The sequence below is a fragment of the Mesoplodon bidens genome, assembly GCF_964165515.1.
Source record: "Mesoplodon bidens genome assembly, contig: HAP1_SCAFFOLD_559, whole genome shotgun sequence".
Taxonomy (NCBI): domain Eukaryota; kingdom Metazoa; phylum Chordata; class Mammalia; order Artiodactyla; family Ziphiidae; genus Mesoplodon; species Mesoplodon bidens.
The window spans coordinates 177,202-249,290 of NW_027672685.1; the positions used below are offsets into that span (position 1 = coordinate 177,202).

Genomic DNA, 72,089 nt, shown 5'->3' on the forward strand with positions numbered 1-72,089 from the left:
AAAGACTCATTATTTCTTGTAATAGTTCCTGCAATACCCTTATTTTACTAATGAAGAAACCCAAGGGCCGAGGGTGGAGGTATGTTCAGGACTTCAGAGCAATAAACAACATTGTCATCCCTCCACACCCTGTTTCTCCTAATCCTCATATTTCACTAACATCCATTCCCACTGGATGTAAATTTTTTATTGTAATTTGATTTATGAAGTACATTTTTTAGTATTCCAGTTGATGAAGATGGACTATTGTCTATCGTTTTTGCCTTCACTTGGAAGAAAAACGATTCACCGTGACAGTAATGACTCAGGGTTTTACTGAGCTCTTATTTCTCAAAAATTCTCAAGGCTGATCTGGATAATGTAAAGTTCCCAGAAGTTCTATTTTGTTGCAACATGTGGACGATTTGCTTCTTTGCTCTCCTCAGACCGCTTCACAGGAAGACAGCACCCACTTCCTAAAGCTTTTAGTCTTAAAGGGACACAAGGTTGCCAAGGAAATATTGCCACTTGCCCAAACCCAGGTTTGATATTTAGGGCATCTGATATCAGAACAAAAGGTATACCTAGTTCCAGATAGCTTTCATGGTGTCCTGAGTTTCCCAAAACCCCAATCTAAGCATTGACTGCAAGGTTTTCTCAGGCTAGTCAGTTATTGCTGAAAGTGTATTCCAAATTTCTCTATTTTTTAAATTAAATTAAATTATTTATTTTATACAGCAGGTTCTTAGTAGTCAAGTTTCTCTCTTACAGCCAAACCTCTGTGTGTCTTACTCGACAACAACAACTCTGACCCAGTTTTATGGGAAGAGCCAAACAGCATAAACAAACTTTCAGGCCTTAAATGAGAGCTTGAGAAACCCACCTGCCCTTGGGAATCCCAGTTATCAGATCCTCTTTTTCTTTTTTGTATATGAAAAGGAAGGGAATGCCCTTGGGATTATAGCCAGCAGGTGGACCATGTGGCACACCTTAGAGCCATTACAGCCACTGCCCTTTTGGTTGAGGCCGCCAAGAAAATCATTGTGGGATTCCCTTTAATCATCCTTGTACCTCATGCAGTAGAAACCCTCCTGAATTCTCATCACACTCAACATTTCTCAGTTAGCCACCTCACCTCCTATGAAGTCCTTTTGTTAACTGCTCCTCATATAACTCTTTTATGTTGTAATAACCTTAGCACTACTACTCTTTTCCCGTCCATCACCAATGAAGTCCCTCACAACTGCTTAACGCTGAAGGATCTCCTCTTTCTCTTTTTTTAGAAATTTATTTTATTTATTTATTTATTTTTGGCTGCATTGGGTCTTCGTTGTTGTGAAAGGGCTTTCTCTAGTTGCGGCGAGCGGGGGCTATTCTTTGATGCGGTGCACGGGCTTATCATTGTGCTGGCTTCTCTTGTGAAGCACGGGCTCTAGGAGCATGGGCTTCAGTAGTTGTGGCACACAGGCTCAGTAGTTGTGGCTCGCTGGCTCTAAAGCACAGGCTCAGTAGTTGTGGCACACAGGCTTAGCTGCTGTGTGGCATGTTGGATCTTCCTGGACCAGGGCTCGAACCCATGTTGCCTGCATTGGCAGGCAGCCTCTTAACTACTGCACCACCAGGGAAGCCCTGAAGAACCTCTTCTTGACTTCACTTGATGATTTGCAGGAAATTCCTTTGGGTAGCAGTGGTTTCTCATGGTTCACCCATGGTTCTTATTTAAAAGGTGACAGTGGCAAATATCGTGCTGGGTATTCTACTGCAACTTCCTTTGAGGTTGTTGAGGCAGCATCTTTACTTATGGGTAATTCAGCCTAATAGGCCTACACAGGCTTGAGCTCTTACCCAGGCCTGTACTTTAGCCAAGGGCAAAACTGCCAATACTTATACTGATAGTAGATATGCTTTTGGTATAGCTCATGCTTTTGGAATGTGGTAGAAGCAACATGGTTTCCTTACTTCCAGCTGAAATAAAATTTAAAATGGCCCCTATGTTTAGGTGTTATTGGATGCAACACTTTGACCTGCCACTTTAGCCATTAAGATTTCAGGACATTCTAAACTTGACTCTCTAGAAGCTAAGGGAAATTTATCTTACTGACATTTCCACAAGGAATGCTGCTATTAAAGGGACCAAAACCAGCCAAACCTCTGTCATGGTCCAAAGGGATAGTTCCCCAAATGATAACTGAGGAAAACTGGACCAGAGAATTTCAACAATTGGCCTGAAAAAAGGAAAAACAAGACTGGAAATTCAATATTTTTTTTTGATAACAAGAGAATGCTCTGGTTTGGACCAAATAACAACCCAGTCTTACTGAAGACTCTGAAATTCCCACCCTGACTGGACCTGTACATCATCTGGTGACCTGAAAGTAAAGATTTCCCAGAATTGAAGCAGATGATGTCTGAGTTCTACTTCTCTCACTATTTGGGGAACTTGCATGTGACTTGCCACGGTTGCAGACCCTGAACTGTAATTCTCTGCTGAATAAACCTATTTTTTTCTCGAGAAATATCTGGCAGTCTATTTGTTTTCAGTCAACACAATTTGGTGACATTTAGTACAATCACTTTTGCACAACCCTCACCACTATGTAGCCCCAGAACATTTTCATCATCCCCCAAAGAAAACCCTGTACCAATGAAGCAATCACTCCTCATTCATCTGTTCCCCAGCACTGGAAACCATTAATCTACTGTCTCTTGGATTTGCCTATTCTGGATATTTCACATAAATGGAATCATACGTGGTCTTGTGTCTGGCTTCCTTCACTTAGCATAATGTTTACAAGATTCATCCATGTTGTGGCATGTATCAGCATTTTATTCCTTTTTCTTGCTGAATAATATTTCATTGTATGGATATACTACCTTTTGTTTATCCATTCATTGAGTGATGGATACTACATTATTTCCATCCTTTGGCTATTGTGAATAGTGCTTCTATGAACAGTAGTGAACAGGTTTTTATGTGAACAAATGTTTTCAATTCTCTTGGGTATATACCTAGAAGTTGAATTTCTTGGTCTATGGTAATTCTGTATTTAACACCACCAAACTGTTTCCCACAGCAGCTGCACCATTTAACATTCCCACCATTAATGCCGAAGCGTTCAATTTCTCCATATCCTTGCCAACATTTGTTATTAAAAAAAATAGCCATCCTAATGGGTGTGATATGATATCTCGTTGTGGTTTTGATTTGCATTTCTTGCATTATGACTAATGATGTCAGACATCTTTTCATTTGGTTATTAGCTATTTGTATATCTTCCTTAGGAAAATGTCTATTCAATTACTTTGCCCCTTTTTAATTGGATTGTGTTTTTTACTTGGATTGTGTCAAATTACGAGTTAAAAAAATATTTCAGACATGAGGCTTTAAGAAAATATTTGCAAATATCTTTTTCCATTCTGTGAGTTGTCTTTTAATTCTATTGATAGTGTCTTTTGATACACAAAATTGTAATTTTTCTTTTTAAGTTTTAATTTTGATTGAATTTGTTTGCTTGTGTTTTGTGTCATACCTATGAAAATGTTGCCCTATTCAAGGTCATGCAGAGTTTCACCTATGTTTCCTTCTAAGAATTTTATAGTTTTTAAAATAGTTTTAGCACTTACATTTAGGTTTTGATTCATTTGGAGTTAATTTTTGTATGTGTTGTGAGGTATGGGTCAGATTCATTCTTTTGCATGTGGATATCCAGTAGTCTCAGCACGAGTCATTGAAGAGACTATATTTTCCCCCATTGAATGGTCTTTTTAGTCTTGTCAAAAATCAATTGACCATAGATACGTAGGCTCTCAATTGGATTCCACTGAGCTATACGTTTTTCTATATGCCAATACCACATTGTTTTGATTCCTGTAGCTTTGTAGTAAGTTTTGAACTTGGGAAGTGTTCTTCTTCCAAATGTGTTCTTCTTCTAAATTATTTCCACTATGTGGGATCCCTTGCAATTGCATATGAATTTTAGGATCTGCTTTTCCACTTCTGCAAAAACGCTATTGGAATTTTGATAGTGATTTGCATTGAATTTGTAAATCATTTTGGTAGTATTGTCATTTTAACTATGTCTTCCAATCCATGAATATCAAATATCTTTCCATTTATTTAGGTCTAGGTCTAGGTCTTCTTTAATATATTTCAACAGTGCTTTGTAGTTTTCAGTGTGCAAGTCTTGGACCTAATTGGTTAAATTTCTCCTTAAGTATGTTATCATTTTTGATGCTATTATACATGAAATTGCTTTAATTTCCTTTTAAATTTTCTATTATTAGCATATAGAAATAAAACTGATTTTTACATGTTGACCTTGTATCCTGAAATACTGCTAAACTCATTTATGAATTCTAATTGAATTTTGGTAGTTGTTCAGCTTTTCTATATATAAAGTCATGTCATTTGCAAATTGAGAAATTCTTCCTTTCAATTGGGATGCCTTTTATTTCTTTTCCTTGCCTAACTGCTCGGATTACAACTTCCAGTACAGTGTTGAATAGAAATGGCAAAATCAGGCACCCTTCTCTTGCTCCTAATCTTAGGGGGAAAGCTGTCAGTGTTTCACTATTCAATATGATGTTAGCTGTGGATTTTTCATCACTGTACTTTATCATGTTAAGGAAATTCCCTTCTATTCCTGAATTGTTCAGTAATTTTACATGACTGGATTTTGCATTTTGTGAAATGTTTTTCCTGCATCAAGATGGTTGTGTGTGTGTGTGTGTGTGTGTGTGTGTGTGTTTTGCTCTCATTCTACTAATGCAATGTATTATATTGATTGCTTTTTTTATGCTGTACACATCTTCAATTTCTGGGATAAAGCGCACATGGTCATGGTGCTTTATCCCGCTAGATTTATGTTAATTTGGCTAGGAGTTAGGCAGCCATAGGTGCCAGAGACTTCAAATTCCTCTAGTATCCTTGTTTTTGTCTCCACTATTGACAAAACACTAAACACTCCCTAAACACTCCTCCTCAAGGAGAGTCTGTATCTCTCTTTCTGCTGTAATCCAGTGTTGTTGGTATGTTGGCAAGCTGTGGGGTAAGGGTGGGAGTAGGGATGGGGGAGGAGGATTCTATAATCTTCCAATTAAATCTCAGTCTTAGTAGGCCTATGTCTAGGGCAAATGTTTATCGGGTGGTATAGCTTTTTCCCAAGTTCCTTGCCCTATACTCCCTCCTCTAGTTGCAGCATTCCCAATCTTTTTCCTTGAATCCCCCCCCAACCCCATCTATTTGACTGTTTTCTCCTCCTTAGTGGAACAGGAAGGTTAAAGGGGGCTAAAGTGGGAGGAGTGTCCTTACCTCAGCTACCATAAGACTCTAGAAACTGTTTTCCCCAGGAGAGTAGGCATTTTTGGTGGAGAAGACTCTGGGTGTATTTTACAATGGTTACTCTTCTTCCACTAGAGCCCTGAGGGAGTATTTCTCAGGTTGCCACCATGCAAATCCAACCGGGTTTCTGGATCTAATGACAATGGAAATGTGGGGGACTCTTAAGACTGTGGCCCCCCAGGAGTTTCTCACTCTCAAGACAGTCCACACAACCTTCAGCAATTTATCAGAATGAGCATTTAAATCTTTCTACTAGTTTATGGCTTCAGTAATTTCTGTTCCAGGTAAGCAGATCTTGGATGTATCTTTCTGGATATGCCTGTCTCTCCAGATTTCAGTGTTGCAATTTGCCCACCAACCTCAGTTCTCAGGAAGATAAAAGAAAAGTCACTGATTTTCAGCCTGCCCCAATTTTTCTTCTTGTAAGGATACAAGCGATCACTTGCAAGCTGTTTACATGTCATAGCTGAAACAGGAATTCCAAACAAGTTTTTGAATGCTAGAAAGTTGAAGATTATGAAATGCAAACAAAATCACAAAAATTCTTTAACTGCTCAAATGTTTAAATGCTGAAGTAATGCAACAGCTTCACAATAAGTACTCCAGTGTCAACAGAAAGAATATCAGGTGTTGTCTGTGCAGAATTATGCAGAAATGTTGAGTATGGGCAAGATAGCCAACACCCTGCATAGAATCCATTGCACTTTGATTCAACTTTGAATAAACTGTTTGCACTTTTGAACATCCACCATAATTTGCATTTGTATTATCTCTCTGGAAAGCAGTACACTTCTCATTAACTCAATAAGTGAGCAGCAGCCTTCTAAGCAAGTCTTTTTCACGAGAAAAACATACAAGCAAAGGGATTTATTTTTCAGTATTGTGATTACTTGCAACTTGGGCTGTGTTGTAAAAAGACAAGGCATTTTAGATCTTTAATAATCTCTGTAATAGTAAATAGAGCTATTACATTTTTTTATTGTAACAGCATTTTCTCCTGGCACTTAATTTTTTTTGCAATTTTAGAATCAGAAAATACTCCTGGTATGTTTGATCAGTCATTTGTGCTGAAAAGATTGATAATGATGATACACAAGGTGGACGGTCATTACAACTTCTGCTGTGATTATTTTATTTTCATCCGAATTTGTTTTAATTAGAAAATGTATTTTATCTGTTTATAGCTGAGATAATCCTATATCTCTTAGGTTTAGCTGTTAATAGATACTGGTTTATAAATGACTTTCTATCACTTTTTCATATTGAATGAACAGTTTCATGCTGTGGAAAAGGTTTCAAAAGGATTTTTCCCTCATTTAGTAGATAACCAATGTTCTGAAAATTAATCATGAATTTACATTTGCATTTGGGATTCAAATACTAGATGATAGCAAACACCACAGAAATTGAAAATATTGAATTTGATAGTCTCATGGCATCATGATTTTGTTTGTCACTCACGAGGCTAAAGTTATAACAGTAAATTGGGGTTGAACTGTAGAAGTTGTTACCAACTAACAATAAATTGAACTTTGATATGTGATGCGGAAAAGGTGGACATCATGTATGGCTGCAAGCGAGAGCTGTATTCGCAAGGAAGAACCTTCCCAAAGAAAGCCACAGCTGATCTCATACAAGGTTTTGGGAAGCTTCGTTCAAGGATTGGTGGATTTTCAGAAGCAGGGGTGTTTATTGATTGACAGACTTTCAATTATGTTAGTGTGATCACTGAAATAAGGCGGTTATTGACTGGCAAACTTTCAGAAGTATGGTCACTAGACTGAGGTATCTGCTGACTGACTTGTCTACAGGCATGGGATAGTAACAAATTGGCTCACTTTCAGAAGCTGCAGTCTCTTTAACTTGCTAACTGTCAGAAGCATGGCCACTGTTGATTTTCAGAGCATGTGTACTGATCCAAAGTAATCTCTAATTAATGGTGATTACTGGCTTACAACTTGAGACTTTGACAAAAAGAAGTCTTTTCCTTTCTTTAATATGGAAAAGAAGACTCTCAATTCTTATTTACCTTCTCCTACACCCACCCCGCCCCCCCAACTTTGGTCTTTCCTCCGCCAAAAATATGAGAGAGACTATAAGGGATTGTTTCGGTCTTTGTGGAGATACAATTTTCAGCTAGCATTGCCACCTAAGTCATTTAAGTGCCAATTACTGAAGCAGAAAAATAGTTTCAACTGCTCGATTTTCATTACTGGGAAAAAGCACAACTTATTACAATAAGGGTGACCTGACAAAATCAATACAGGATGCAGTTCAAAGTCATTCAATACGAGACATATCCAGTATACACAGGATACCTGGCAACCCTACCTTCGAGTCAGCTTAGCCTTCTCATTCACCAACCTCATCTGTTTGCTTGTGAACACCATGTCTTGTTTCTAATCCATTATCTTGTCTCCTGTTGTCCATATATGCTATCCCTGCTTGAGTTTGGACTCTCATTCACCTATCACTTGAATTACCATAGCCCAGATTTCTAGGCATCAGTCTATACAGCTTTAATACATACTAAACACACCCTCTATACATCGTTACCAGAACAATGTTCCTTACTTAATATTTTTAACTGACTCCATCAATTTCAGGATAAAATCCAAACTTCTTTTCATGGCAAATAGGCCCTTTGTTATCTGGCCTCTGCCTTCTACTCAGACTTTAACATCTGCCATTCTCCTGCTCATTAGTTCTATACTTGAGTTTCCATAAAGGTGTCATGGTATTACTCACCTCTACCTCTCCTATTTGGAATGCTTATCTCATCCTCTGGAGAGTTCTTATTATTCTCTCAAAACCTGGCTCAGGCATCACTGCCTCTGGAAAGCTTTCTCTGATGTCACCAGGTTTCCTTGGTTACATTCAATCTCTCCTTCATCACGTCCACATCTCTACAACTTTCTTGCACTGCAACATATTGTCACAACCTATCTATCTGCCTGTTAAAACAACCACACTTACATACAGTGACATAATAATTTGCTTTACTCATCTGATAGTCCTCCATCCCCTTTCCTCCATTCATGGCTTCTTGAAGGCCTGTGACTTTTTTCTTAAAATTCCCAGTGTGCAGCATAGTACATGTCCCAAAGCTGGGACTCAACCAACCAACCAACCAAACTACTGAGTTGCTTATAAATTACTCCTTTTGTTTTCTTAAAATTGTTTGACACTAGAGAACACCAAGTAGGAAAAACATACTCTTTTATTTCATGAAGTGATTGATGTACCTTCCGATATTTTGGCACATATGCTAGATTCATTAAACTACTTTTGACAGCCCCTTCTGCTGTGAATTTAGAATATATGTTATTAAATATATATGTATAATATATATTAAATATAATTTAATAGCTTTAAACTTGAAAATTGCTTATTTTTCCATTTAATATACTTAAGATGACAGCTCACAGTATATAGCATGTATAATTTCATAATAAATGACTTCAGAGCAAAAAAAATAATTCTGAGAAGAGAATTAAAAATTGTGTAGAAAATTTCCAATTCACAGCAATTACTAGAAGAACAAAGGAAGAGAACAGACTTTTATTTCTACTTTTAAATGAAATCCAGGCACAAAGTTTGACATCAAGTCAGGAAAAGGACAAACCCCAGAAAGTCAGAGGTAGTTTACAATTCATTTTTAACTTTCATTTGGTCCTTTTCTCTAAAAATGTATAATTTCTTTGACCACATTTTTATATACTATTACAATGTCAGTTATTTTTTAAAAAGTATTAAGTTTACAGTTTAACAGGAAATCCAGTGCACACTTCCCCTCATCACCCAGATGTTTACAACAATGACATATGATATGCAGCATGCGATGCTGTAGAGAAAACAATTACTTTACAAATGCCCAAAGTCAATGTCTCCAGTCCGGAATTCTTCATTTTAGGTTATTATAAAGTGTCTGATAGGACTGAACAATTTCCACTTTTCTCATTATCTATTACATAGGTTTATCCTTGGAATTTATTATTTGATGACTAAATCATAGAATGGCTTTTCATATCCATTACATTTATTACATCACTTTCATGTATTCTGATGAGCTTTGCTTTCAGAATGTCACACATGCAAACCTACTTTCTAGGGGTTCTCTTCAATATGAATTGTATGATGATTAGTAAGAGATGACCTGTGATTGAAAAGTTTCCCACATGTATTACATTCATAGGGTTTCTCTCCAGTATGAATTCTCTGATGGGCAATACGTGATGAGCTTTGTCTAAAAGTTTTCCCACATGTATTACATTTGAAGGGTTTCTCTCCTGTATGAATCCTTCGATGTTGAATAAGAGCTGATCTTTGGCCAAAAGATATCCCACATTCTTCACATCGATATGGTTTCTCTCCTGTGTGAATACTCTGATGATTACTAAGGGATGAGTTACACCTGAATGTTTTACCACACTCATTACATTTATAGGGTCTTTCTCCAGTATGCATTCTCTGATGTTGAATGAGAGCTGAACTTTGTCTGAAGGCTTTCCCACACACTTTACATTTACATGGTTTCTCTCCAGTATGAATTCTTTCATGAATAATAAGTGTTGAGTGGGAACTTAAGGCTTTACCACATTCATTACAATTATAAAACTTCTCACCAGTAAGAATTATTCGGTGTCTGTTAAGTCGTGAAATAGAAATGAAACCTATTCCACATTCATTACATCTATAAGGCTTTTCTCCAGTGTGAATTCTTTCATGTTGAATAAGAGATGCACTCTGACTGAAGGCTCTCCCACATTCACTACATTTAAAAGGTTTCTCTCCTGTGTGTATCCTCTAATGATAACGAAGGGATGAACTAGACTTAAAGGTCTTGCCACATTCATTACATGAATAGCACTTCTTTCTGGAATTCATTCTCTGACATCCAGGAAGGGATGTGTTGCAACTAGATGCCTTCCTACCTGGGTTATATTTATAGAGGTTTTCTCCAGCATGGATTTTTTGATGTATAAAAAGGCCTGACCTTCTGCTGAAGGATTTACCACATTCTTTACATCTATAGGATTTCTCCACAGTGTGTGTTCTTACGAGTTTATAAAGGGATGTACTGAGAGTGAAGGCTTTCCCACATTCTTTACATACATAGGGTTTCTCTCCAGTATGAGTTATTTGATGTTGAATAAGAGCTGAACTTTCGTTAAAGGCTTTCAAACAGTCTTTACATTTAAACAATTTCTCTCCACTATGGTTTATCTCATGTTTATGAAGGGATGAGGTATTAATGAAGGTTTTCTCACACATACTACATTTATAATGTTTCCCGGCTGTGTTGATTTTTTGTTGATTAAATAAATTGGAATTCTGTTTGAAGCTGTTTCCTTGTATTTCACATTTTGGTGGGGTTTTTTCTCTGGGAACCATCTGTTGCCTAACAAGGACTGACTTTGGGCTGAAGTTTTGGCCAAATTCAGTATTTTTATGTTTCCTTTCTACAGTGAGGATTTTTTTGTGAGCGACTGAAACTATCTGAACACTTTCTTTTTTCTTCTGCTTTTTCTCTAATCTGTCTTCATATTTGCAGGGGTTTTCTAATTTGAAGTCCCAGGGTCCATTCCTTTTGGAGCTTTTCATTATCAGCTCCTGAAATGAAGAACCTTGTGTTTGAGTTGACTTTGTGGTTTTATAACTGTTCTTCCATCCTGGAAGGGAAAGAAAAAACTGAAGATGTTCCATGTGATACAGCATTTGGCTACTGAGACTAAATGTATAGACTGAATATTGATGGTATTTAAATAAGGTCTTGGTATATGGCCAAAAACAGTAAGAAGAAAAACTTAGGAGATTTAAGCAGTACAGAGAATCAATCAACATGAGTTGAGAACAACAGGGTGGAGAAAAGATTAAACAAACCCATTTAAAGAGGGTGAGTGTAAGAGTGATCAGAAGAATTGGCTAATGGAAAATGGAGAAGAGGGATTCAAAGGGGAGCCATGAATTGGAAAAGGCAGCCTGGGATCAGAGTCCAAAGCCTATGATAGAATCCGAAATTATCTTCATGACATTTTTCTTCTTTGTGTAATCATTCCTAATCTGGAAAGTCTTCATCCCTTTTCCCTCATGCCAAATTCCTTTGTATCCTTCAGATTCAGTTCAAAAGTTAACTCTGAGTCCCTTCTTGACTGTGAGTTTCCATAGAGCATTCCTGTTATTATAGGCACTCACCACAGTGTTAAAAATATATATCTATATATTCTATATATGTAATTATATTTATCTATATCTAAATATTTTCACTTTCCTTTTCTACCCTAATGTTCTCTGCAAGCAGATTAGCATGCCCTATTCACCTACAGATCCTCCTAATGGCATCTGAATTATACACAAAATGTTTGTTTTGTTAACCTTCTTTAATAACTTATATATACCTAATTTGAACAATGTCAAATAATCTCAATTATTTATATATTAATTTCATACACACACACACACACACAGGATTCAAGACTTGCATGAGAAGTTGCCTTCCAGGACAGTACATTATACAAGCAGTGGGAGGGTTTCAGAGCCAGTTCAAACAGGAAGTAATTACTGAATTAATCTACAGAGGTGCCAACAGGTAGGCATGAAGCCAAAAGTTGCAAGATAAGAAAGCAGCCTTGCTCATTTATCAAGCAGGAGATGCTATGCAAGCAGCATAGAAAAGAGTCAAAGATCAATAAGACAGGAATAAACATAAAATGGTAAAAAGGGCTAACATGATAAGGTGGTAAAAAACAGAATTAAATTCAATAAATTTTAAAGTTGGGTAAGGACACAATTCATTGAATATTAAATTCTGGTGGGGAATAGGTATACATATATTTTGGCATTTTCTCCTGGGCTAGAGTAACCATTTAAAGGGCTCCTTTGCAACTCACTGTATTTTGAGATTCCTATCTGACATTCACTTTCTCACCTGTTTACAGATTCTCTCTGCTTGGTGAACATAATATATTCTGCTTTTCTCTTTTCTTCTACCAGTGTTAACTTCTCAGTTTCCTTCATGGGTAACTTACTATTTCTACTTTAAAACTGCTTTCCCTAGGGTTTGGGATTTTTCCCCCATTCTACACACCCTCTCTGACTAATTTTAAATGCACCCATCTTTACTATTTTTTTAAGGCACTGATATTTGCCAAGCCGAGCAAGTGAGAATAACACTCATTTTAAAATACATATATAGATAAGTATCAATAAATCACTCATTAAATTAGGAACCACATCTTCTGGAAGAGACCATAATGTGCATTTTGTGTAATAGCTCTTTTTCACTTAGCCAATCACAAAACCTATCTGCTCTCTAATCTTTACTATTTTTGTAACAGAAAGGGGAGTTTTTTATTTTCTGTTCAACACCTTTCAATTTCCTTATCCATCTAAATCTTGCTTAAGTGATCCAAATTTCAATAACATTATTTGGGCACAAGTGTGGGAGGCAGTGGTAAAAATGGAGTACTTTCCCTGTGAACATCAGTCATTGGTTCTAGGTTACTACACGAGCTGGGAAGAAAATAGCAAGATTCCAAAATTTTGGATTGTAGTTTATAAGGCAAAGTTAGAGACCCTGCCTTAGGTCTGTATGTAAAGACTGCAGTTTTACAACCAACAACTTTACTAGAGCCCTGAGCACTGGGCTCGGGTGCCTAAATGGTACTCTGTTTCTCATGCTTTACTGTTCCACCATAGACTCCTAACTAGTCTCCCCACCTCAAATCTTGCTGTCAATTCAGTCTCCACACTGTAGCCACAGTAATCTTTCTAAAATCCACATCTTACCATGTTGCAAACTTCTGTAAGATCCTCCAAATTATCTTCAATGATTTGTATATAAGTAAGGTCCAGAGTACTTAACGTGGTCAACAAGGTGTTTCATGATATGACCTTCATTCACCTCGGTAATCATCTCCCTCCCCTGGTTTCTTGCCATGTATACTGAACTACATGCAGTTTCTGGAGCACTACATATTTTTTTCTTATTTTGTTATCTTTGCATATGCTGGAGACATCCTTTCCATTCACAAATATTTATTAACTGCCTACTATGGACCAGGTAATGATCCACAACTGCTGAGCCTGTACACCTGGAGCCCGTGCTCCACAACAAGGGAAGCCATCACAATGAGAAGTCCACGCACCGCAACAAAGAACCCACGCTTGCTGCAACTAGAGAAAGCCCGTGCACAGCAATGAAGACCCAACACAGCCAAAAAAGAAAAAAAAAGCTGAAGAACTGAAAAAATCACTTAGGCATTGTAATACTAGAGGGCAAGAAAAGGAAGAAAAGCAGAAGAGTATGGTGGTCCAGAAGCCAAAGGAAGAAAGTACTCCAGTGAGGAGGCAATGATCAACTTTGTTAAACAATTTAAGAATTAAAAACTTAACCCTGATTGTGCCAAGATGGAGACTGTCTGGGATTTAATAACTGCTTTTCATGGACTAGTAAGGAAGAAAGCCCTACTGGAGTGCACAGAAGAAACAATGGGAGGTGAGAACATGGAGACATCAAGTATAGAAATGCTTTTGAAAAGTTCTGTTTAAAGGAGAATAGAGAAACAGGACATGGGGAGTTTTTATTTTTTAATGGAAGTAATTATAGCTACAAGGGTCCATACCAATACTGGGAAACTCACCTCAACTCTACTTCAAGTGCCAATGCCTTAGTCCAGAATGGGACTAATAACTTAAAACAGTCATGTTTCCCAATGAAGGGGACATCAGTCCTGGATTATGGACATCCTAACTGTTCTTTATGGTCTGCTTAAAGTTTTCTGTAGGTCTAAGATATGTCTCCTGAAGTGCAGTTCAACTTTTGCTCTCTCCCAGAATCAAGCCTGGGCCTGAGCTAACTCATGAACAAGGTTATGACTTAGGTCACAAGTTTAGAGAACAGGTGATTTTGCCAATGACCACCACCCTGACTAGTTCCTGTCATTAGGTCTAGTTTCTCCTCCCTTGGTGCTTATGAAACTCTGTGAGTCTCTCTTCAACCTTCTCTCCCTAGATGATTTCATCCACTCCCACACCTCCTATCTGAATGACTATCCTGAGCCTCAAAACACTTTACAGAGGTATTTCCAGCTGCCTGCTAGACTCTTCATTTGAGTATTTTTCTTCAAATTCAGCTTGTCCAAATCCGAATCCAGTGCATTCCTTTCGAACTCTTTTTGGGTTTCCAAGTTCTGAATTATATCATAACTTCTTCAGCTCCTTTGCCATGAATTCTTAGTTTCATCTCAGAATCTTCTCTCCCCTGCATTCCAAGTCTAGTCAGTCATCAAATTCCCTTGAATCTCTTCACTAAGATGTCTCTAACAACCATCATTAATACATCCAAGTTCAGCATCTCCTTACTCAATAGTGACTATTGCTATTGACCTTCAAGTTGATCCTCGTTGATCCTCTGACCTGTTTCTCACCTTTCTAGTATTACTTCCCACTGAACTTAACCTTCTTACTCTATAGAACTCCTCTTATTATTTCAAAAAGCACTGACTGCTCCTTATTTACTTCATTCATCAAATACTTAAAAAGCACCTACAACATGTCAGGCTCTATCTTAGGCATGTGATCCACAAGACATTCCAGATCTGGTAATGAAAAGAAACAGTTAACTTCTTTAAGGAGCTCCCAGTTTGGCATTAGAGACAAAAAAGGAGAAGTGTGGTCATTTATACAACAAAAACACAAGACAGAAATGGATGAAAATGTGAGCTTACAACAACATCCAAACTACCCTCAGATAGTAGCAAGTACAAGCTGGGAAGGCGTACTAGTGGTGGCCAGAATTTGGGGGAAGAAATGTCTAAAATGGGATTTTAAAGGATTAGCCATAGATTAGATGGAGGGATAGTGTGAGGGCTAAAGGCAGCATCAAAATCTTTGAACCCAAGCCAACTTTCCAGACCTATATCCTTCCCACCTTATCCTACAGGTGGTCAGATTCAAAATTATTCCTATAAAAATGTCACATGCATTTGCAGTCTCATAAGGTTTTCTAGAGTCAGAGAATTGAGGGAGCTATATGCTGAGAATTACACACAACACCACGATGGGGGCAGAACTACACATCTGTAAATGTATTCCAGAATGCCTGTGTTGGTGAAAAAGAGAAATGCTGTTTTAGAAATTCTGTTGTTGGTAATTCTGATCTTTAAAGCTTTTTATTATGGAAGATGTTCAGCATGTACAAAAGTAGAGTGAATTGTACAATGAATTGCCAAGCCAGCATCAACAACCACTAATGCTGTTTCATCTATTACCTTATTATGGGTTGAATTGCATCACCCAAAAAAGATATGTTGAAGTCCTAATTTCCAATAACTCAGAATATAACCTTATTTGGTAAGGTTAAGTAACTTTGCAGATTCAATCAAGTTGAGACAAGGTGATTAGGGTAGGTTCTAATATGACTGGTGTCTTTATAATAGGGAAATTTGGACACAGGCAAGCACAGAAAGACCATGTCAAGATACCCCAGGGGAACACCAAGTGACAAGAGAAGCAGAGACTGGAGTGATGCAGCTGCAAGCCAAGGAACAAGGACCACTGGCCACATCCAGAAGGTAGGGAGAGGGAAGGAAGGATTCTATCTGGAGTTTCTGAGGGAGAATCGCCCCACAAAACTGTGAGACAATAAATTTCTGTTGTTTAAAGCCACACAGTTTGTGGCACTTTGTTGGAGCAGGCTGAGAAAATTAACACAACTCCCTTACGTCTCTTTCATTAGCATATGCTAAATTACGCTAATTCTGTATTATATCATTTCATCAATAATACTTCAGAACACATTTCTCAAAGATAAGGACTCTATTTGTAAACATAACCACATATCTTTCTTATAACCACCAAAATCAACATTATTGTTTGAAGTTATTTTTGCCTGTAAAGTATTAATTACATGTTCTTCACCCAGTTCCAATGTGGAGGTGGGGGGGGCGGTTTCCACATCAATAATAAGCAATTCTTGGATACCAACTGGGTGTCCTCAATTCAGCTCAACTCTGACATTATCTACCTGGAGATAGCATCATATCCCACAGGTTAAGGGTTCAGTCCTACAAGACTGCCCCCTGCCTCCCTCAGACACCAGTTACAAACCCAGGTTATCATCTGTACTTCTGACCAACTGGCTAAAAATCAGAGGTTCCCATGACCCCCTTCTTAGGTTTGGTTAATTTGCTACAGTGGCTCATGGAACTCAGAGAAACATTCTGCTTACTAGATCAGCAGTTAATTATAAGAGGATATAACTTGGCAACAGCCAGATGGAAGAGATGCACAGGTCAATGTATGGGGAAAGGGAATGGAATTTCTAAGCCCTCTCTAAGTACACCACACTCCCCAGATCTCCACATATTCACCAACCCAGAAGCTTTCTGAATCTGTCCTTTTGGGTTTTTATGGAGGCGCCATTATACAGGCATGATTGATTAAATCATTGGCCACTGGCAACTAATTCAACCTCCAGTCCCCCTCCCCTCCCTGGAGGTCAACTTTCAAACCTCTAATCACATGATTGGTTATGGCAACCAGGCCCCATCTTAAGATAGGGTCCAAAAGAAACCTCATTAACATAACAAAGACACCTTTGTGGCTCTCATCACCTAGGAATTCCCAGGGTTTTAGGAGCTCTGTACCAAATATATATTACTTATTATAAACCATAATATTTATATAAATCACTAAGGATCTTTATTCAAGCTGCTGTGATTTAAAAGCATTTGAGATAATTTTTCTCTGTGAGTAAGCCAACAACCTGAAACACAATTACGGTCATTTGTTTCATTTTGCTTTCAATATTTATGGGACACTTATTCATTTTAGTTTAATCTTGTTTTTTAATTTATATATATATATTTTTTTGCGGTACTTGGGCCTCTCACTGTTTTGGCCTCTCCCGCTGTGGAGCACAGGCTCTGGACACACAGGCTCAGTGGCCATGGCTCACGGCCCAGTCGTTCTGTGGCATGTGGTTATCTTCCCAGACCAGGGCACGAACCCCTGCATCGGCAGGCGGACTCTCAACCACTGCGCCACCAGGGAAGCCCTATAAAACATTTTGAAGGTTCCAAAGTCAACATTATAAAAACAAGGTACCTTAAAAAAATTCTACATTCTATCCTTGTTCTCTCAATCCTTTTTCTTTTTCTTCCTTCACCTTATAGGTAACCATTTTTATAGATCTGCTTTTATCCTTTTTTTTGGCTTCTCTATTTTATTTAATATAAGCAAATATACACTTTGTCTTTTTTGGTATCTCCTCCTTCCTTTGATAAAACTCCTATTCTCACTGTTCTGTTCTGCACTTTCCCCTACTTAGTAATATTATCACCCCACAGTGGAATTTACAGAATTCTTCCTCATTCTTATTTACAGTGAGAATTCCACCATGAGAATGTCCCTCAGCTTATTCAACCAGATTCCTTTGATGGACAGTTGGATTAACTCTAACTGTAATACACCAGGACATCATATGGGTACACGATAAAGGTACAGCTTTAAACCAATATCCATATTGCTAATTAGAAGCCATAGCATTTATAAAATTCTAGCCCAAACTGGACCCAATGGGCTAACATTATCCAAAGCCACATACAACCAAAATCACCTCTTCTGCCAGCCAAGAAGAGAGCTAGCTGAAGGCCGTAGAACTACTCCTTAGAATGAGGAAGCTCTTTATGTACTGACATGGAAAGAGTTTCAATATATATCGAGAGAAAGGGGCAGAATAATGTGTGCTGTATAATATAATTTGAGTGGACAGAGAAAAACAAGAAATATTTGTTTATATTTGCATAGAAGAGCTCTCCAACTACTGCCTCCTTGTCACATCTCACCTTGTCGTATCCCACACATATTCATCTCCTCCTGCTCACTCACCCCTCATGGGCTCCATTCTGGCTTCTGTCCTTACCACTACTCTAAGGCAACCATGACCTTCATGTGACAAAGGCAAGATGCTCTCTTCAGTCCCCACCTAACTTACCTCTCAGCAGCATCTGATAGTGACCCCTCATTTTCCTTCAGATGCTCACTACCTAAGCTACAGTGACCCTGAACTTGCCTCCAAATTCTTCTCATGTTCCACCAGCTTCCATCTCCTTTGTGTGCTCATTTTCCTCTACCTGATCTTTAATCCTTGGAGTTCCGTAGGTTTGAGTGCTAGGCCCCTGATTCTTTTCACTCTGTACCCTTTCCACAGGCCAGCTTCATCTATAAACATACTCTAGGCAGGACTTCTCTACTCTCCATACCTAATTATACAAAACCCAGCTCAAAACAGCAACTTGAGTGTCTCAAAGACAGCTCAACTGAATTTATGATTATTTCCTCCCCCCAACCTGTACAACCTTTTTGTCTCTGTAATTGGCACCAGTTCTGAATCAAAACTTTAAAAGGCATCCTTCACACCTCTCCCTCCGCTAATCAATTACCAAGACTTGTTTATTCTGCCATCTAAATATGTCTCAAGTTCATCTACTTTTCCCTACCTCTACTGATACCATCCTTTATGAGACTTGACTTCAATGACACTAGACTCCCGAGTTTCCTTCTATAGTACACCTTACCCTTGTCTTCCCTATGGGTTCATTTCTCTCTGCCTAGCCATGAACTGTCAGAGTTCCTCAAGATTCAGTCCTAGGCTCTTTCTTGCTCTTGCTGTACTCTGAATCCACTCCACAGGCTAACTCAAACTCAACCACTGTTTCAATTATCTTTAGTGACAGGGCCTCCCAAATTTACATTTAATGCCCAGGGTATATTATAAGGGGTGGAACTCCATATCAAACAGGCTATTTGACATCTCCACTTGAATAACTGGGTTAACCAAAGACAACTTAATTCATCCAAAACCATATTTATACCATCCCCCAAATCTGATCTCCTAGCACCACTATCTCAGTGAATGATATCACTGTCCATCCCAGAACAAACCACAAACCAAGCACGCATCCTTGACAACTCCATCTCCTCTATCTTCCATAACTAAACCATCTCCAAGTCCTGTTGCTTTTATCTGCCAAATATCTCTGCAACTGGTTCCCTTTTTTCTGTCTCCATCACGACTACCTAACCAAGTCATTCATACATTCACTAACTGGAAGCTGACTCTGACCAGACACTATTTTAGGTACTGGGGACATGGGAACAAATGAAACAGACAACCCAGCATGAGGGAATTTACAATCCAGAGGAAGAGCTGATAATAAATAAATATGTACTATTTTGCAGTAATAAGTACTCTGAGAGAAAATGAAGCATGGTGAGGGGATAAAGAATGTGGAGGACAAAGGACCTGTGTCCTGCGGAGGACAAAGAACAAAGGATGAGCTGTGTCTAACTGACAAAGTGCCATCTGAGCAGAAACCTGTATAGTGTAAGGAAGTGAGTCAAGTGGGCTCCTGGCCATCAGGAAGAATGGTCCAGGAGAGGAAAAAGCAAGTGCAGAGGCCCTGAGGTGGGAGCCTGCTTGGCCTTCCTGATGAACTACAAGGAGGCCAGGGTGATTAGAGTTCTCCAATGAAGGGCAGAGAGGAAGGAGGTGAAGGCGAAGAGGTAGCTGGGGCCAGACCACAAAGGCCTCTGAGGGCCACGCTGGGGGCTTTGGATTGTGTTCTATGTGATAGAAGCCACTAGAGGTTTTGAGCATGCGAGTGAGATGACCTGCTCTGTCTTTTAAATAGACCATTCTGGCAGCTACAAGGACAGTAGATGTTGGTGGCAGAAGAGGAGCGCAGGACATGAGAACAAGACTAAATCAAACATAGTAAACAGGGCTACAGAGCATTTGGGCTCAACTTTCACCTTGTAAGAAATTCACTCCTTAAAACCACTGCATGTTATCTCATTAGGCTGCTGCTATAACCCCTACAGCACCTTTCTGCAAATTAGAAAAAGACCCCTACTCTCTGTGCAGATGAAGCCCCAGCAAGTCTCGGTGAGTGGAAGGCAGTCCACAAGCAACCCCTTAGCTGACCACCCTTCCAGGTTCAGTCTGCCCTGAATTCTTGCATAAATATAACAAAGGAAGAGAAAAAGACAAAGGAAGAAAAACACCTTTTCATTGGAGGTAACTGTTTACCTAGATCATCCCTGGATTTTAGATTTTTTGAATAAAAGAATATTTTCATGTTAGGTGTAAATCAAACTCATGAGACGTTCAAGTTGATTGAATCACATTATTCTAATTTTATATATAGATAACTTATATACATAATATGCCAGAATAGTGATTAGACTTTGGACTCATTTCTTAAGTAAGAGACTCAGATGAGACGTGTACCCTTTGAGCCATTTCCTCCCATCTCTCAACATGAAACATACAGATCCAGGGATGACAGTTTGTTTTCCCTTTTTGTCTTGTTTTTCCTATTTGTGAGGAGTCTTGAAGTGAAAATTATATTTTAAAAACACACTTGGAGGCAATTAGAGGTTCTAGGAGTCCTACCCTGGAAGCATAAGCTTTTCTGTCACTGGTTGTTCAAAGGGTTGGTTTTTGGTTTTGGTCTAGAGTTAATGATCAAGGTACTTCCAAGAACATCCAGGCCCCTCACCTAAGCTCACAGGGAAGTGAGCTCCCCTTGGAAGGGAAACTGTTCCAAGGGCACTTTAGTCCAGGCAAATGGGAGACTCACCAGGGGTGCAGGAGAGACACAACCACACGCCAGCACACCCAGGACGCCCCATCTCACTGTCTCCTTTGACCAAAGAGAGGAGGTTCATCCCATCAAGAGAAATGCACACACTGCTTGGCTCTGATGGCCTTACTTCCTCCAGACACCCACTCAGAGTTTTCCTTTAGGGACAGTTTCCCAAACCTGAGGACTTGACATCACCACTAGGTGTCTTCAGGGTCTCTCTGGACAGCTTTCGACTCCAGTCATACTTTCTATTCAGTTTAATCCAACTAACATTTCACTCAGGAAGGGGGACTCCTCATGGATCAGAGGCTCCCGAGGCGAATGGAAAGGGAACAATTCTTCCGTCTCTTCCTTTGATCTTCCATGCCATACTCAGTCCACACCTGACGCCCCTCCTAAACTCTCCACTGGTTTCCTGCTGCCTGCGTTCTCTGTTTACTTTGTGGTGGTCTCTAGCAGTTCCCACAAAATTAGAATATTTCTCCCAAGTGACAGTTAAAAGATATAAGGAGAGATAAGTGTGGTTCCCACCTCAAAAGATCTCACATTATACGGGGAAGAATGAGCTCTACTAAAGGTGTGGGTGCTTTAGGGATCGAGACAGCCTGTCCCACAGCCCTTCTGCTGGGCCCGCATTGTGAGGGGTCATCACTGACTCATCTGGACCCGACAACAACCTCAGACAAGTCCTACTACGTCTATGGCAGGTGGCTCCACATTGGTTGCAGGCTGATCCTTGCAGAACATAAACCTGGGCTCGTGGCCAGGGTACTTCAACTCCTCAGAGGCTGTGCCTGGCTCTCAGGTCCCGGCCCCCTCTCCCTGCTCCCGTCTCCACACACCGGCTTCCTTTGTCTGGACTCTCGGACATGCTCTTCCTGTGCCTGAACGCTTCTCACAATGTGGGATCTGGCCCTTCCTCGGGAAGCCTTGCCCACAGCACCCCTCCTGTTCCACGTTCTCACAGCACCTGCAGCTCTTCCCCCGAGGTCCTCACCGGAGGCTGTCATTCCACAGCCCTGTGTGCGATTAGCCTCCCCCTCCACTGAGCTCCGCCAGGGCAGGACCTGCATCCTTCTGTCCAAGGTTGCACTGCTGTTTATCACGGGACAGGAAAGCAGTGAGCGAGGCTTAGAACCTGGCTCCCCCAGAGCCCTGGCCTCCCCAAGTCAACAGCTCTCAGTCCTCAACTTCCATGACAGCCGAATCTGCCAGTTTTCTCCTCTGGTGACTTCTTCCCAGGCTCAGCCACAGATTCTTCCTTCTTAACCCACCTCATAAACACTGAGGTTTCCTGGGACTCTGTCCTCTCCTCCGTTCCCTCATCTGCTCAGCTCAAGGCTTCAAATGCCACCTTTGCACTGATGGCTCCCTGACCTCCCTGTTGAGTTCTGACCCTGTTTACCTTCTACAGCTGTCCACTGGTGACTTCTACCCATATTTCACTAACATTTCAAATGAAACCCATCCCACACCGAACCTGTCCTATACCCTTAATAAAGGGACCTCTCCTCTTTCCTGAACTCACTGCACATGCCTCCCTCCAGGTAGTCTTGCCTACATTATGGAATAATCTACAGAAGGTTCCCACCTCTAGTTTTTCCTCATTTCAAATCTAGGACCAACAGTGTTTCCAAAGTAACCATTCTTATTTAATTGAAACTGTGTAATAAGGACTCATGAATATATTCTCTGTGAAAATTTTAATAACATTGCATGGAACTAAAGTCCCCTTTCATCAATGCCCATTCTCAGTCCCAATCAAAATGTAACTAGTTACCAGCTTAGGTGTCCCCCGACCTTTCTCTTGGCACTTACACGCACATAATGCATATAGACAAACACCCACGTAATTTTCTTTACACATAAATGGCGATATGTCATAATAATGCACCGTAACTTGCTTTAGTCCTTCACATAGCTTGGAGCTCCGCCCACACCAGTGCTGCTGCTTTCTGACTGTGGTGCTGTGTGCCAGTGTAGGGACCCACCTCAGCTTCTTTAGCCTTTACTGAAGGACGTTTAAAGTATCTCAGACTCAGACTATTTTTTCTAAAATATCAACAACCATACAACTCTTCTGCTTGAAACTCTTGAATTATTTCCAGTCATCCATGGACAGTTCCCATCCCTAAGAACTGTACCAAAGCACTTCATAGTGTGGCCCCCACCTGGCTCTCTAATCTCATTTCCTTCCTCATCTCTTTCTTTTCCCATATACCCTGAGCTTCAGTCTGAATGAATTATCTGCAGTTCCTTAAATGCACTAAGTTTGCTGAATGAATGCATGACAGTGTAGCCCTCCTCTGAAACAACAGGAAGTCACAAGAGAAAAGATCCTGAGAGATTCACTTGTGCAGTAATTATCAGAGAAGAAGAGGAAGCTTGTGACTAGGGGCCTTAGCATCCCTTCTCCAAAACTTCTTCAGGACTGAGAACATGCAGAAAATTCCCTGACCAACATCTCCGAGTTGCACATGCACTCACTTACCAGACTGCTGCCTGCAGAGATTCCGCACCCACTCACCTAGAGAGGAGCCTCCAGGGCTTTCTTTCTCTACCTTCCAGGGATCTTCTCCTTGCTGCAACAGGGAGATCACCTCGGGTTTGGAAAATGGGAGTCCTGCTCATAGACCTAAAAGAAGGAAAAAAAGAAAAAGAAAAAAAAGACTTGATTTTGCCTTGACACAAAGAGGTATCTGAGATCTGAGCAGAAAACTCAAAGGATGATACAGAGAACTTCTGTGGGATGCTCCAGTTGTGCCCCCACAATGTGAGGGGTGTGTTAGGGTAAAAGCAAGGGGCAATGTAACATTTAGTTGTATGTTAGTGAAGTATGATAAACATGCAGACTTGATTAACAGGGTGCTAATAGCTTTCTATACAAGAGGGAATATGTATATACTGTTAAATGTCTGTTAAATGTACAGATTAAATTAATATTTGTAACAGGTATCTGTGGAAAGGATTATGTACCAAGTAGCTTGTTTAAAATGAGAAAACACTATCTGACTCCCTTTGAAAGATGGCAGCAGTCAGCAAACTATGGGTCATAGGCCAAATCTAGGCCACTGTCTGTTTATGCATGGCCCTTGAGCAAAGAATGGTTCAAAAAAAAAAAGAAAAGGAATACGTTACAGAGACTATATGTGGCCCACAAAGCTGAAAATATTTACTCCCTGGCCCTTTACAGAAAAAGTTTGCTGACCCCTGTAAAAGAGAATTGAAAAAAGCCAGTGTTGGGTCAAAGAAAAAGGTTGAGGGATGCTCTCTGTTAAGAGATGAGCAAACACATCATAGTTCAGTCATAGTGGGAAAATGTTGCCTGCAGTGAGGGAATTTCTAATGTGCAGCTCTGTAGATTGTCCCATCCATTCCATACCTACAAGGGAGAAAAAGGTTTCCAGGTTTATTTATGGAGATCCAGTTTGCACAGTGCTAAGGCAAAACTCAGCTAAAGATTTTAATGACCCAGGGCTTTTACCCAGGAAATCAGATGCTGAGGTATCCCAATTTCTGAACTCTGTATCTACAGGGAAAATTTCCTTACCCAATGAGACAAGGTTACTATAGTTCTCCAGCATCACATCTTGGTACAAGTTTCTCTGAGAAGGAGCCAGCTTTCCCCACTCATCCCGTGTAAAGAACACAGCCACATCTTCAAATGTCACTGACACCTGTAGAGACAAGCATCTCAGCTCACCCAGGACCACCCATCACACAGGGTGAAAAAGGCGGCAGTGGGGAGTAGACGAGCTACCATGAAATGCTTCTATATTATTCTAGGTTCTGAAGGTTCCAGGTCATTTGCTTAGTGAACAACTGACCCATGACAAATAGATACTGAGTAGCAGGAAGTATGAACCAGGCCCCGAGTTAACTGCTACAAGAGATGGGTGGAGATATTAAGGCCATTAGTGGGAGTGTTAATTAGAATAATCTTCCTGTTGGCAATTTGATAACATACATTAGAAGCTTTAAAATGTGCATACTCTTTAACTCTCCAATTATTATATTTGTTTGATAATGAACACTGAACAAAAATGCACATGAAAGGACATTTATCATGGTGTTAGTAACAGCAAAGAAATGGAAACAACCTCAATAATCACTGAGGGAGCTAGTTTAAATAACTGAAGGCACTCTGCTCCCTAAAGCTTGAGGACAGTAATAATGGAAATTAAAATAGCTATAATTTATTGAATGCTTTTTTTCAGGCTAAGTACTATTCTTAGAGCTTTATATTAACCTTTAGTGTATATCTTTATTTTATCTTCACAACAACCCTATGAAGAAGGTACTATTATTGTGTCCATTTTACACAAGAGAAAACAAAGAGAAATTTATCCAAGTCACACAGCTGGTATGAAGGGAAAACTCACTCCTCCTGCATGTCTCCGCTACTCTTAATACAACACTACTTCACTTCTGACACCAGATGTGGGGGGGTTTCCACACACCAAGCAATTGTGGGACACCAGCTGGGTGTCCTACAATTAAACTCAATTCTGACACCTGAAGATAGTGTCAGATTCCCACAAGACTGGCCCCCTTTCAATGTCAATCACAAGTCCAGGTTGTTACCTGTGCTGCTGACTGACTGGCTATAAATTGGAGGTTTCTACAACCCTCTCCTCAGGTTTGATTAATTTGCCAGAGTGGCTCACAGAACTCAGGAAAACATTTACTTACTAGATTATGGGTTTATTATAAAAGAAGATATAGGAACTGGCAGGTGAAAGAGCGGCACAGGGAAGGGGTGCACAGCTTCCATGCTCTCTCGGGATTCACCATTCTCTCTGACTCTCTACATGTTCACCAACCTGGAAGAACTCTGAACCCTTCTGGGTTTCTATGGAGGTTCATTACATAGGCATGATTGATTAAATCACTGACCATTGGCGACTGATTCAACTTGCATCTCCTCGGGTGGTGACAGATGGATAAGAGGGGTTATTGGGGGGCAGGACTGAAAATTCCAACACTTTAATCAAGGTTGGTTCCCCTGGCAATTCGCCCGCATCCTTAGGTGGGGTACAAAAGTAACCTCATTAACATAAACTCTGGTGTGGATACAAAACACACCCATTGTGCCTTCATTGCTCTGAAGTAATTTCAGGGATAAAAAGCACATATTACTAACCACTTAGGAAATCACAAGGGTTTTGGAAATTATGTGCCAGGAACAGGGACAAAGAACAAATATATATTTCGTATTATAAATCACAATATCACAGCTGGTCAGTGGTAGAGGTAGAATTCCAATCCAAGGAACGGCCTCTCAACGCCTATCTCATAGGGTTAAGTAATAAATGATAATCCATACAATGGAGGTAAAGAGTAGTGATGGTAGCACAACACTGTGAACGCACTTAATGCCAATATACTCAAAAATGGATAAAGTGGTAAATTTCATCTCATGTATATTGTCTCAAAATAAAAAGCTAAAATGATAAAATAAAAAATACATACATACATATGTACACATGTACATAAATAAATAATAAATAAATAAAGGTACACAGACAATTATTCTGAGGGCTGCATACCAAAGGTATGACCATGATTATCTCAAGATGTTGGGGTAAGAGTGATTTTACTTTTTTATTCTCTGAGATTTTTAACATTAACATGCAGTGCATGTATAATAAGAAAATTTATTGGCACATGGCAGGGAATACAAGAAATGATCTTTGCCCTCAAAAGAATTTACAATCCAACTGGCAGACAAGAAAAACGCGTGAAACAATTTGAACAAGAAAAGTGTCGCTGGACAGGACCATATACTATTTCCTCGTTCAATCCTCATTTTAGAGATGAGAAACACAAGGTCCAGGGCAGTTAAGACACCAGGTCACATACTTTACCAATGGCAGAGACAAGACGATAACTGAAGTTTTCTTTTAACCCAGCACTTGGTAGGTATATTCTCTCTCTGGTCTTAAACATCCTGTCACTGAGTTTTACACACAATTCCACATAGTACTGATGTATCGGCAGCAGGTGAGGTTAGGGAGAAATGTCACATAGGACTCACAAGCAGGGATGGAGAAGATTCTGGGTAAGAGAGCAGCCTGGCTCTGTTAGAATGGAATGGGAAGGGCTTAGAAAAAAGTAGCCCAAATATGCAGAGGCAGGTCCTAGCCACAGTCTCAGAAGATCAACCACTACCACATTTCATGGGTCCAAAAGATACACAACATCACATTGCAGAGAACTCTGGTCATTTGGGAGCCAGGCCTGCCCTGTGTTCTGAAAGATGTACCAGAGAAAAGGCTGGATGATAACTAACATGAACTTAGAGGCCAGACATACCTGGGTTTGATTTCAGGTTACCTGACTTCGTTGAGCCTCAGTTTCAAGTGTAAAATGGGGGTAATAACTTCTGCTTCGCTATGAGAGTGAGAACAAAGGTGAAGCCCTCAGGATATTCCCCAGCAATGTTAACTACTATTGTTAGATGAGGATGAGTAAAGGAAGGACACTGTATAGTCATTTCTATCTACCAATAGTAGATAGATAGACATCATGAACTAGAATAATATCGTTTAGCTACCACAACCACCACATATTGAACATCTACTATGTGCCCGGCCCTGATAAGAATGCTTTCCATGCACTAACTCCCAGGATCCTCTCATCTACCCTCTGAGGTAGGCCCAGTTGTTGTATTCACTTTACAGGTGAAGAAACTGAGGCACAGAGAGGTAAGAAACTGAGGCACAGAGAGGTGGAGCTTTTTGCCCAAGACCCATTAACAGCAACAGAGGAGATGGGCACAAACCTGGCCATCTGGCTCAAAAGCCCCACTGAGGAATCACTGTATACACTGCCTCTCCACTACCAATATCCCATGAAACTCTCACTGCTGCTTCCTGAGGAGTCTTCTCTCTGCTCTTGGAGTCAAGAGACCTCTCCATCTACATCCCCACCAGCATGGCTATCCTTTGTTCACACAGTGGCTCACCTGGATGGGGTCCCACCCTCATTCTCACAACATAAAGATGAAAATGGCAGGTCAACATCAGTTTTCAAGAGAGTGACAGAAGCAAGGCACATGATCCAGAAAGTTAAGATGGAGAAAAACTAAAAACTATGGACTGGGAAAAGCCTGGCGAAGGTATCCTGAGGATTTCTCAGGGGCGGAAAGAAAAAGAAAAGCATTCTGGCCAAGGGTAGGGAGGGGGACACGACTGAGCAAAGGAGACAGGCCAGAAAGGAACTCTGCCAAGTGTGCTTGTTTGTTTGTTCTGACCCCAAGTGGTATAAGACATGTGGCATCTTACCTATCAATTCAGTAATCATACAGTGAATTGGGATTAATGAATAAAAGAGTTTCTATTAGAAAAAAAAGAGAAACACAGGCCATGGATTGAGGGGTTGGAGGCAAGCATTCCCTATGCAATCCACCATCCACCAGGGTGGACCAACTCTTCCAAGGCAGAAGGACATGGGCTCCAAATCCTGGTGAAGACTGTATTGGGGAGAAAACTTCAGTTTAAGGGTAAAATAACAACAAAAAAAAACCCATCTATCTCTAAGACCTGAGATGGCAATGAACTCACCTGAGACCTTGCTTCCCTCTGTTCAGTAGCCATGTCCTCTTTCTGGGCAGTTTCACCTTAGGATGGGAGAAGTCTCCAGAAGCCAGATCTGAGAGAAGAAAAAGGGAACCAGGAGGAAGCCCCTTCTGCTTTCCACCCGTCAGAATCAGCAGCTCTGAAACCTTTATACCACTTGAAAATGATGCCAAGTGCCCCCAGAGAAGGAAGTCAGAAGGAACGAGGGCTAGACAGGACCAGAGAGAAGGGCTGGGTCATCCTGGTCCAGGCCCAGCTCTTTCCCTGGCTCAGAGGAAAAGTCCTAGGACTCTATCAGCAGTAGCAGCAACTCCCTGAGCCTCACCGCATGCCAGGCACTACCTATCAATACATCATCGAGTCCCACAGCACAGTTGGCACTGTCAGCACCCCATTTTATAGATCAGGAAACTGAGGGCAGAGTGGGAGCAACTTGTCCCAGTCCACACAGCCAGGGAGGGTGGCACCAGGGTTCCAAGCACCGCGGGCTCCAGAGCACCTGCTCTAACCTCCCTGCGTGCATGTGACAACTTTTCTCCACCTCAAGCATTCCCACCCAATTCCTCCCCCTCCTGTCAAGGAAACAATTTCCAGATTTCTAGAGAAAGCTGCTTTGAAAAGGGAAAACATCAGCTCTCCTATGGCGGGGAGGGGCTGCTGTCTTGAGGAAAGGGCACATTAAACCAAAGACCTGGGTGCAGTCCTGGCTCTGCCACTGGGAGAAGCTGGCGACACACTTCTCGCATAAAACAAGCCTGTCACTCGGGAGTGCAGGGGTGATGGTAAGGGGAGGAAATAATTTTCTCACGTTCACTGCCAGCCCGAAACAAATTCAAATGCCGGCAGGCGCTGAGCAGGTAGCGCGCTGGGAACTGGTCGGGAAGAAGCAGGAGGGTGGCTGGGTCCAGCCAATGGGGACGAAGTGCCCGACCTGTCTCGTTCAGGGGCACGTCAGTGGGATGGCTGGGTGCGGCAGGCGAACAGAGCCAGGGGTGCCCGGCTCTCGGCCCGCCGGCGCCCACAAAGACCCGGCTCGCGTCTCTTGGGCCTGTGCCCCATGCCCCGGCGACGGATCCTCCCGAAGCCCGGTCCTCCCTCCCGCATCCTGCCTACCCCCCGCCGCTCACCTCGCCCAGGCATCGGGGGTTCCGCGGGCCGCAGGCTGGAGGCTCCGGAACTGCCACGGCCGGACAGAAGCTTCCGCTGGGGACTCCACGCGGTGCCGCCCTGGCGGACCTCTGGCGGGTAATCAGCTCAAGCCAACGGCCCACGCCCGACGCCCGACGCCCCACGTAACTCCGGGAGGGGCGGGGCAGGGACAGTCGCGAGCCCCTCTGGGAAATGTAGTCCATGCGAGTACAAAAGATTCTGGGAAATGTAGTTCTTCGAGCTTGTCTGCGAGGAGAGCCCTGGCTGAGCCTATCACTTGTCCAGACCCCATTCTGGGTTCGTGGTCGAGCTCCTTGGGCTGCTGGCTCCTGGGTTCCCGGTTCTTCCAGGAGGAAACCGAGGTTCCTACAGGGCAGTCACTTGTAGCTCTGCATCTGCGTAAATGAGAGCAAGGCAAGTAGACAACCGCCAAGAACAAACCTATTTCCCCGTAAGTCTTTCAACAAGAGTGTATGGAGGACTTCCCTGGTGACTAAGTGGTTGAGAATCCGCCTGCCAATGCAAGGAACACGGGTTCGAGTCCTGGTCCCAGAAGACCCCACATGCCTTGGAGCAACTAAACCTGTGTTCCAGAACTACTGAGCCTGTGCTTTAGAGCCGGTGAGCCAGAGCTACTGAGCCCATGTGCCACAACTACTGAAGCCTGTGCACCTAGAGCCCATGCTCGGCAAGAAAGAGAAGCCACCTCAATGAGAAGCCCACAAACCTCAACGAAGAGTAGCCCCCCTCACACCACACCTAGAGAAAGCCTGTGAGCAGCAACGAAGACCCAACACAGCCAAAAATAAAGAAAGAAATTTATATTCGAAAAAAAATGTATGGATCACCTGCTATGTGCCAAGCCCCATTGTAAAGGATTTGAAATACCTCAGTGGGCAAAAGAGAGATCATTGCTCTGGAGAAGAGTTTTTGGAGGTGGGGGTGGGGGAAGGAGGTAGAGAGCAGACAATAAGCCATGAATATCATTATATAACATTTTAGGAGATAAGTGTTATGGGAAAAAGTGAAAGAAGAGCAGTGTGGTGGGGATTTGGGGCTCATTTGGGAAAGTGAGTAGGGTGGCTCCTCGCAGGCCTCACTGAGAGAGTGAGAATGGAGGGAAGAGTCAGAGGCAGTGCAGGAGAGGAGGGCCATTTCAGGCACCGAGAAACCAACAAATTTTTATTTTGGTAAAGAAACACATGGCCCATTTAGAAGGTTTGATAAATAAAATAAAGAAAGATGCACTTGATGCCACCACACAAAAATAAATGGTTAACATTTTGGTGAACATCTTTTAGCAGCCCTTTGAACTCCATATTAATCTCTCTGATAGTCACACCAATCTGTTTTTAACAAAATGGAATATTGCAGATAGCAATTGTAACCTATATTGGTTACAATTATGTGTGGGTTATTTCCCCACTTAAGAATATGCCTTGAATATTTGAACTTGCCAATAAATATTATCCGTTAGTAGTGTTTTCAGTGACTTCAGTACAAACCATTGCATTTAAATAAATTCTTTTGTTAAACATATTTAAACTTATTTATTTAAATGTTTTTACCTAATATTTTACCCCTACTGTTAGTTATATTTTTTTCTAGTTTTTTGCTCCATTAATATCCTTGTAGCTATATCTTTTAAAATTATTTTATTTATTTATTTATTTATTTATTTATTTATTTATTTTTGGCTGTGTTGGGTCTTTGTTTCTGTGCGAGGGCTTTCTCTACTTGCGGTGAGCAGGGACCACTCTTCATTGCGGTGCGCGGGCCTCTCACTATCTCGGCCTCTCTTGTTGCAGAGCACAGGCTCCAGACGCACAGGCTCAGTAGTTGTGGCTCAAGGTCCCTGTCGCTCCGTGGCATGTGGGATCCTCCCAGACCAGGGCTCGAACCCGTGTCCCCTGCATTGGCAGGCAGATTCTCAACCACTGCTCCACCAGGGAAGCTCGAAAATTCGTTTCTTTTTTTTTTTTTTTTGCAGTACACGGGCCTCTCACTATTGTGGCCTCTCCCGTTGCGGAGCACAGGCTCTGGACGCGCAGGCTCAGTGGCCATGGCTCACGGGCCTAGCCACTCTGCGGCATGTGGGATCTTCCCAGACCAGGGCATGAACCCGTGTCCCCTGCATCAGCAGGCGGACTCTCAACCACTGCGCCACCAGGGAAGCTCGAAAATTACTTTTTAGTTTAAATTCCCTGAAGTTGAATTGCTGGATCAAGGACTGGTAGAATTCTAAGTACATTGCCTAGTTGCCTTCCAGGAAGATTTTACAATTTATATTTCCATAAGCAGTTTCTGACACCCATGCCCACTCTGGGTTTTTTCTTTTTAACGATTTAAAAAATGCTCTTTTTTATTTAATAGAGCAAATTTTATATTTAATTTGAAATTAAATATAATATCATATTTACTGAACCATGCAGATATAGTAATTGCCTGTATATGTACTTTGCCCATTTCCTATTGAAATGTTAAAACTTTTGGTATCATTTTGAAATACTGTATATGCACAATTTTTTAAAGAGAAAAGTGCTTTGTTGTTTATCCTGTCTATGAAAATAATGCATTCATTGTTAAAAAAATTTACACACAGTATATGGAATGAAGAAACATGTAATAAAGAAATAAATCCAACAGAAACATTGGTTACATGTTTATATGCTATTCATATATGCTGTTGTATGTGCATATACACATTTGTGAGTATGAAACAAAAATAGAATCATATTTCTCATACATTAAAAAATGTGAAATATACATACAGAAAGCCAATTAGAACATATAATCCAGTGTAACACATGATTATAAAGAGATCACCCCTGTAAACATCTATCCAACTTGAGAGGTAGCCCCCTACTAACACTCAGTACCTTCTTCCTAATCACTAATCAGCTACTATCATGACTTTTGAGATAGACCTTTTTGTGCTTTTCTTTATGGTTTTACTACCTACTCATACATCCTTACGTAATAGTTTTACTTGTTTTTAACTTTATAAAATAGAGTCATATAGTCATATTTTTTGTCAGATTTATACCCATTATTGCAGGTAGCTTTACTTATTATACTGTCAATGGACATTTGTGTTGTTTCCAAGTTTTATCTTTTAAGAACCGTGATAAAACAAATTTAGTAATATGTTATTGGTAGAATCTAGGTGATGGTATATGGGCGTTCACTGTAAAATTCTTTCAACTTTACTTTGTATTTGAAAATTTTCATAATAAAATGTTGAGGAAAACTCCATACCTGGGGTTTGACCCAAAATGGAGTAGCCCCATTCCTCCCATGTCATCCCTTTTACAATTAAAAATCCATGGACATAACACAACAAACAAGCACAGGAAGACTGAAATGTGGAAGGAAGAAGGCAAACTGAGAACTTTAGAGCCAGGGAACGACATGTGGTAAATTCCCTTGTTTTCCTTATCACCTCCTGTATGTCTCAGCTAGGGTGTTGCAGAAGCTTACAAGCCAGAACCAACAACAGACCCAGACAAGAAAAAAACAAAACTCTAAGAAAAGCCTATTTCCCTTAGTTGAAACTGGGGAAAATGGTGGCCTAACACAGAGAATTTTTTTGGTAATACCCACCTTACTGTAACCAAACACCAGTGGGAAACCACCCCCCACTCATCTGAACTGTGGAAGCCAAAGGAAGCAGCATGTTTTTCTCAAATGGAAAGAAAAGGAACTGTCAACCATGAATTCTATATCTGGTGAAAATACAATTCAGGAGTAAAAGGGAAATAAAGACATTCTCAGACAAAGGATAACCAAGAGTATTCATTGCTAGCAGAACTACCCTTAAAGAATAACTAAAGGAAGTATTCTAAACAAAGTAAATGATAACAGAAGAAGTCTTGGAACTGTAGAGAGAAAAAAAAAGAACATCAGAGTGGGTAAAAATAGGGAAAACTAAAATTGACTCTCCTAACTATGAGTTTCTTAAAAGAGAAGTGATGGTTGAAGTAAAATGATAGCACGATTGGTGCCCAATGTATACAGAGGAAAGACTTAAGACAATTATATTTTAAAAAGTGGGGAGACAGAGGGACCTCAGTGGAATTGAGGTTTCTGTACTTTGCTAAGTTATGTGTGTATACCTAGAGGAATCACTAAAAAATTATACAAAATGATATACTGAAGAAGACTATATAAATCAAGGGGGAAGTCTAAAAAATGTTTAAGTAACATACGAGAAGGCCAGAGAAGAGAAGCAGAACAAGAAACATGAAACAGAAAACAAGGTTAAACAAAATCCTTTCTCTCTCGTTAACCAAATGACTCATGATAGACTATCTCAAAATTTATTTGTTTGTTTTTCATTTTCAAGTAAGAGTAATAGTAGCTTTAAAAAACATGCTGCTGTAATAAACCAGTCACAGAAAGACAAATACTCTATTATTCTACTTATATGAGGTTATTTGAATAGTCAGAATCATGGAAACAGAAAGCAGAATGGTGGTTGCCTGGGGCTGGGGGGAGGTGCTGTGGGGAATTATTATTTAATTGGTACAGAGTTTTAGATTTACAAGATGAAGAGTTCTGGAGATGGATGGTGGTGATGGTTGCACAAGACTGTGGATATATTTAATACCACTGAACTGTACACTTGAAAATGGTTAAGATGGTAAATTTTATGTGTATTTTACCACAATAAAAATCTTGGAAAAAATGCTGCTGTACATACTCTGTACATGCTGATGTACCTTTTCATGAGTTTTTCTAGAGTTTGCAGGTACCTGTGGTTAATTAAGACTTTCCCAAGAGTGCATAGTTACTGATAGTTGTAAGGGAATGAATGTCTAGGCCACAATTTCCATTTGTGTTCTCTTGAGCAAGGAAGGTTCTCTCCTATTTTCATTCCCTTCAAATAACCCTCTTCCCACTCACCAGAGGACTCTTAAAATGGTTCAGTGCCCAATGGTGTCAAACTCTCTGGAGTACCACAGTCTAGGACTACTGAAACGAATCTTTTCTAGGAAGACTTCTTTTCTGATTAATGAAAGACCCCACACATGGGGTTTCCCTGTCGTTAGTCACATTTCTGTTAGAAATGGGGTATATAGGCCCTTAGCAGTCTCTGAGACCAGATACTTCTACAATTTGAGAGTCGTGGTAGTTTCACTGTCCCTTCTCATCTAGTCAACAAACTGTCAAATAATGTACTGCTTTCAAGAAAGAGTGTATGGTGAGAACAATGCAATTAAGGCGCTGGTAAAGAAAATATTGAATGATTAAAATGCCACACACACACACCACACACACACACACACACACCTTTTTTTTTAAAGCAAGCACCGTTCTGCAAGAGATGATGTGAAAAGTATTTCAAAATGGATGCCAACCAGAGAAACTTACTGGGCTTACTCACTGACGTCAACTTTGTCTTCAGCTCTGCTCCATATTCATCCACAGGAGGGCGCATTAAATGTCCAACCTGTATTTTTTCTAACACCACCAAGCTGTTAACTCAATTGTGACACAGGCTACCTGGAGATGATATCAGATGCCACAAGTTAAGGCTTCAGTCCTACAAGATTGTCCACCACCCCAAATTCCACCCCCACTTCAGACACCAATCTCAAGTTCAGGTTGTTACCTGTGACTCTGGCCTACTGGCTATAAATCAGGGGTTTATGCACCCCCCTCCTCAAGTTTGATTAATTTTCTACAGCTGCTCACAGAATTCAGGAAAACATTTTGCTTACCAAATCACCAGTTTACTATAAAAGGATATAATACAGAAACAGCCCAATGGAAGAGAGGCATAGGACAAGGTATGGGGAAAGGATGCAGAGTTTTCTTGCTCTCTCTCAGCACCTCTCTCCCAGCAACTCCACAAGTTCACCAACCTGGACACTCTGAACCCCAGTCATTTTGAGATTTTATAGAGGCTTCATTACATAGGCATGATTGATGAAATCATTGGTCATTGATGATTGAACTCAATCTCCAGCTCTCCAGCCCCTCTTCCCTCCCTTGATATTGGGGAGCAGGGATGGGGCTACTTCAACCCTCTAATAACATGGGTTGTTCCCTGGCAACCTGCCCCCATCTTTAGGTGTTTTCCAAAAATTAGTTCATTAACATAAGGTCTGGTGTGGTTGACAAGAGCTTGTTATGAATATCAAAAGACACATTTATCTCTCTTACCACTTAGGAAATCCCAAGGGTTTTGGGAGCTCTGTGCCAGAAACTGGTTGAAGATCATATATATATTTCTTATTATAAATCACAATATCACAAACTGGACAAAACAACAACTTGAAACAGTCATGTTAATGAAGCTTCTTGTCTTTTCATTTATTCTCTTTTTTAAATGCAGATTTGTAAGAGTACATTTTCGTCAAATTTGATAAATTTGTTTGACCCCAAATAAAACATGGAACATTCTCATTATCCCAGAAAGTTCCCTCAAACTACTTCCCACTCAAAACCACCCACCCAGAAGCACCCACTCTTCTGATATTTTTTGCTGTATATTAGTTTTGCCAGTTCTAAAACTTCATATAAATGGAATCTTATAGTATGTACTTTTTGTGTCTCACTTCTCTCCCTCAACGTATTATTTATGAGATTAATTTATTATGGTCTGTGTATCGATACTTCTTTTCATTACTGTGTAGTATTTTTTCTTTTTTAAAAAATACCCAATATCAATAGAATTTACATTCTTTTAAAAATATTTATTTCATTAAGTTTATTTTTTGCTTCATCGGGTCTTAGTTGTGGCATGTGGGCTCTTCATTGTGGTATGTGGGCTCCTCTCTAGTTGCTGTGTGCAGGCTCTCTTAGTTGTGGCGTGCAGGCTCAGTAGTTGCACTGCACGGGCTTAGTTGCCCTGCTGAATGTGGAATCTTAGTTCTCCATCCAGGGATCAAACCCACATCTCCCACATTGTAAGGTGGATTCTTAACCACTAGACCACCAGGGAAGTCCCACTGTGTAGTATTTCATTGCACAAATGTACAACAGTATTTATGCATTCACCTGTTGATGCACACTTGGATTGTTTCTAAGTTATTATGAATAAAGCTGCCACGAACATTGGTGCACACGTCTTTTGGTGGGCATCGATTTATTTCTCTTGAGTAAATACCTAAGGCTAGAACAACTGGTTGTGGGGTAGGTGTATTACTCTGCTTGGGCTACCATAACAAAATACACAGACTGGGTGGTTTAAACAACAGAAATTTATTTCTCACTGTTCTTGAGGCTAAAGAGTCCTGGGAAGTCTGATCTGAGAAGTGTAAGGTTAAGGCACCAGCAAAGTCGGGTTTATTCTGAGGCTTCTTCTCTTGGCTTGTAGGCAGCTGCCATCTTGCTGTGTGCTCACATGATCTCTTTGTGAGTGCAGGAAAGAGAGAGAGAGCAAGCTCCCTAGTGTCTCTTCTTATAAGGGCCGTAATCCCATCATGAGGGCCCCACCCTCATGACCTCAACTAGCCCTGATTACTTCCCCAAAGCCTCATTTTCAAATGCCATCTACTGGGGGTTAGGACTTCAACATATGCATTTTGGGAGGAACACAAACATTCAGTCCATAACAGTAGGTGACGTTTAACTTTATAACAAACTATTAACTAGCTTTCCAAAGTGGTTTTCTCATTTTACACTCCCAGGAGCAATGCAGGAGAGTTCCCACATGTTCACCAACACTTGGCACTGTCATCTCTTTCCTTTTAGCCTTTTACTGAGTGCATAATGGCATCTCATTGTACTTTCAATTCGTATTTCCCTGAAGACTAATGATTTTGAGACCCTTTTCAGGTGCTCATGGGCCACTTGTATATGTTCTTTTGTGAAGTATCAGCTCAAGTCTCTTTCAAGTCACTATCACAGTTTTCAAGGTCTCTGTGAAATATGATTTACTTGGTACCAAAGGACACAAGCAGATCTGAAGGGAGTCAGGAATTGCAGTGATGTGGGATGTCCTCCATCAGAGCTATTTTTCTTATTCTCCCAAACATAAATTAAATTTTACTAAACCTCTAGATGCTTTAAACTATCCCTTAGCCTTTTGGTCACAGTATCTTAATTTAGCTGCTCCTAAACATTCCTTGGTGAATTTAGGTGTGTCAAACAATGGTTCTGTAGGTAGGGAATGCCTCTGAAAGGACTGGCTGAATTTCATCAAACTCAGATTGATAAAATTCATATCAAAACTGATATAAAACTCAGTTCAGTTGTTTCATGCTGTTAAGAACTTTTATCCTGGGCTTCCCTGGTAGCACAGTGGTTAAGAATCCGCCTGCCAATGCAAGGGACACGGGTTCCAGCCCTGGTCCGGGAAGATCCCACAGGCCACGGAGCAACTAAATCTGTGTGCCACAACTACTGAGCCTGCACTCTAGAGCCCACAAACCACAACTACTGAAGCCCACATGCCTAGAGCCTGTTCTCCACAACGAGAGAAACCACCACAATGAGAAGCCAACACACTGCCACGAAGAGTAGCCCCCAGTCGCTGCAACTAGAGAAAGCCTGCACACAGCCACGAAGACCCAGCACAGCCAAAAATAAATAAAATAAAATAAATTAATTTAAAAAAAGAAATTTATCCTGAGCACAGACTCTACATTCTCGCTATATGCTATGTTCATCGTTGCTCAGCTGTGTACCAGAGCTGTGGCACAGCTTTGTGTCTTCAGATGACCCCACTTGGAAGCACACTGCTTGCTACCACCAGTAGACTTCAGGGGTCACACTGCACGTCATCCCCATGGTTTGAATCCTTACATCATCTTTAAAATTTTTCCTATAAGAGGTTTAATTAATGAATTGTCTAATACATAACAACATGCATGTGTAATCAGTACTGCATATCATTATACCTCTACCAATTAATAACATTGAAACCCAAATCTAATCTTGTGCTATAGGACTAAAATCATTGGCTAGGTTTAAGGAGCACATATTTTGAAACATTTAAAATTGATCCAGTTCTAACAAGTAATCCACACTTATTCTATTCTCATTCACATTATTTATGACATTACATTAATACTTTCTTTCATTTCTTGGCTCAGCAATACATCAGCCCAAGAAATGTGACTTAGCAAATTGTGGCATATTAATCTCTTGCTAGCATAGAATATATTTTGTAAAGATTTCAAGATACCCCTTACAGATTTCCTCCTGTGTCTAAAGCACTATGCTCATAAGGCATGTGATTCTGTGTGTTCTCAAGGCCTCCAGACACCAGGTAACAATGGCCCACACAGAAGGACAAATCTGAGAATAGTCTTTAAGTTGAAGTGAGCATTTTCTGTCCCAAGAGGTAAAGGTAAAAAATTATGATTAATAAACGTACCCATGCATCTTAACATACAGAAAAATTTAGATCTTATACCTTCTATCCAAGAATATATAGCTAAGATTAGATAGGTGTAACTTTGGGGCCATTATCCTCCACATCCTCCAAGTATCCAGAAGTATCTTCTGGCCCAGCAGCCATAATTTCAGCTGGCTTCACACCATTTTATTGTTTCATTTATGTTTTGAATAGATACAAGGAGTGCAGTGTGCCAGCTGGTCTTTGTCAGATATTTCCCTTCAGTGGGAGTGGTCTTTCCAGAGGTGCATACAACTATTCAGCAGCTGTCTCCTCAGATGTTTCAAATGATAGCTCAGGTACAAGGAAGCAAGACTCATGATGGCTTTGAAGCCCTAGGCCCTATCAGATCTAATGTATCTTGTAACAGCCTATGAGAACAGCTGAGTTTCCAAGGTTCCTGCAAGGGACTTGCCCAGTGTAAATACACTTTACCAATCAGGAGTCATTTTTATCTTAAGCAATGTTGCCTCATCATGCAGCTGATGAATCTTTTGAGCATGTTACCAAGGCAGTCAGAAACATAAATAAGATTGTTCAGAAACACAGTTGACATACTTTCTTGGGTGGTTACCAGGGGAACAGAGCTAAAATGCTATTCCAAGGTCAAATTCTTTCACAGAGAAAGAGAAAGGATTTCCTTATCTTATTACCTATCACCCATCCCCTTGTTCTTTGGTTAATTGGTTTTTTTTCATTAAACTGTATTTTGAGATCATTACTGATTGACATGCAGTGGTCAGAAATAACACACAGGGCTCCTGTGTATACTTTACCGTTTCCCCAGTGGCAGCATCTTGCAAAACTATAGTACAATAATGTGCTTGTTAGCTTTATTAGTACAGAAAAGAAGACAGGTTAGTATATACCTGGTCACCAGGACTTATATTGTAAAATGGGCCATTAACAACCAATTTATTTATTAAATAATTAGGTGATTTTTTTTTGATCGAAATAACTTTTTAGTATCCATAGTATTTTTATAGGAAATTTTCTACCAAATAACAGTATGACAGTATTTAACACATCAAACAGTGTTATTTGACAGAGTTAACAGTATCTCTTTCACCCTCTCAGCAAGTGTCTCTTTTAGGCACCTCAAACTTAGTATGTTTTATTTAATTTTTTTTAAATTTTTTAATTAGTTTCTGCTTTATAACAAACTGAATCAGTCATACATATACATCTGTTCCCACATCCCTTCCCTCATGCATCTCCCTCCCTCCCACCCTCCCCATCCCACCCCTCCAGGCGGTCACAAAGCTCCGAGCTGATCTCCCTGTGCTCTGTGGCTGCTTCCCACTATCTATCTACCTTACGTTTGGTAGTGTATATATGTCCATGCCTCTCTTTCGCTTTGTCACAGCTTACACTTCCCCCTCCCCATATCCTCAAGTCCATTCTCAAGTAGGTCTGTGTCTTTATTCCCGTTTTGCTCCTAGGTCCTTAATGACTTTTTTTTTTTAATTCCGTATATATGTGTTAGCATACGATATTTGTCTTTCTCTTTCTGACTTACTTCACTCTGTATGACAGACTCTAGGTCTATCCACCTCATTACAAATAGCTCAGTTTCGTTTCTTTTTATGGCTGAGTGATATTCCATTGTATATATGTGCCACATCTTCTTTATCCATTCATCCGATGATGGACACTTAGGTTGCTTCCAGCTCCGGGCTATTGTGAATAGAGCTGCAATGAACATTTTGGTACATGTCTCTTTGGGAATTATGGTTTTCTCAGGGTATATGCCTAGTAGTGGGATTGCTGGGTCATATGGTAGTTCTATTTTTAGTTTTTTAAGGAACCTCCATACTGTTCTCCATACTGGCTGTACCAATTCACATTCCCACCAGCAGTGCAAGAGTGTTCCCTTTTTTCCACACCCTCTCCAGCATTTATTGTTTCTAGATTTCTTGATGATGGCCATTCTGACTGGTGTGAGATGATATCTCATTGTAGTTATGATTTGCATTTCTTTAATGATTAATGATGTTGAGCATTCTTTCATGTGTTTGTTGGCAGTCTGTATATCTTCTTTGGAGAAATGCCTATTTAAGTCTTCTGCCCATTTTTGGATTGGGTTGTTTGTTTTTTTGCTATTGAGCTGCAGGAGATGTTTATAAATTTTGGAGATTAATCCCTTGTCAGTTGCTTCATTTGCAAATATTTTCTCCCATTCTGAGGGTTGTGTTTTGGTCTTGTTTATGGTTTCCTTTGCTGTGCAAAAGCTTTGAAGTTTCATTAGGTCCCATTTGTTTATCTTTGTTTTTATTTCCATTTCTCTAGGAGGTGGGTCCAAAAGGATCTTGCTTTGATTTATGTCATAGAGTGTTCTACCTATGTTTTCCTCTAAGAGTTTGATAGTTTCTGGCCTTATATTTAAGTCTTTAATCCATTTTGATCTTATTTTTGTGTATGGTGTTAGGTAATGATCTAATCTCAAACTTTTACATGTCCCTGTCCAGTTTTCCCAGCACCACTTATTGAAGAGGCTGTCCTTTCTCCACTGTACATTCCTGCCTCCTTTATCAAAGATAAGTTGGCCATATGTGCGTGGGTTTATCTCTGGGCTTTCTATCCTGATCCACTGATCTATCTTTCTGTTTTTATGCCAGTACCACACTGTCTTGATTACTGTAGCTTTGTAGTATACTCTGAAGTCAGGGAGCCTGATTCCTACAGCTCCGTTTTTCGTTCTCAAGATCCCTTTGGCTATTCGGGGTCTTTTGTTTTTCCAAACAAATTTTGAAATTTTTTGTTCTAGTTCTGTGAAAAATGCCAGTGGTACTTTGATAGGGATTGCATTGAACCTGTAGATTGCTTTGGGTAGTAGAGTCATTTTCACAATATTGATTCTTCCAATCCAGGAGCATGGTATATCTCTCCATCTATTTGTATCATCTTTAATTTCTTTCATCAGTGTCTTATAATTTTCTGCATACAGGTCTTTTGTCTCCTTAGGTAGGTTTATTCGTAGATATTTTATTCTTTTTGTTGCAATGGTAAATGGGAGTGTTTTCTTGATTTCATTTTCAGATTTTTCATCATTAGTGTACAGGAATGCCAGAGATTTCTGTACATTAATTTTGTATCCTGCTACTTTACTAAATTCATTGATTAGTTCTAGTAGTTTTTCGGTAGCATCTTTAGGATTCTCTATGTATAGTATCATGTCATCTGCAAACAGTGACAGCTTTACTTCTTCTTTTCCAATTTGGATTCCTTTTATTTCCTTTTCTTCTCTGATTGCTGTGGCTAAAACTTCCAAAACTATGTTGAATAAGACTGGTGAGAGTGGGTAGCCTTGTCTTGTTCCTGATCTTAGTGGAAATGGTTTCAGTTTTTCACCATTGAGGACAATGTTGGCTGTGGGTTTGTCATATATGGCCTTTATGATGTTGAGGAAAGTTCACTCTATGCCTACTTTCTGCAGGGTTTTTATCATAAATGGGTGTTGAATTTTGTCGAAAGCTTTCTCTGCATCTATTGAGATGATCATATGGTTTTTCTCCTTCAACTTGTTAATATGGTGTATCACATTGATTGATTTGCGTATATTGAAGAATCCTTGCATTCCTGGAATAAACCCCACTTGATCATGGTGTATGATCCTTTTAATGTGCTGTTGGATTCTGTTTGCTAGTATTTTGTTGAGGATTTTTGCATCTATGTTCATCAGTGATATTGGCCTGTAGTTTTCTTTCTTTGTGACATCCTTGCCTGGTTTTGGTATCAAGGTGATGGTGGACTCGTAGAATGAGTTTGGGAGTGTTCCTTCCTCTGATATTGTTTGGAAGAATTTGAGAAGGATGGGTGTTAGCTCTTCTCTAAATGTTTGATAGAATTCGCCTGTGAAGCCATCTGGTCCTGGACTTTTGTTTGATGGAAGATTTTTAATCACAGTTTCAATTTCAGTGCTTGTGATTGGTCTATTCATATCTTCTATTTCTTCCTGAGTCAGTCTTGGCAGGTTGTGCATTTCTAAGAATTTGTCCATCTCTTCCAGGTTGTCCATTTTATGGGCATAGAGTTGCTTGTAGTAATCTCTCATGATCTTTTGTATTTCTGCAGTGTCAGTTGTTACTTCTCCTTTTTCATTTCTAATTCTATTGATTTGAGTCTTCTCCCTTCTTTTCTTGATGAGTCTGGCTAATGGTTTATCAATTTTGTTTATCTTCTCAAAGAACCAGCTTTTAGTTTTATTGATCTTTGCTATCATTTCCTTCATTTCTTTTTCATTTATTTCTGATCTGATTTTTATGATTTCTTTCCTTCTGCTAACTTTGGGGTGTTTTTGTTCTTCTTTCTCTAATTGCTTTAGCTGCAAGGTTAGGTTGTTTATTCGAGATGTTTCCTGTTTCTTAAGGTGGGATTGTATTGCTATAAACTTCCCTCTTTGAACTGCTTTTGATGCATCCCATAGGTTTTGGGTCGTCGTGTCTCCATTGTCATTTGTTTCTAGGTATTTTTTAATTTCCTCTTTGATTTCTTCAGTGATCACTTCGTTATTAAGTAGTGTATTGTTTAGCCTCCATGTGTTTGTATTTTTTACAGCTCTTTTCCTGTAATTGATATCCAGTCTCATAGCATTGTGGTCAGAAAAGACACTTGATACAATTTCAATTTTCTTCAATTTACCAAGGCTTGATTTGTGACCCAAGATATGATCTATCCTGGAGAATGTTCCATGAGCACTTGAGAAAAATGTGTATTCTGTTGTTTTTGGACGGAATGTCCTGTAAATATCAATTAAGTCCATCTTGTTTAATGTATCATTTAAAGCTAGTGTTCCCTTATTTATTTTCAGTTTGGAAGATCTGTCCATTGGTGAAAGTGGGGTGTTAAAGTCCCCTACTATGATTGTGTTACTGTCGATTTCTCCTTTTATGGCTGTCAGTATTTGCCTTATGTATTGAGGTGCTCCTATGTTGGGTGCATAAATATTTACAATTGTTATATCTTCTTCTTGGATGGATCCCTTGATCATTATGTAGTGTCCTTCTTTGTCTCTTCTAGTAGTCTTTATTTTAAAGTCTATTTTGTCTGATATGAGAATTGCTACTCCAGCTTTCTTTTGGTTTCCATTTGCATGGAATATCTTTTTCCATCCCCTTACTTTCAGTCTGTATGTGTCTCTAGGTCTGAAGTGGGTCTCTTGTAGACAGCATATATATGGGTCTTGTTTTTGTATCCATTCAGCCACTCTGTGTCTTTTGGTGGGAGCATTTAGTCCATTTACATTTAAGGTAATTATCGATATGTATGTTCCTGTTCCCATTTTCTTAATTGTTTTGGGTTCGTTATTGTAGGTCTTTTCCTTCTGTTGTGTTTCTTGCCTAGAGAAGTTCCTTTAGCATTTCTTGTAAAGCTGGTTTGGTGGTGCTGAACTCTCTCAGCTTTTGCTTGTCTGTAAACGTTTTAATTTCTCCATCAAATCTGAATGAGATCCTTGCTGGGTAGAGTAATCTTGGTTGCAGGTTTTTCTCCTTCATCACTTTAATTATGTCCTGCCACTCCCTTCTGGCTTGTAGAGTTTCTGCTGAGAGATCAGCTGTTATCCTGATGGGGATTCCCTTGTGTGTTATTTGTTGTTTTTGCCTTGCTGCTTTTAATATGATTTCTTTGTGTTTAATTTTTGACAGTTTGATTAATATGTGTCTTGGCGTATTTCTCCTTGGGTTTATTCTGTATGGGACTCTCTGTGCTTCCTGGACTTGATTAACTATTTCCTTTCCCATATTAGGGAAGTTTTCAACTATAATCTCTTCAAATATTTTCTCAGTCCTTTTCTTTTTCTCTTCTTCTTCTGGAACACCTATAATTCGAATGTTGTTGCGTTTAATGTTGTCCCAGAGGTCTCTGAGTCTGTCCTCTGTTCTTTTCATTCTTTTTTCTTTATTTTGCTCTGCAGCAGTTATTTCCACTATTTTATCTTCCACCTCACTTATCCGTTCTTCTGCCTCAGTTATTCTGCTATTGATCCCATCCAAAGAATTTTTTATTTCATGTATTGTGTTTTTAATCGATGCTTGATTCATCTTTAGTTCTTCTAGGTCCTTGTTAACTGTTTCTTGCATTTTGTCTATTCTATTTCCAAGATTTTGGATCTGGGAAATAGAATCTTGGATCATCTTTACCATCATTATTCTGAATTCTTTTTCATGTAGACTGCCTATTACCTCTTCATTTGTTAGGTCTGGTGGGTTTTTATCTTGTTCCTTCTCCTGCTGTGTGTTTTTCTGTCTTCTCATTTTGCTTATGTTACTGTGTTTGGGGTCTCCTTTTTGCAGGCTGCAGGTTCGTAGTTCCCGTTGTTTTTGGTGTCTGTCCCCAGTGGCTAAGGTTGGTTTAGTGGGTTGTGTAGGCTTCCTGGTGGAAGGGACTAGTGCCTGTGTTCTGGTGAATGAGGCTGGATCTTGTCTTTCTGGTGGGCAGGTCCACGTCTGGTGGTGTGTTTTGGGGTGTCTGCGGACATTTTATGATTTTAGGCCACCTCTCTGATAATGGGTGGCGTTGTGTTTCTGTCTTGCTAGTTGTTTGGCATAGGGTGTCCAGCACTGTAGCTTGCTGGTCGTTGAGTGAAGCTGGGTGCTGGTGTTGAGATGGAGATCTCTGGAAGATTTTCGCCGTTTGATATTATGTGGAGCTGGGAGGTCTCTTGTGGACCAGTGTCCTGAAGTTGGCTCTCCCACCTCAGAGGCACAGCACTGACTCCTGGCTCCTCTATTTGGGATGATTTGTTGTCTATTCATGTATTCCACAGATGCAGGGTACATCAAGTTGATTGTGGAGCTTTAATCCGCTGCTTCTGAGGCTGCTGGGAGAGGTTTCCCTTTCTCTTCTTTGTTCTCACAGCTCCTGGGTATCAGCTTTGGATTTGGCCCCGCCTCTGCGTGTAGGTCGCCGGAGGGCGTCTGTTCTTCGCTCAGACAGGACAGGGTTAAAGGAGCAGCCTCTTCGGGGACTCTGGCTCACTCAGGCCGGGCGGGAGGGAGGGGCACGGAGTGCGGGAAGAGAGCCTGCAGCGGCAGAGTTCGGCGTGACGTTGCACCAGCCCGAGGCGCGCCGTGCGTTCTCCCAGGGAAGCCGCCCCTGGATCCCAGGACCCCGGCAGTGGCGGGCTGCACAGGCTCCCGGAAGGGCGGTGTGGACAGTGACCTGCGCTCGCACACAGGCTTCTTGGTGGCGGCAGCAGCAGCCCCAGCGTCCCACGCCCGTCACTGGGCTCCGCGCTTTCAGTCGTGACTCGCGCCCGTCTGTGGAGCCACTTTAAGCAGCGCTCTTAATCCCCTCTCCTCGCGCACCAGGAAACCAAGAGGGAAGAAAAAGTCTCTTGCCTCTTCGGCAGCTCCAGAGTTTTCCCGGACTCCCTGCCGGCTAGCTGTGGCACATTAGCCCCCTTCAGGCTGAGTTCTCGCCGCCAGCCGCAGTCCTTTCCCTGCGCTCTGACCGAAGCCCGAGCCTCAGCTTCCAGCGCCGCCCGCCCTGGCGGGCGAGCAGACAAGCGTCTTGGGCGGGTGAGTGCCGCTCGGCACCGATCCTCTGTGCGGGAATCTCTCCGCTTTGCCCTACCCAGGTATGTGGGGAGTTTCTTGCCGTTTGGGAGGTCTGGGGTCTTCTGCCAGCATTCAGTAGGTGTTCTGTAGGGGTTGTTCCACGTGTAGCTGTATTTCTGGTTTATCCATGGGGAGGAAGGTGATCTCCTTAGTATGTTTTAAATTGGATGTTTTATCTTCTCTCCCAAACCAGTTTTACCAACATTTTTAGTAGACTTTACTTTTTTAGATCAGTGTTAGCTTCACAGAAAAACTGAGCAGAAGGTACAGAGAGCTCCCATATACCTCCTACCTTATCCACATACACAGCTTCCCTCACTATTTTTTTTATATACTGCAGGTTCTTATTAGTCATCCATTTCATACACATCAGTGTATACATATCAATCCCAATCTCCCAATTCGTCACCTCTACCCTGCCCACTTCCACTTTCCTCCCCTAGTGTTCATACATCTGTTCTCCACATGTGTCTCAATTTCTGCCCTGCAAACCAGTCCATCTGTACCATTTTTCTAGGTTCCACATACATGCGTTAATATGTGATATTTGTTTTTCTCTTTCTGACTTACTTCACTCTGTATGACAGTCTCTAGATTCATCCATGTCTCAACAAATGACCCAATTACGTTCCTTTTTCTGGCTGAGTAATATTCCATTGTATATATGTACCACATATTCTTTATCCATTCATCTGTCAATGGGCATTTAGGTGGCTTCCATGACCTGGCTATTGTAAATAGTGCTGCAGTGAACATTGGGGTGCGGTGCATGTGTCTTTTTGAATATGGTTTTCTCAGGGTATGTGCCCAGTAGTGGGATTGCTGGGTCATATCATAATTCTATGTTTAGTTTTTTTTTTTTTTTTTACATCTTTATTGGATTATAATTGCTTTACAATAGTGTGTTAGTTTCTGCTTTATAACAAAAAGAATCAGTTATACATATACATATGTTCCCATATCTCTTCCCTCTTGCATCTCCCTCCCTCCCACCCTCCCTATCCAACCGCTCTAGGTGGTCACAGACCACCGAGCTGACTTCCTTGTGCTATGAGGCTGCTTCCCACTATCTATTTTACATTTGGTAGTGTATATATGTCCACGCCACTCTCTCACTTTGTCACAGCTTACCCTTCCCACTCCCCATATCCTCAAGTCCATTCTCTAGTAGGTCTGTGTCTTTATTCCCATCTGACCCCTACGTTCTTCATGACATTTTTTTCTTAGATTCCATATATATGTGTTAGCATACGGTATTTGTCTTTCTCTTTCTGACTTACTTCACTCTGTATGACAGACTCTAGATCCATGCACCTCACTACAAATAAGTCAATTTCATTTCTTTTTATGGCTGAGTAATATTCCATTTTATATATGTACCACATCTTCTTTATCTATTCATCTGATGATGGACACTTAGGTTGTTGCCATCGCCTGGCTATTGTAAATAGAGCTACAATGAACATTTTGGTACATGACTCTTTTTGAATTACGGTTTTCTCAGGGTATATATCCAGTAGTGGGATTGCTGGGTCATATGGTAGTTCTATTTGTAGTTTTTTAAGGAAGCTACATACTGTTCTCCATAATGGCTGTATCAATTTATATTCCCACAAGCTGTGCAAGAGTGTTCCCTTTTCTCCACACCCTCTCCAGCATTTATTGTTTCTAGACTTTTTGATGATGGCCATTCTGACCAGAGTGAGATGATATCTCATTGTAGTTTTCATTTGAATATTTCTAATTTTTAATGATGTTGAGCATTCTTTCATGTGTTTGATGGCAATCTGTATGTCTTTGGAGAAATGTCGATTCAGGTCTTCTGCCCATTTTTGGATTGGGTTGTTTGCTTTTTGGTTATTGAGCTGCATGAGCTGCTTGTAAATTTTGGAGATTAATCCAATTGAAAAAGTTGCTTCATTTGCAAATATTTTCTCCCATTCTGAGAGTTGTCTTATTTATGGCTTCCTTTGCTGTGCAAAGTTTTGAAGTTTCATTAGGTCCCATTTGTTTATTTTTGTTTTTATTTCCATTTCTCTAGGAGGTGGGTCCAAAAGGATCTTGCTGTGATTTATGTCATAGAGTGTTCTGCCTATGTTTTCCTCTAAGAGTTTGATAGTTTCTCGCCTTACATTTAGATCTTTAATCCATTTTGAGCTTATTTTTGTGTATGGTGTTAGGGAGTGTTCTAATCTCATACGTTTACATGTACCTGTCCAATTTCCACAGCACCAATTATTGAAGAGGCTGTCCTTTCTCCACTGTACATTCCTGCCTCCTTTATCAAAGATAAGTTGACCATATGTGTGTGAGTTTATCTCTGGTCTTTCTATCCTGTTCCATTGATCTATATTTCTGTTTTGTTCCAGTACCATGCTGTCTTGATTACTGTAGCTTTGTTGTATAGTCTGAAGTCAGGGAACCTGATTCCTCCAGCTCCGTTTTTCATTCTTAAGATTGCTTTGGCTATTCGGGGTCTTTTGTGTTTCCATATAAATTGTGAATTTTTTTATTCTAGTTCTGTGAAAAATGCCAGTGGTAGTTTGATAGGGATTGCATTGAATCTGTAGATTGCTTTGGGTGGAAGAGTCATTTTCACAATGTTGGTTCTTCCAATCCAAGAACATGGGTATATCTCTCCATCTATTTGTTTCAACTTTAATTTCTTTCATCAGTGTCTTATAATTTTCTGCATACAGGTCTTTTGTCTCCTTAGGTAAGTTTATTCCTAGATATTTTTTTCTTTTTGTTGCAATGGTAAATGGGAGTGTTTTCTTAATTTCACTTTCAGATTTTTCATCATTAGTGTATAGGAATGCCAGAGATTTCTGTGCATTAATTTTGTATCCTGCTACTTTACCAAATTCATTGTTTAGCTCTAGTAGTTTTCTGGTAGCATCTTTAGGATTCTCTATGTAGAGTACATTATCATCTGCAAACAGTGACAGCTTTACTTCTTCTTTTCTGATTTGGATTCCTTTTATTTCGTTTTCTTCTCTGATTGCTGTGGCTAAAACTTCCAAAACTATGTTGAATAAGAGTGGTGAGAGTGGGCAACCTTGTCTTGTTCCTAATCTTAGGGAAATGGTTTCAGTTTTTCACCATTGAGGACGATGTTGGCTGTGGGTTTGTTATATATGGCCTTTATTATGTTGAGGAAAGTTCCCTCTATGCCTACTTTCTGCAGGATTTTTATCATAAATGGCTGGTAAAATTTAAGTTAAAACATGCATAAGCCCTCTGACTTCCCCCATGCCTGAATATGTGCATATTTTCCATCATTTCCCCTTTTGATTGCAAATCTTGATAGAAAGCAATGATGCTCAAAATATCCATCCCTCAATGCTGGGGTGCTGGCTCCTACCTCAGGTTCAGATCATGTCCCTCGCTGTTAGGTCTCCTTTATATTCACCTATTCATTCACATTGGAGGAAAACTAAGCTGATCTCAGGAACAGGCTCAGAGATATGTTAATGAGGAAACACTATATATGCTATACGTTTTATCACTTACACTCAATTGTCACACAAGCATTGCACATGTGCTATTAGCAGCAGACTTAAAGCAAGCAGTGTCACATTTCATGAGTAGTCATAATCTGTGAAAATTTCGCTAGATAATTTTCTTTCCATTCAGAACATCAGGGCAATAACATCAGACACAATAACCATCATAAATACAGACCTTACCTAACAGAACTAGAATTTAACATCCCCTAAAATATAGTCTTTTTTCTCTCTGAAATAACCCTCATCTCCACCAAACACAGCAAATCAAAACTTGTTTGTGTGTAATAGATCATATCAGCTCCTTCAAATTGGCTGAGGTAGAAGTCCTCAGAAGTCTCAGACTGAATTCCCCAAAGGCCTCTCAAGGCCAGGAACACCATGACAAAACACTGCCATAAGCCTCCACCTCAGTGGATTTCTGTCTTCTAGAGGTATCCCAAATATCAAGATTCCTGCACATGCCAGGAGACAGTCTTTCCCATTCACCTGATAAGGCTGCTCAGAAACCAAGAGTCCCAGTTTTTGGAGGGACTGGGCAGAGAGAAAAGAAAAATGTTTCAATTCTACCCTCAGAAGTAGTTTACCCAATTGCTGTAAGTCACAACTAACTTGAGGGGAAGGGCATCCCTCTATCTGGAAAACACAGATCAAAACTTTCCAGACAAAACCCATAAATATTATGACCATATTCACCAGTTCACTCAGTAACCAATCCTTCCATTAACTTTTTAAGAAGCCATCAGGTTTTCCTTTAGGATTATTTAAGTTCTTACCCAGTTCTGAACTGTAATCTGAAATTTATCAGAGACCTGTTATTGTCAAAAGGTCGTTCCTATGAATCTGGAAGATGAAGCACTTTTGCAAAAGCATCAGAGTACAACAATAACTGTCTACAAAAGACAAAAGACTTAAAAAGTCACAGTTAAACATATTATCACAATGTATGCGATAAAGCATCTTGGTTATAGTAACTAGAATTATGACTGAGTATAATCTTAACCCTAAAAAACCTTAATCTCTCGCAAAAACCAAGAAACAATTGTGCATTTCCTGGTTGGAAAGCTTAATGCTTTAGTCTTATTCTCCTAAGCAGGCAAAAGTAGTTAAACTTAGACCTGCCCAGGAATTAATGTTCCATTATTTTACCTTTTTTGAAATGACTTAGTCAGTGAATTCTCTTCATGTAACTTAGTTTAGTTTCAAGTTACAAAAATCTTGAGAGACTATTTTAGATAGACATTCCCAAAGCATAATTATTCCAATAAAGATTTCTAAAAACCTTGCTCCTTTTTGTTCATGTACTCTTAGAGATCACATATGATTAGATTAAAGTTCCTGAGAACCCAGGTAGATCATATACATCTCAAAGGCACAGGAAGAGAAATACCAATTCCTTCCAGAGAGCTAGCTTAACCAATTACAGAAGGCTCACTTTGATACAATAGCAGAGCCATGAGGGGCCATTGTTCTCCAGATCTCTTGGCAGCCCCCATTCATCATGCACAGCCACTACAGGGTCCCACATACTAGTAGACATCCACTGCAGTACTACCCCTGCAACTTTCAGGATTACCCCCTCAACTTTTGGACCCCACGTGTGAATGGCCGGCCACCCCGGGATAAAACCCACAACCTTCAGGCCCCACAAGCTAGTGGACAACCCCTGCAACATTCCATTCCCCATCCTGTATTTCCCAACATCTCAGTGCTCACTGGAGTTTCCTTGTTCTCCTGGCTGGCTCTGCCAACTGTTGGGCTGCACCCAGCAGGCCTATAAGGCCTACATTTGCCCAGTTTAAGACCAAAGAAGAAGCCTGGAGTCAGCAACAGAGACATCAGTGGCTTAATGGATGGTAGGGGGTGTAGATTGCCAGTTATAGAGGGAATTACATCAGTTTGGCGCATTAGTTACCAGGACCCATACTACCCCTTTGATAAGGACAATCAGTAGCCTGGGCCTGGGTCAAGAATGTAAGAAGTTCAGTCGTGTGAGGAGGGTTTGGGGAAGCAGGCAGTGTTTGAGCAGGGGATGTTCAGAGAGGAAGAGAACCCCTATCCTGAGTGGCCTGACCATATAAATGTCATCAGTATTATACCATGTCCCTGTTCCCTCCTTCCTGATCCTCTCCTCCCCACTTCATGTAGTAAAGTCAGAGTAATTTATTTACCTATTTGGCTTTGAATGATTTCTTTACCAAAATATTATATTAGATATGATTTCTTGAGACTACTTTTGGCTTCATTATGACAATTTTTAAGGATATAAGCTGAATTTGTTTACGATAGAAATTTCTTGAAACAACTGGATCACTAGGCAGTTCTTTGGTCTTTTTAGGTTCTATAGGGAGTCTGTGTTGTAATCATGGCTTTGTATTGTGGGATTTGATCTGCATCATCAAGTCTGAATTCTTAAGGGACATCTGCAGCTACTTTCATGCAACAAAGATAACCTCACATCCTTCTTGGCAAATATATCCATCCACAATACAGGGGCAAGTTTGTGCCTTTATATCAGTATCTCACATTTAGAAATCATGATGAACCTGAACCAGTAGTTTTTGATGAGCAACACGATATGCCTGAAGTTTAGAATGAATAAAAGTTGGCCTGTTTTGACGGTGGGCTTGGCCATACACTGTGTACCTCTGTGTGGCTCACAAATGAAAAGTTAATCTAGAAAACCAGATTCATTTGGAATCAGAGTTCATAAGTTAGACATAGCCAGCTTTCAATATTCAAGTGACAAAAGGTCAATGCCGAGAACAAAGTCATCTACTTGAAGGCCAATTGACAATGTGATAGAAAGTTCATATAAAGCCTAGCTTTCTGCCCTCAAGCACAAGGAGACAAGATATTACAGGCAGAACACTAAGAATATCTACTAGGCTACAATATCCAGGGAATAGCAGGAAGGGCTTCTTCAGCTCATGAGAGATGGTGCTGGACTCTGATGGAAACCGTGGCCTTGGAACAGACAGTTGAAGGACAAGTTAGAGGAAAATGATTCCATGAAACTTGAAAAGACCTCCAATGGCCGTGACATGGAACAATCCTTGCTCCCTCCAGGGAGAACAGTATCTGGGGAAATGTGCCAGGAAGAAGGATGAGCCTTTATTCCAACATCATTGAGGTGAAGCCAAACTTTTCCCTCCATATGTTTTTTGTTTGTTTGTTTTTGTTGTTTTTTTAAACATCTTTATTGGAGTATAAGTCCTTTACAATAGTGTGTTAGTTTCTGCATTATAACAAAGTGAATCAGTTATACATATACATATGTTCCCATATCTCTTCCCTCTTTAATCTCCCTCCCTCCCACCCACCCTATCCCACCCCTCTAGGTGGTTTGTGTCCAAATGGTTTTAATTGGCTCACAAAGAGCTGTTCCTGTTGGCTAACTAGTGCTAGATGGAAGTTGCCTGTGGGGAAGAGGGGGTGGTGCCTTTAGGGAGTCCCAGCTGCAGAGAAGAGGCTCCTGGCAGAGGCCTGGCATCTGCTAACTCAGGCTCTGGAGGGTAAACTCCCAGACACAATCCTGATTTCCTGGCTGCTCCCAGGGGGTACTGTGCCAGCCTGGCACTGCTTTGCTTCTATGGGCAGAGGTCCCTCGAAGCCCTGCATGAGGCTGAGCTTTAATTTATGACCACTTCATGTCATGTGTGACTCTCACATGCAGGAAACTACAACAGAGGCTGATTCTACCTGGACCTTAGAGTAAACCCCTTTTCTTATTTCCCCTTCATTCCCCTTAAGTGGTTGAAGTAATGCAAGGAGCCAGTGAAGATGGAGTTGAAGGTTGTCCCTAGAAGTAGGAGGATTAAAGACTTGAGGCTCTGGTAGAATTAAACAGCATATAACCTCACACCACAGCCAGTCTGAGCAAGACAGAGGCCTTTCCTCTTTCTGCTAACACCACACTGCTGAGATTTCTTTTCTCCTTCAGACAGGATCTTCTGTATGGTGAATGATGATTTCTCCCTTGAGGTGAACGAGTGGGGACCAGGTAGATAGAGAGTGATTTTCCCTTTGACTTTTACCCTATTGTAAGTTCACTGATTTCTCTTTATCCTCATGCTCCTTCTCACAGCCAACTTTTGACTGACAGTTGAGGGAGAGAGGGATGAGCAATAAAACTATATCCCAAACATGACTCTTTTCATTCAACCCTGCTGCTTCTTTGGGTCCCAGAATACAGTGAAATCTTTCTGTGTTCTGGAGTAACGTTCTCAGGACTTTAGTTCCGTAGATTTAAATTTTTACCCTTCTGATTTTTTTGTGTCTACGAATGTTCACTTCCCAGTTTACCATTAGACTTGCCTACCACATCATCAGTGATTTTTCAATACATGATTATTTGGGATGAACAAAAACTCTACTGAGCATTGTATGGGATGTGCCCATGCATAATCTATGGTATTTTATCAAAGTGAATATGTAATGTAATAACCAGAGGAGACATGTATGCAGATATGGGTAATGCAAGGAAGAATATGATGAGACAAAAATGAGTCATGTAACCTTAAACACCAACATTAGTCCATGTTATTATATCTCAAACATTTGCACTAAACTACTTCTAAAATAAAACTTAACAGTTCAGAACACTACATTGATTTTGTCACATGTAGTCAGGTTCCCACTGGCACCAACAATACATTTGGGAGTTCATTTACTACAACCAAGAAGAACTGTGTTGTGTGCTCAGTACATGGCTGTGAGATGTAATTAGTAAAGGAGTTAAGGGGAATGCACAATTATTAGAGTCTTTAAAAATCAAGGGAGGGCTTTCCTGGTGGCGCAGTGTTTGGGAGTCCACCTGCCGATGCAGGGGATACGGGTTCGTGCCCGGGTACGGGAGGATCCCATATGCTGCAGAGCGGCTGGGCCTGTGAGCAATGGCCGCTGAGCCTGCACGTCCAGAGCCTGTGCTCCACAATGGGAGAGGCCACAACTGTGAGTGGTCCGTGTACCACAAAAAAAAAAAAAAAAATTAAGGGAGTTTTTCAGCAGACGAATGAAAGAAAGAGGAAGAGAATTAGGAGAAAGTCATGGAACATATAATTATGTGAGTTGATGACAAACAAAGTTGTAAGTATGGCTCGGGGCCGAGTCATCTTGGGCTTGTATTTGAAGGTAATACTTGGATTTATCCTGGCCTCTTCAATATTTCTATAAGGAGTGGCTGACAGGATGTCATCAATGTTTTAGGAGGATTAAACTGATCCTGTGTGCAGGACAGATATGTGTAGGGGGAAGCAGGAGGCAGTCAGAACCACGATAAGCCTGTTGCTGTGCTCATGGTAAGAGCTGGTCAGTGTTGGGACCAAGTGGGAAAGGAGGTGATAGTGAGGACAATGAGTACTGATTTTTCACGAGAGTAGAGAAGATTGAGAAAGGAGAGAAGTCCAATGAGGAATTGAAGGCTTCTGAAGAATGACCACTGGAGATTTAGGTGAATGCTCCCTGGACACCAGGGAAGACGAGGTGGGAACCCTCACGTGTAGAGTAGGAAAAGAGGCAAGGGCTCCTGGAAACTATGCCCATGGATTGGAACAAACTCTGGACTTGGAGTCAGAAGTTCTGGGTTGTAATCCAAATCCTGTAATTAATTCATGTTTTCATGTTCCTAAGGTGTTATAGGAACTCTGGACAGTTTAGCATTAAGGGAACCTCTGCTTCTCTTAGCCCATCTAAATTTGAAGGGATACCGAGATTTATATGAGGAATTCTAGCTACTGTCTGAGGCTCGCCACCCTCTGATACCCATCCCTGACACCCATGCCAGGCAATAAAGCACCAAAAAGTTAGATTGGTTGTGGGGGAAGAAGAATAGTGCAGGGCTAGGTTCTGAGCTGTGAGAGGAGAAGGTAGGAATTGAGCCTAAGACAGAGGAAAAGTTAACTAATTCAGTAATGACCAAAGACCCTGAAAGTAACAGGACCATTTGTAACCAATAATTGCTCGTTGTACAGCCCTGGAAAAGGTAACTTTTCTGTGACTCAGTAATTTGGGGATAATTTAACATCTCCTAATGTGAGGCCATAGAGGACAGGTGACACTGAGGAGAGCCAACTCTAAAGTTTTCTGAAATTCTCAGACCATATAGTAGCCACTGTCTCATAGGGTTGCTGGACCCAATCCTGTGTTTTCCTGAATTTTTGTTGTCTGTAAAATAAGTGTTTTAAAATCACACCTTTTTATACATAACTAATGGTTTTATGACTTATGAGCACCTATCAGCCTCATATTTAAAAGCATGACCATGATCACATATCATTAATTACAGGAATAGTCATGGGTAAATTTACACCTATAGGGACTCAGTTTCTTGGTCTGTAAAATGAAAAAATGTATGCTATCCAAGAGTCCTCTCAGTTCTAAAAGTTTAAAGTATAGAATATGAAATTAGTTTCCTTAAAGCTCCCTTCATGTCATGATTTCTCAAGCTGTAGATGAAGAGATTGATGAGAGGAGTCACCACTGTGAAGATGACAATAGTCACCACATCTTGCACTGAGTACGAGGATGAAGGGTGCTTATAGACTCCCAGGATTGCCCCATAGAACAGGGAGGCCACAGTGAGGTGTGATCCACACGTGGACAGGGCTTTCCTTATTCCATGGACAGATGGCAACTTCAGTACATTAGAGAAGATGGAATCATATAAAATGATGATACATGCAAATGGTGTCATAAATACCAGTTCACCCACAGTGAATACCATCAGGTCATTGATAAAGGTATTCAAACAAGAGGGTTTTAGAATAGGATAAGGGTCACAGAAAAAGTTATACACAGCATTGTTGGAACAAAATGTGAGTTGCACCATGAGAAGAGTCTGTAGGAGAGCATGCAGATTTGTACTGAGCCAAGATGCAGCCACCAGAAGGACACAGAGTTTGGGCCTCATGATCATGGTGTAGTGGAGTGGGCAACAGATGGCAGTATAATCATCATAGGCCATCACACAGTGGAGGAACCCATCTCTGTTGATGAAAATGATGAAGAAGTAAATCTGGGTCGTACATACCATGTAAGAGAAAGACTTGCTTCACAGTATGTGATTCACCAGCTTTTTGGGGATTGTGACTGATGAAAAGCAGATGTTGACACAGGAGAGGTTGGCCAAGAATAAGGACATGGGTGTTTGGAGATGACTGTCACAGCTGATAGCCAAGACAATGAGAAAGTTCCCAATGAGGGTGACCAGGTACATCCACAAGAACAGCCCAAAGAGAACCTCCTCCTGCTCTGACTGCCCAGAGAGTCCCAGAAGAATGAATTCTGTGACTCCAGTCTGGTTGTCTCTGCCCATGTCTGCAGGGGAGAAGATGTGGTCAAAAGTAAAAGGAAATATTTATTTAATTAGGCTCCATATATTGTTTAGAGATTACAATTTTTTAATGATACCAGATCCAAAATGTATTTCTTAATTAATAACACTTCAAATATAAAAGTAGATGAGATTGATAATGTCATCATTTGAGCAAATTTTTTATGATACTGTTTTGTCATTGAGAATTAATTCACATTAGATAATTCTATGAAGCGAGTTTTAATGAAATAAATAGCTGGTTAATTTCTATAATTTTAATTTGTGTTTAATTATCTTTGGTTTCATGCAGCTTAATTCATACTTCACTAACAGTTAATGAATATCTGGTATATACAAGTTATTTTCACATACACAATTTCTTTTAATCCATATCATTCATATATATATATATATATATATATATATATATATATATATATATATGTTTTGGCCGCCTCACATGGCTTGTGGGATCTCAGTTCCCTGACCAGGTACTGAACCTGGGCCACAGCAGTAGAAGCCTAGAATCCGAACCACTAGGCCACCAGGAACTTCTGTCATCCATCATTCATAAGTGAGGACCCTGAGAAGAAGAATCAGAGATGAAGAACCTGGGATTCAGAGAAATTAGGTGATGACAGATTAGATTGAAAGAAAGCATAACATTTATAGTCTTGAAACAGCTGAAATGCCCTTTTCTTTATATTCCTCCCTAGTTTTACTTCCAAGTTTCAATTATCAACCATTTACTGAGACTATAACCAAGTGCCAGGCAGTGTCTTCCTGCTTTACATACATTTCTTACAGATTTAAAATATGTAAATTTAAAAAATAACAAGCTTCATTAAGCAGAAGGGAAAAATGAAGCAATGAGATTTAGCTATTTGTTTAAAGTCATAAGTTCTTTTACCCGAATAACTTTATACAACTCACTCAAATTCATTCTGGATCTCTCTTATTTTCTCAGGATTATACTAATTCTAGGCACTGAAGGATCTGCCTGGCAGTTTTCCCTCAACGTTGTAACTGGATAGCATCAAAATGTCATTGCAGTAGCTCACAAATGTTGGCTTGGATGAGCTAAGCATGCTAGTGAGTTTGCTATGTACGACATTCTGTGAAGAGACTACTTTTCATCCTGTGCTGGCCAAAACAGGATCACTGGTATTTGGTATTATTTTTGAAGAGGAAAAGGAGATTCATAGAGAAAGTAAAGTTATGGGGGCATATCCAAGTGATAATCCCAGCCTTAAGGAATTAATGCAGGCAGAAAGAGTCAGATAGAGAATTTTGAATATGTAAGAATACACAGTATTCGAATAGTAAAGAGGAGAGGAGATGGCATTTCATGGGAGGAGATTTACAGGTTAAATGTCTTGACTGACTGGGATAAAGGGTGTCACAGGCAATACTTTTAGGAGAGTGGTTGCAGGATGTATATAGTATGGTGACTATAAAATATCCAGCATTTTGAGAGTTAAATTAGTAAAACCAATGTAAAATTCTGAGATCTGAAGCCATTTTCTCATAAATTATATCACAGAATTAAAAGGTAGAAAGGCAGAAGTTGGCAGTACCCAGAGCTATTGAAAGAAAGTACTTCAGGGAAAGGATGTAGAATGTAGAAGTGGGGGTACAGGGGTTGCATCAAGGAAAAACCAAAACAATATTTGTGCAGACTTTTTCATTGTGCTCCAAAGAGTAGATGTTGATATTAGGGTCTTAATTGTAAGCTATTTCCCATAATGGAAATGGTAGTAGAAGGTGAAAGAAGTATAGCAGGATGGTGTAGGGTTTTTCCTATTGTCTGGGAACTGGCAAAGGCAAAAACAGGTGTAGAGGCTCTAAATAACCCAGACTCTATGTCGAGAGACCTGCCAGCATTAAGGTTAGCCACTTCCTGTCAATGTTTGCTGGGATAGTCCTACCAGGAGTACAAGCAACGTTGGTCCCAACCCCCAAGTCAATATGGTAAGAGGGCCTGGTTTCATACATCAGTCCCTTGTGAATCTCTTTAGTTTGTGACTGTCCCTGAGACATCTCATGTTTTGCAGCAGTGAGTGTTTGTGTTCCTGGACCTTAAAACTGAGGATGCTTAGTGCTTGGACCGCAGCTCAAGCTGACCCCCTCTGTGGGGTTCCATGTGGCATCCAAGCAACCTCCCTCTGAGACACTTCTCTAATGTGGTCATAGACCACAGTGAAGGTACACAAGGAAGCAACTAATAAAACGGTGGAGCTTAAGGGCAGAATAGGAGGGTCTTGAATGTCTGACAGAAGAGTCTCCTTTGTGAGGAAAGAGGGTGGCTCTTGGCTCTGAGCTTTTGGCCAGAATTTCTAAGAGCCGGCCGTCACTGATCTTAGCACTGCTGCCCTTAGTTATTACCTCTTTCGTTTCCCACTGCTTAATTTTCTATTTCCACCTTGGAAACATGCTTGCTCTATTCTGCAATGGGTAGTACATCCTGAAAGAGGAAAGGCTTGTACATGTTAAACCAGGTGATGTTTCCCGTTTGAACTTGGTGAGATGCTGAAGCATTTAGTGTGTGTTTCTCCAAATGTAAATGTATGTGTTTTTGTCTGTGTGAATCTGTCTCTGTGGGAGATAACTGTGTCCTCACCTGCTTTCCCAGATTTTCTTACCTGGCTGCTCTGCTGCTGTGAGAGGCTATCATGGGACCCCTGTCTCCACTGGCTGCTTGCCTGACCCTGAATCATGAGAAAGTCACAGCTAGTGGGGGAGTCAGAAAGATTTTCTCCCTGGAGGAGAACACTTAGATTCAGACAGGTGCCTCTAAGGTGGATTCCCCACAGCTCCTCATTAAAGGCACACATACTAAGGGTTCTTTGTTCCTATCCTCTCTGGACACAGATATCTCAGCCTGAGGGGAAATCAGTTTAGTGTTCAGACTTGTTGCTTCCCATTGCCTCAAGTACATCTCACACCCATGTCACAGACAAAATATACTTGGTCCCTTGCTCTGTGCTCAGAATGGATCTGAAGAAAAATTGTGAAGCCAGTGAACTTGGCCCACAGATATTCATGGTAGCTCCATTCTTTGCTCTACACTGACTCCCTTTTGTATAATCCTTAAGTCTTTAGGACTCTGCACTCTTTCTTCTTTCAAATAAAAGGTTTGTCAATTTATAGTAAGAAAGTAAGGTCTAAGAACAGACCCTCAATTCTGTCTCAGTTAATCTCTGTAATAGTTGCTGTGTCCCTGACAAAGGAAACCAGACATACCACTTAGAAATGCTGGCCTGTGGACGGGGGTAGGGAATACTGGGTGTGGGTTATATTTGTGGTCATCTAAATAATATCTGTGGACTATTGGAACTTGGATGTGTATTTTTAAGTTTCTATTTGGTGCATATACATAGCAAAATTTTTACAAGGTGAGTTTTAAAACCAATTTTAAAAAAAGAAAGAACACAAATATGAAATTGGGCAAAGATGTGTTAGGCAAGTGCAAAAATCAGAGAACATTGGTGGCGTTATTAATTACAGATAAGGCAATAATTAAGACAACTGAAAGCATAACTCACAAAAGAGGAATATTTTATGATAACAAAGGACAAATTCATAAAACTTAATCACAGTTATGAAATCAAACAAAACAATGTAGCAACTGTTTGCAATAGCAATGTAAGCAATGTAGAATAGGAATAGGTTAGGCAAAGGTTTAAAAAAAATTCTAAAGAAGTTGATTCATGTCTTAATGATGGACTTTAATATACAATTCCCAGAATTTGATAGATCAAGTAGTTAATTAAAAAATATGACAGAGATTTTGTTTAAACAACAAAGAAATTTGATTTGTACACGGAAATATATTCAATATTCTGTGATAAACCATAATGGAAAAGAATATTTAAAAAATGCATATATAACTGAATCACTTTGCTGTACAGCAGAAATTATCACATTGTAAATCAACTATACATCAGTTAAAATATATATATATATAGGGCTTCCCTCGTGGTGCAGTGGTTGAGAGTCCGCCTGCCGATGCAGGTGACATGGGTTTGTGCCCCGGTCCGGGAGGATCCCACATTCCGCGGAATGGCTGGGCCGGTGAGCCATGGCCGCTGAGCCTGCACGTCCAGAGCCTGTGCTCCACAACAGGAGAGGCCACAGAAGTGAGAGGCCAGTGTACCGCAAAAAAAAAAAATATGTATATATATATACACACACATATAAAATACACATATATCCACCTTGAAAATAGAGAATATATATTCTTATTTTAAGCCCAGGGAATAATTACAAATGTTGGCCATTTTCTTGACTACAACAAAAACTTTATAATAGAGTTTTTGAAATGAAAACTGAATCAATGAAATCAAACATTGATTTCATAGGATATATTCTCTTATGGCCTTCACCACAAAGCCAAAAATTAGAAACCGGAAATCAAAATGTAAAAAGAAATGTTCAGTTGATAAAATTTAAAACAGTGTTCTTCATAATCCCCATATCAAAAAGAAAGTTTAAACCAAATGATTCATAAATCAGAGAAAAAATATAAAAAGCTATGGGAAAATAGCCTTAAATGCTCTTATTAATAATAAAGGAATATAAAAACTGAATAAATCAAGTATTTAATCAAGAATTTTTATTTTAAAATTATTTTAGTCAAATAAATATATTAGCATAGCTTTAAAAGTTAAACAATTCTTTAAATGAGAAAGGTAGTTCACTACCTACATTTCCACTCCATGATCCAACTTCCCAATATAAATACTTTTATATATTTCTAAATAATATGTTTATAATGCTATTTTTTTTTTTTTTTTTTTTTTTTTTTTGCTGTACGCGGGCCTCTCTCTGCTGTGGCCTCTCCCGTTGCGGAGCACAGGCTCCGGACACACAGGCTCCGCGGCCATGGCTCGCGGGCCCAGCCGCTCCACGGCACGTGGGATCTTCCGGGATCGGGGCACGAACCCGTGTCCCCTGCATCGGCAGGCGGACTCTCAACCACTGCGCCACCAGGGAAGCCCCTATAATGCTATTTTTGATCATTGATTTACAATATATTGTCTTCCCATTTTGACAGGTGATGAGTTAATACCACTTCACCATCCCTTTTCCTCTTCCTCAAATGATCCTATTATAGGCACATCACAATTTGGAGGTATGTCAATATCTATTATTGACTTTCTGACTCTGTTATACACTGTTTGTGTACTAATCCTTTTGTTTTTCCTGGTACAAATTTTGAATGTTCCTGAAGTTAATAATTGCCTATTTAAAAAAAATAATAATTGCCTATTTTTTTCATTTGCTTAATTTTTTTTTCTTGCGGCATGCGGGCCTCTCACTGTTGTGTCCTCTCCCGTTGCGGAGCACAGGCTCTGGACACGCAGGCTCAGCAGCCATGGCTCACGGGCCCAGCTGCCCCGTGGCATATGGGATCCTCCTGGACGGGCCACGAACCCATATCCCCTGCATCGGCATGCGGACTCTCAACCACTGCGCCACCAGGGAGGCCATCATTTGCTTAATTTTTATGCCTCTTTTCCTTCCATATTTTGAAATTAATTTTGGGGGGTTGAGTTATAATTGATAGATAATAAACATTACCCATTTACGTTACACTTCGATGTATTTTAAAATCATGTTGTCATGTAACCACCACCACAATCAAGAAACACCACAGTTATATCACCCTAAAAAGTTTTCTTGTTTCCCTTTGAAGTTAGCACCCTTCCATGACCAGGTAATCACTGATCTGCTTTCTTTCACTACAATTTTGTGTTTCCTAGAATTTAATATAAATGGAATCATACAGTATGTGGTCTTTTGTGTTTGAGTTCTTTCACTTAGCCTAATGCTTTTGAGATTAATCCATGTTGTCAATGTATCACAAATTTGTTGCATTTATTAACATTGTGTTCCTTTTCATTCCTGTGTAGTATTCCATAGTAAGGAGATCCACAATTTTTATAACCATTCAACAGTTGAGGAAATTGGTTTGTTTCCAGTTTAGAACTATTATGTATAATATGTATGCATATCACTATATATGTATACAATGTGCATATAATACTACCATGTATATTTCTGTAGAAGTTTGTGTGTGGCCATATGCTTTCATTTTTCTTGGAATGTGATTACTGGTTTTTATGGTAAATGTCTTAACTTTATAAGATACTGCAATACTGTTTTTGCAAAAAATAGCTGGACAGTTTGCATTCCTATCAGCAATATTTGAGAGTGCTAATTGTTACACATCCTTATCAACACTGGGTAGTGTCAGTCATTTTTTTTTCAGTATGCAGGCCTCTCACTGCTGTGGCCTCTCCCGTTGCAGAGCACAGGCTCCAGACACACAGGCTCAGCGGCCACGGCTCACGCGACATGTGGGATCTTCCCAGACCGGGGCACGAACCCATGTCCCCTGCATTAACAGGCCGAGTCTCAACCACTGCGCCACCAGGGAAGCCCTTGTCAGTCTTTTTAACATTAACTATTCTACTGGATGTATAATAATATCTCATTGTGGTTTTAATTTGCATTTTCCTGATAACTAGTGATGTTGAGCATCTTATACTTATCGCCTATTCATATATCTCCTTTTGTGAAGTTATGTTCAAATATTTTCCCCATTTTTATTGGGTTGTTTGCCTATTTTTATTGAGCTGTTTTTCTTCTCATTTTTGAGTTTTTTTTTCTGGACTCAGTTGTAAATTTCGCAAATATTTTCTCCCAGTTTGTTGTTTGCTTTAATTTTCTTATGCCTTATGAAGAGAAAAACATTAATTTTAATGTCCATCTTATCACTCTTTCCCCTTAAAGTTATGCTTTTTATGTCCTATTCATGAAATCTTTGCCTAAGTCAGTGTAACAAATATTTTCTACCATGTTTTCTTCCAGTAGTTTAATAGAATTTTGTCTTTAACTTTATGATTCATTTCCGTGAGTGAATATGATGCGAGGTAAAAGTTAGAGTAAGTTTTTATCTATACTGATAACCAGTTGTTCCAACATCACCTGCTAAAAAGATTTCTGTTTCCATATGAATTATACTTGCACCTTTGTTGAAATTCAATTCTATTTCTGGAGTTTTTGTGTGTTGCATTCATTTCTATGTTTATCTAACGCCAATACCACACTGTCATGATTATTGAATCTTTATGTTAAATATTGAAATCAGTAGTATAAGTGATCTGAACTTGTTCTTAATTTTCAAGGTTTTCCGCTATTTCAGGTCCTTTGCTTTTCAATATAAACCTTTAAATCAGCTTGTCAATTTCTTGAAAATTGTCTGTTAGGATTTTGATTGGGTTGTATTGAATCTGTTGATTAATTTGGGGAGGATTAAATTCTAATCTTTTATTGCTAACATATAGACACACAGTTGATTTTGCATATTCACCTTGTACTCTGAAATTAGCTTATCAATTCTAGGAATGTTTCTATAGATTCCATTGTGTTTTCTATGTACTTCAACATGTACACTAAGGCAAGAGTCGGCAAATTTTTACTGTAAAAGGCCAGTTACTGAGTACTCTAGATGTTGCAATGTCACCTCTCCCATTGTAGAAGGAGAGCAGTCATAGAAAATATGAAAAACATGATGATGGCTATGTTCCAAAGAACTTGTTAAAAAAAGAAAAAAAAAAGGCAGAGGGCTGAATTTTGCTTATAGGCTGTGCTTTGCCAACTCTTGTTCTTGGGTTTTGCAGAAATGAAATCCTATAACATGTACACTTTTGTCTGGCTTCTTTAACAGCATAATTGTTTTGAGATTCATCCATGCTGTAGCTGTAGTTTATTCCTTTTTATTGCAGGTAATATTCCATTTCATGGCTATACTACAACGGTTCATACAGGCGCCTATCTATGAAGGCTTGTGTTGTCTCAGAAATAAAGTCACAGGCAACATTCAACTACAAGACTTGGTATGGATCTATGCTTTTTCTTCTCTTGGATTAATTAACTAGAAGAGGAAAGGCTGGATCATTTTAAGAAATTAACATTTTTAAGAAAATGCCAAACTCTTTTCCAAGGTTGTTGTATTGCATATATTTCTTGGTGAATTGCCTGTTCAAATTTTTTGCATTTTTAAAAATTACAATGTTTGTCTTTATATTCTTGAATTTGTATATTGGGCATAGTTAACCTTTATCAGATATATAAATTAACAGATAAATGTTCTTATTAGATATATGATTTGCAAATGTTTTCTTCCAGTATGTAACTTGTCTTTTAATTCATTTATCAGTGTATATTGAAGAGCGGAAGTTCTTACTTTGATGTTCAATTTACCAGTTTGTTCATTTATATATGGTCTTTTGGTGTCATATCTAAGACATATTTATGTAATCCAAGTTCACAAAGTTTTTTTTTTTTTCGCAGTACGCGGGGCTCTCAATGCTGTGGCTTCTCCCGTTGTGGAGCACAGGCTCCAGACACGCAGGCTCAGCAGCCATGGCTCATGGGCCCAGCCACTCCACAGCATGTGGGATCTTCCCGGACCAGGGCATGAACCTGTGTCCCCTGCATTGGCAGGTAGACTCTCAGTGACTGTGCTACCAGGGAAGCCCTCCAAAGATTTTTTTACCTGTTTTGGAAGTTTTATAATTTTAGATTTTACATTCAGATCTGTGGTCCATTTTGGGTTAATTTTAAAATATGGTATGAGGTATGGATCCAAGTTCCATCCCCCTCACCCCATGTGATTTAGATAGCCAACTGGTCCAGCACCACTTGTTTAAAAAAGCTAGACGTTCTCTGCTAAATTGCCTTTGTATTTGGGTTTATTTCTGAATTCTATCCATTCCATTCATATATTTGTCTATACTGATGGCAGGACTCATAGCCAAGACTCATTTGTCTTGAGTACAATCTTTATATAATAATTCTTGAATTTGGACAGTGTAAGTCTTCCAACTTAGATCTTTTTCAAAGCTGTTTTGGAAATGCTAGGTTTTTTACATTGTTATATAAATTTTAGAATCAGTTTTCCAATTTCTATGAAAAAGTCTGATGAAATTTTGAGACCACATGAAATGTTATCAATTTCAGAATTAACAATAATTAGTATCCTGACCCAAAAGCATAGCATATATCTTCATTTTAAAAGGTTTTCTTTTATTCCTCTCATGAATATTATTTTTAGTTTTCAGTGTATGGATTGCTCATATTTTTGACAACTTTAACACTAAATGTTTCATATTTTATGCTACTGTAAATGGTACTAAGTTTTTAATTCAAATTATTTATTATTTGTTGTTATATGATTATTTTTTAATATTGGTTTTGAATCCTGAAACTTTGCTAAACTCACTAATTAGCTATAATAGCTTCCTTATAATTCCATCAAAAATACTGCATGGCAAATTATTGTGTCCACATACAAAGACAATTTTACTTTTTCCTTTCCAATCTAATTGGGTGCCCTATAATTTAATTTAATTCAGATTCTAACTATCCTGACCTAAGACAGACCCCAGAGTTTAAGCGCTCAGTCCCACAAAGCTACCACCATTCAGATGCCAATCAGAAGTACTAGGCCCCCAGGTTACTCATACTCTGTTAAACTTGGTTACACATCGGGGTTTCCATGACCCCATTCTCAAATTGGATAATTTGCTATAATGTCTCACAGAACTCAAGGAAACAATTTATTTACTATTATTGGTTCATTTTAAAGGATACTATAAATGACACAAATGACCAGCCAGAGGAAGAGGCACATAGGGACAGGCCAAGGTCAGGAAGGGTCCTGAGTGCAGGAACTTCTGTCCCACAGAGTTTGGGGTGCACCACCCTCGTGGGACATGGATGCTCGCTCTTCTACTTTTCCTTCTTTCTCTGGCCTGTGGTGTGGAAATGATGACAGTACCTCCAGCTGCCACCCTGGACCATAAGATGAGGATGGAAAACTTACACTAAGATAATGGGGTAGAAATTTCTGAGCTTGGGAGTCTGATGACATCTTAGATCCACTGTACCAGCCTTTGAATACCTACATCTGAACTTATTTTGTGTGTGCTAGAAATAAACTTCTATCTTGTCTAAGCCAACATTTTATACATTTTTGTCTTTTGAAGGCAATAGTACTGTTCCAAATGGCCCCCAAGCATAGTGCTGCAATGTTGTCTAGTGTTCCTAAGTGCAGGAGGTCCATGAGGTGTTTAACGGAGAAAATAATCTTTGTTCAGGCATGAGTTATAGTGCTGTTTGCCATGAGTTCAATGTTAATGAGTTTACAATATATATTAAGTAAGGTGTATTTAAACTGAGACACACATACAACAATGTTATGTATTGATTGGTTGACCAAAAATATTGTGGCCAGAGGCTCACAGGAACCTATTTCCCTTAGTAACAGTGGTTCAGTATTCACCAATTCAGTGTTTATCATGACTTTATGGAAGAAAACTACCTATATAAAGAGAATTGACTGTATTATTATCCTTAGATGATAAAGCTGAGGTGCAGAGATACAAAGTAATGAGCCCGGGATCACATAGCTAGTAAGTGGTATAGCTGGTATTTGAACCCAGGGCAGCCTGGCTCCAGAACCTGTATTCTTCCCCACCACACCATCCTGCCTCTGGTAGGGTGAGAGAACCCTGGGTATCAGACTCCCTTGAAGGTCAAGGTTGAGTGGGAATTTGGATGCCCTGGAAAAAACTCCTCCCCAGCCTACTAGGAAATAATGGTATCCTGGGATGTCAAGTCAAACCTGTAGTGTCCCAATGTCTTGGGGAGCAGGGTAGTAGGTCAGAGTTTCTTTGTAATATCAGAGTGTCCTGGGATCATCAGGCTGCTTTGGATGGCTGGTCAGAGTTCCCTTATAGGGTTAGGCTATTTTGAGGCAGCAAGAGTATTGGAATTCAGTGTGTGCTTGTGGATCCAAGTTGACTACATGAATCTTGGGAGGCAGAGCTGTCATGCAGCTCGAGTTTCTCTAGGAGGTCACAGTATACCCTGGGGTAGGGGGAGAGGGGTTGGCATCTTGGATCAGTGTTTCTCGACTTTTATGTTGTTATGACCTGAATGTTTGTGTCTCCTCACCACTTCATATGTTGAGTCCTAACCCCAATGTGATGCAATGATATTTGGAGGTGGGGCCTTTGGGAGGTGATTAGGGTTAAGTGAGATCGTGAGGTTGAGGCCACAAGATTAGAGTAGTGTCTTTATAAGAAGAGAAAAGAGACCAGGACTGAGTTCTCTTTCTGTCTTGTGAAGACACAGAAGGTGGCTGTCTGTAACCCAGGAAAAGTCTCTTAGGAACTGAATCAGCTGGCACGTTAATCATGGACTTCTCAGCCTCCAGAACTGTGAGAAATGGATACCTGTTGTTTTAGCCACCTTACCTTTGGCATTTTATTATGGCAGCCAGAGCTGATGAAGACAAGTGTACAGTCAGTTCTCTTGGGGATCTTGTTACAGTGAAAATTCTGATTCAGTAGGACTGAAGTGAGGCCTCAAATCTGACATTTCTAACAAGCTCTCATGTGCTGCTTATACTTCTGATCCATGGATCATATTGTAAGCCTCAGGATCCTGGACGATTACCATGTTTTTCTGTCTTGAGTTGTTCTTTTAAAGAATGTGTGTGAAGGATTAGCATAACATTGGGGATCAGACAGTCCTATGAGTACAGTGTGTTCCAAGGGGATTAAGGTGCCCTCATTGATTCAGTCTATTCTGACGTTTCAGAACTTCATGGCGGGGGACAGGGATAATCTCCTAGTTGAGGTTGAATACTCTAGGTTTCAGTGTGTCCTAGAGAACCCTAGAGTCCTAGGATATTGGGCTGTCTTTAAAGGGTCAGGATGTCCTACGGATGTCAGAATGTAGTTCCTAGATCTAAGTAATCTCAAGAATCAGAATACTGCGTGTGTCAGGGTGTCCTGACTGCTAGCAATGCTGGGTATGTCAGGGTTTCCTTGAAGAATCAGAATGTCGGGATGTCATGGGAATCTCAGTCTTCTGCAGAGTCCTGAGGTCCAGGGAGATAAGGATGCACCTGGAATACAGATGCTCTTGAGGGTAAGTGTTCTCTGATGGTCTGGGTGACCTTGGAGGGTCAGGGAGTCCTCGGGGGTTCTGAGTGAATGAGGAGGTGACATTTGGGAGAAGAAAACAGAAAGTACTTGAGAACTATGGTGTCTGGGAGACTCATCCTATGGTTCAGGTTGTCCTGACGGGGTGTCCAGTGTATTCTGAGAATCAGGATATTTAGGAGGGGCCAGAATGTACTTGTCTTTTTAGTTTTTTAGTTTCCTGGAAAGAAGTCTTTGGGAATCACCCACGTACTAAGACACAAGGCAGGCCCTACTCCTCATCTCCATTTGCACAAACTCTCCCTCTCCCTCTCCCATCATCATGAGGTTCTGAGGAGGAGTCTCAGGAGGAATGCATTTTCTCTTCCTTCCCCTGCCTGCTCCCAGGAGGGGATTTAACAGGACAAAAGAATTTGGTCCTCTGGGAATATGAGCTCTTGGCCCCAGTCCCTGGACCCTCCAACAGAGCACCTTCCCTCATCTGGCTTCTGATCCTCCCCTGATGATGGGGGCTCTGGCGACCAGGCAATGATTGGATGGGCTCACAGGGGTGAGGAACAGGTCACTCCTCCAAGGCTCAGGGAGAAAGAGTTAGTGTGGGATTGCAAGCTGGGAAAGTAGGCAGCTGAGAGCAAAAGGAGAGAACGGCATCCCAGAGAGAGAAGGTGCAGGGGGAGAAAAGTGCAGACTAAAACAGAGAAACAGGGTGAGGGCAAGGCAGAATGAGATGATACTCAAGCAAAGGAATGGGGAATTAGAAATAGAAAGAAAAGTTAGAAAAAAAGGAGATAGAGAAAAAGGTCTATCTATCTATATCTACACAGGGAGAGAGATTCAGAGAGAGGTATAAACAGGGGGAAAGCAGTGAAATACAAGGCATAGAGGGGAACAGAAACAGAGAAAGACTGATCCAGAATCAGAGACTTAGGGACACGAGACTGAGCTGTCTTTGGTCTTTGTTGTGAGCCATGGATGCAGAAGGGAAGAGTGAGCAGGGTAAACAAAAGAAGGGGCGAGTTTGCAGCAGTCTCTGGCCCGAGGGCTATGCAGCCACTGGGACTTTGACCTCCACGGTGGGTGAGTGAATCTCTGGGGTGGTCCTGAGGATACAGCAGGTGTGCATGCTCCATGCTCAGGCTCCATGGGGCGATGGTTCCTCACGAGGAAAGTGAAGAGGAGAAATAAAAACCAGAATCCTAGAATGTTAAAAACAAGGGAATCTTAATACACATGGGCTGATACAACTCCTTTGCTTTACAGAGTGGCACACTGAGACCCTGACGGATGAGGAGGCAGCAGAGGCTGAGCTAAAAGCTGTCTCCTCACTCCTGACCTCCGAGTTTGCTCACTGCACTGCTTTCTCCAAGGATGAGAGTTGGAGGGGCCAGGGCTTTGGATCCGAGGAGAGCAGGGGCCTAAGTTCGACAGTGAGCACTGCATAGGGACTACCGCCTAGGTCCCCATGGGGATGGGATCCTCACTCCAGATATCTTTTCTCAGTGTGTGCCTCCCAGGTGTTTCCTTTTGCTCTTGTTCTCTATTCCCCGGCTGGCTCTCAGACTAATTAGTGTGGGGGCTTAGTGAGTCTGTAGGGAGAAGAGGCAGGCCTTTCCCACGAGCTCAGGTTCCTGCAGCCTGGTGGCCAGGCCAGGACTGGGATAGGGGAGAAGATGAAATGTATGTGTGAGGAGGGTGTGTCTGAGCAGAAGAGTGAGGAATGTTTCATCTTCCCAGGTGGAGGGAATAGGACAATGGGAACAATATAAAGGTTTAAGTTGCATGTGAACCATGAGAGCAGGGAGCAAGTCATAGGGGTCTTAGACAGAGACCTGGGCAGTTTGTTAGGTTGTCAGAGCGAATAGGAGATCCACAGGGTGAGACCCAGGAAGGTGGTATGTGTGCTGAGAGAGATGAAAGGCTATGGAGGGGCATGCCTTACATGGGGATGCATCTGGGGGAGTGTAATAGGGAGTGGGCACAAGGTGCAGAAGTGAGGCAGAGGGAGCGTGAGTGCCTAGGACAAGTGAGACTGAGGGGCGGACTTCATGTGGAGAGGGAAGCATGGGTTAAGGGAATCAGAAGTGAAGCAGGGCCAAGGCTGAGCTGGATTCAGCTAATTCTGAAAGCTGAAGAATTTCTGGTCAGGGCAGAGTATATGAGTAATACACTGGGTCCTAGTAGAATCTGGGGGTTCCAGCATATGTGGTCTGGGATGGATGGGTGGATCCATGTGGCAGCAAACTCTCCCTCCCCCCTCCTTCTCAGACATGAGCACTCAGCCCTACAGGAACCTCTCTGGTGTAGGAGTGGGGAGACCAAGTCTTTGCTCACAAGGAGAACAGAGGGGTCGCCCACATTCCCAGCGCCGCCACCACACCACCTTCAGTCCAGCGCACTTGGAACAGCTGGAGTCAGCTTTTGGGAGGAACTGCTACCCTGACTTTTGGGCCCGAGAAGGCCTGGCCCAGGACACAGGTCTCAGCGAGGCCAGAATCCAGGTAATGGCCCAGGATCCCCCGCCCACCATCCCCTGAAGAAATGCAGATTTAGTGATTGGGAAATACTGGGGCATAAATTAATTCTCAGGGCACCATAAACCTAACCCAAATGTTCACCAGAACAGAGTCTTACCCAA

The 72,089-nt window shown here is 40.6% G+C and overlaps 2 protein-coding genes and 1 pseudogene across 4 annotated transcripts in view; 1 reads left to right on the forward strand and 2 right to left on the reverse strand.

Annotated features, from left to right (window-relative positions):
* Positions 1-8,866: 8,866 nt before the first annotated feature.
* LOC308609838 (zinc finger protein 354A-like) lies at positions 8,867-29,845 on the reverse strand. 2 transcript variants are annotated; one of them, XM_081259132.1, is made up of 5 exons: positions 29,681-29,845; positions 28,539-28,626; positions 24,524-24,650; positions 23,501-23,596; positions 8,867-10,992 (listed from the first exon to the last, which is right to left on the reverse strand). In XM_081259132.1, exons 2-5 carry the CDS (start codon positions 28,569-28,571, stop codon positions 10,127-10,129), a joined length of 1,122 nt encoding a protein of 373 aa, XP_081115258.1. In that variant the 5' UTR covers positions 28,572-28,626; positions 29,681-29,845; the 3' UTR covers positions 8,867-10,126. The 2 variants fall into 2 exon arrangements, with proteins under 2 accessions (XP_081115258.1, XP_081115257.1); XM_081259131.1 differs by having other exon boundaries at positions 23,465-23,596; positions 29,681-29,842.
* Positions 29,846-56,501: 26,656 nt separating this feature from the next.
* LOC308609837 (olfactory receptor 1f45-like) lies at positions 56,502-57,431 on the reverse strand (annotated as a pseudogene). The gene has a single exon. The product of its transcript is annotated as an olfactory receptor 1f45-like (transcript).
* A 12,991-nt stretch (positions 57,432-70,422) lies between these two features.
* LOC308609836 (homeobox protein prophet of Pit-1-like) overlaps positions 70,423-72,089 on the forward strand; it is a gene marked incomplete at both ends in the record, with an annotated part of 2,614 nt that continues 947 nt past the window's right edge. The window contains 2 exons of the mRNA XM_081259130.1: positions 70,423-70,531; positions 71,720-71,952. Of these exons, the coding sequence (XP_081115256.1) occupies positions 70,423-70,531; positions 71,720-71,952 (342 nt within the window). The remainder of the gene's footprint in view (positions 70,532-71,719; positions 71,953-72,089) is intronic.

What these genes read in the sequence shown, in the direction of transcription:
- LOC308609838 (XM_081259131.1), bottom strand. Translation starts at nt 28,571, where the DNA reads ATGGCTACTGAACAGAGGGAAGCAAGGTCTCAG. An exon ending in AGAGGGAAGCAAGGTCTCAG is followed by an intron (nt 24,651 to 28,538) that starts GTGAGTTCATTG and finishes TTGTCTCTACAG; the next exon opens with GTGTCAGTGACATTTGAAGA. An exon ending in TCTCTGCAGGCAGCAGTCTG is followed by an intron (nt 10,993 to 23,464) that starts GTAAGTGAGTGC and finishes TTTCCCTTCCAG; the next exon opens with GATGGAAGAACAGTTATAAA.